Raw genomic sequence first — 71,859 nt, 5'->3', positions numbered from 1 at the left:
TGACCGACTGATGGTGGTGAAACAGAGCAGAGAGGAAGTGAAGGAGCGGTCAGCAGGAAACAGAAATGTTTTCTGTAAGGCCTGAATCCAGCAGAAAGAGGCGAGTCCAGCACAAACCTCCAGCTGAAATGAAACATTCTCCAGATGCAAATGTGACCCATTTAACGGCTGGCAGGAACTCTGATTGAAATTTTGGATGAGAATAAAATGAGACGTGGGCTGAAGAACTCGCTCCTGGTTTCATTTCCACACATCTCTCCTTCCTCTGTAAAGATTCAGCAGCTCAGGTCTCACTTTTATTCTTTATTAACACTGAAGACTATAAACAAGTCGGATAAAAGAACTGCCTGCAACGCCTGAGTAAAATCTGAATGATTATGTTGAGGAAATTAGGCTGTTACAGTTGAAGTTGTTAAAAAGTGAGAAAGTGATGACCTGCCTGCTCCGTACGGCCGAACCGCAGCGACGCTCCTTCATTTCCATCCAGTCAGTTCAGCTCAGGGCTTTTACTGCCACTCAGAAACACAATGAGACAATTACTGCAGAGAAAAGCTGCAAATTTAAACTTATGTTCAAGAAATAAGGTCAATTCATCCATGGTGTCCAAAGTGGCGTCATGGAAGGTCCTTCCTCACAACAAACTTCTTCTGTTTACATTTCTGCTGTTATTTTCATTAAATATGTTGCATTTTGCACACAGCTTGTATAATTTCTAATTATTCTGCTCTGATGATTTGTGTCAGCATGTTTCTGTCACTTGTTCTATTGACTTGAGTCTGACTGGACCGTCATTTTAGAAACATATTTACTAAACTGATGCAAATTACCACCAGGAAAACACATCTAGTGTAGAAAACAAGGAAAACACATCTAGTGTAGAAAACAAGGAAAACACATCTAGTGTAGAAAACTAGGAAAACACATCTAGTGTAGAAAACAAGGAAAACACATCTAGTGTAGAAAACAAGGAAAACACATCTAGTGTAGAAAAGAAGGAAAACACATCTAGTGTAGAAAACAAGGAAAACACATCTAGTGTAGAAAAAGACTCTTTATGTCAGCAGTAAAAAGTTTCCAAATGTTTTCTGAATATTTTCAGAAATTTCTCCTCATCCAGTCGTTAAGATGGACTAGAAAGACTTTTAACTAAATTTTATGAAACAAATTTTCTCATCATTTTATTCTCAAAGAAAAAAAAATCATTTTTTCTAAGTCTGTTTTTTCTTGCTGCTAAAGTAAATCAATGTTGCAAAAATATTTCTATTTTTCACTTTCCATTCAGAATCTAATTGGAAAAATAAAGAAGTAGATTGGAACTCTGTTTATTGTGGTAATTAAAGAAAAATAATTACAGATAGAAAAACTGTTGGTCAACATGCATTTTATTCTCTCCTTTGGGGGAAACAAAAAGTTTTAAAAGGATGAGAATTAATCTTTAGATGTTTTTCATTTACAAAAAACGTTTAAGGTTAAGAGAGAAAGAAAATTTGGTCTGACTTAGAAAACGTGTCTTCAAAAATTTTGTAAATGTGCAGCTGCAAATCTGAACATGTGGAATCTGACAGCAGATCCATTCTGAGGCAATTTAAAGTAAAACAAAAGAAAATGTAAATACTTCTGGAGTAAAGCAGCAAATGTTTTAGCAGACAGAAATCTTTCTAAATTATTCTGCAGTCTGGAGAAGCGTCTATGTTGCATAGTTCTATGAACTCATCTTGAATGAGCAGCTTCCTGAAACCAAACCAGATGTGTAATCTGGTCATCTCAGACTTTGACTGGTCCGGCTGAGGACCCAAACACACACTCTGCAGCATGTAGAGCTGCAATGAATAGATCTGTCCTCTCTCAACACAGAGGCTGAGCACTGCACCTCCAGCAGCACAAAACGTTTCCAACGTCTCCACATAGTCAGGTCCGTCTCACTGAAGTTTCACTAAAAGCTTTTAGTTAAACTCAGCAGCAGCGCGGCGTAATGTCTTTTCAAGCTGAAGTTTGTTTTTCTACAACCAATCACTGTCCACTCTTCATCTTCCTCATCCTCATCTTCTTCATCATCGATGTTTGGACGTCTTCCTCACCTCCTTCCTCCAGCTCTACATCCTTCTTCCATCTTTCCTCTCATTCTCCATCGATCTGTTGTTCTTTTCTCCTCCATTCTTCATTTCTTCCTTCCTCTCGTCTCTCTTCGTCCTTCTCGCTCTTCATCGCTCCCATCATCATCCTCTCCTCGTCTTTCCTCCCTTATTTAACCTCCTGGTTTTTATCTTCTGCTTTTCTTGTCCTGCCTCCATCAGTCTGCCTCCCACTGAGTTTTTTCTCCACTCTGGATTTTTACCGTTTAGTTCAGATTCAAAAGGTTTCAACGGGGCTGAAAAAATAATAGTTTAAAGGATAAAAACTCAGACGGTATGAACATGAAACCCACTCAGTGCAACAACCTTCAGCTCAGAGAGGTTTACTGGAGCGGCTCACATGTTCAGCCGGTCGGTCTCCCAGCAGCACCGCTGGCTCCGTTAATGTCTAATTAAAATGGATCAGAATGTTTTCTGTTTTTCTGTTGGATATTACTTTCAGTTTTTACCTTGGTAAAGTGTTTGTTGTGTCTCTTAGTGAAGTTTCTCCTGAAAACGTGACCCAGTGCGCGGCGCTCCTCTTCAGGACCAGGGTCAGCTCCGGGTCGGCAGGCGGTTGCCGTGGTTTCTAGAGACGAAACGTTTCTGGACCCTCACACAGTAACTTGTGTCCTCCTGGGTTCCTGTAAAGCCAAGTTCAAACTCTGATGTTTGTCCTTTAAAATGTAAATGTAATGGAAGAAGTTGAGTTCAGAGTTCATCCAGCTGCCGCTCAAGTTGAGTGTCAGTTAGAAAAACACAGAAGAAGAAATTCTCTCGTTCGTTCAGCCTGCAGGTCTGAAGGTTCTGCTCGGTTCTCCATGCAGACATTTTTATCAGCTCCTAAACATGAACTTTAAAATGTTTCCTCTGTTTAAAGGTTACAGAGGAGCTGAGCTGAACGGTGAAGCTCATGATTTCACGCTCTGATAATTTTCCAACCAGCAGATCCTGACGGACAGAATCAGAGATGAAGCTTTTAATTATTGATAAATACTTCATGGATATTTCTCTTTATAAAGTGGATTAATATTTGTTGTAGATCTGTGCTTGTATGAAACAACTAATGGGAAACTATTGAACTGAACTGAGTTTTAAGGATGGAGTTTGTATTTTATTTTCCTTCTGCATATTAAAAGTTGTAAATAACATACAGGAGCAGTAAAGTGAGATTTCTGCAGGCTGTCATTAAAACCCCCCAGCAGAGGCAGCGTCTGTCTGTCTGTCTGTCTGTCTGAAGCTCAACGGACAAGTGGATTAATATTTGTTGTCAGTCTGTGTTCTGAGGATGAACAACTAAACAAACTATTGAACGGAGTTTGTATTTTATTTTCCTTCTGCATATTAAAAGTTGTAAATAACATACAGGAGCAGTAAAGTGAGATTTCTGCAGGCTGTCATTAAAACCCCCCAGCAGAGGCAGCGTCTGTCTGTCTGTCTGTCTGTCTGAAGCTCAACGGACAGAGAGAAACAGAAAATGTTTCTCCGTCAGTGTTGTTCTGAGGATGAATTAAAACAAACCAGCGACGTTCAGGTTCCAGATTAAACATCATAAAATCTCTACAGGCTTTTTATCAACTGGGATCTCAGGCTTTTAAAAATGAATCAGCCTCTTTGTGATTCTGAATAATTTGGAGAAATCATTTTCACATTCAGCTGTTGAATTTTGCTTAATGAAAGAAATGATTAGGAATCTGAAGGTGTTTCTCTGAAGCACCTTCAGAGAAACGACAAAACCATGAATTAACCTCAAGCAAGAATCCATTAATATTCATAAATTAACCTGATGGAGTGGAGGAGGGTGAAAAACAGAGAAATTTTAAAAATTACAGCTAAAGAAGTAAAAAGGCTTTATTTTATTTTATATTAATGTTAACTTTAATGTTTAATCATGGCCTGAACTCCAGCTCTTTATGTTTTCCCATTGAGTTCATTCAGTTCAGTATAATTCAATTTATTTAGTGCCATTTCATAATAAATGTCATCTGGAGGAACTCATCATGTTGCTGCTGCCATCAGAAAGCAGCTTTGAAGGAGAGAAAAACTGAGAAAACATAAAATATTACAAAATGGAGAGTAGTAGGAGACAAAATGAGAAAAGGTTCACATTAATATTCTGTGCTGCTTAAAATCCTTAAAGTTCCTCATTTTTCCTGCAGAGGACAAAATGTTACCTTGATACCTGACAGATCCCTCACTCCAACAGGTCAGAGGTCATACCGTAAAGAAAGAATAAATCACACAGGTTTTAATGAAAGCTTTCACCTTGACAAATATCAGCCTCTTTAATCAAAATCATCTGAAGCTGAACATAAAGGCCTGAGAATCTGGGGCAGAAGCAGCTGAACTCTGAGGCCGTTTATCATGGAGCTGAACAAACATTTGACCTGCTGTGTGTCAGAATACTGGGACACTTCTGACGGGTCTGAGATTTATTGAAAAGTTTAAAGTATCACCTCAGCTGTTCTGCTGGTGTTTGTGCTCCAGTTGGGAAAATCTGCATGTCTTTTCTTGCTATCATGTCTGGCAGCTTCCCACAGCGAGCGCCGCTGAAACATTCATGTGACCCTGAGCGAACGCAGCGGAGACGTGGCTGAATGGAGCGGCGGTCTCGTCACAGCCACGGCGCTCCTCCACTCATGTAGCTGTCACCTCCGGTCCGATCTGCCTTTGTCTCTGTCCACGCTGTGAAAACACACATTCGTGTCCTGGAGACGCAGCGCGACCTTAAAACCGACCCAGGAAGTCACTTTGTTCTCCTCTTTCCTAGAGGAAGACCCTCTGGAGGGATGCTGGAGTAGGGGATAAGATGTCTGACCATCAGAGACGGTTTGAACTTCTCCTCCTCTCTACTCTGCATCCATCAAACCTCCATCCAACTCCTCTGGGATGTGGGGTCAAAGTTCAGGTAGGACTTGAGCTTTTGAGATGCTACTTGGCTGCTGTCAGGTTTAAGAATATAATTTTTGTTGCCATGGTTATCCATCACAACAAGCATTCAAAAGTAAAACAATAAGAGCAAAAATCCTTCAAGCTGCATCCAGAACCAGAAGGAATCATGATCAACACAAAAAACAATCCAAAAAACAAATACCATCATCTGGCATGGCAAACGCTGTTTACATGGACTAGGACAGTGGAGGCAGCGTGACTCTAAGTCGACCTTGTGAGAAATTCTGAGTCTGAAGGAAACTAAAAACATTGAGGCAGAAAGCTCAGAGCTTCTGAACACGCTGTGAGTCTTTGTGCTGCTAATTAATCCATACAGCATGTTATGATTTATGACCCTCAGCGGCGCCCCCACTGGCCATATGGTCCGACCGCGCGCGGCTGTGCAGCTGCTGCCGGACAGCTGGCTGCAGCCGCTGCGTCTGGTTCTGGAGGGATTCAGGTTTTTACACATCTGGACACTTTGGCTGTTTTCTGAGAACATGTTGGTCACCGGGGACAGAAAGACGCTCAGTAAACACACGGCGCACATTTCATTACAAAACAGCAGCGAGAGGTGCTGGAGGAATGAAATGAGACGATGATGGATGGAGACGGGAGGAAGAGGAGGAGGAGGAGGAAGAGGAGGGAGTAATAATAATGGAGAGTCTGGGGAAGACTGGGAAGTAAACACTCATTAACTCCTGCTGGGCTTCAGCTTCCTATAGCGCAAATAAATTGACTGAATCTTTGTGAAAAAACACAATTTGCTTTATGAATAAAAAAAATACTTATTGTTATGGGAAACAAACGACTACCAGGCTTTTCCTCCAAACAATTAGAACCAGCAAACAAAAGCAGTTCTGTCAAAGTAACCCGGTTCTTCAGACACTGAGCCAGAATCAAAATGTGCAAAATGAGGTTTTGCTTCTAAAATACATCTTTAGAAAATGTGAGCTTTTTTATTTCTGAACTTCTGGTTGTGCATCAAATCTGTCATTTTGAACCTGAAAGATTCAGGCACATTTTCCAAATAAAACAAGCTGCAGGATCGTCTGAACTGAGAGCAAACAGCAGGGATGAGTTCAGACCTGAGAGCTGAAAACTGTTCAGAGGTTGGAGCTGCAGGGTTTAAACGTTTCTGCCATCGTTCAACAAGACGATCTGATGCAAAACACAAACTGCCAGAGGAACAGATCTTCACCGCTTTGCTTTTTTATTTCACACCACCAGGATCCCACTGAGTCATTTTACAGGGAGGTCGTTTCCATACCGGCAGGTGGAGATGAGAAAACTGGATGTAAACGTTTTGCTCACCAAGCATTCTGCATCAGGACGGATGAATGAAGCACCACAAACATCTTGGAAAACTAGTTTCACTCTGACTTCATAGATCTAATTTAAATCTGATGTTTTGATCTTCCTGCTTCTCCGTCACAACTGAAGCAGTTCTGAACTCACCGGCATCTCTGTGGGAAATTAGTTTTTAACTTTTCTGAACCTAAAAGTCAATCTGCACGGCATAAACAGAAACATCCAGTTTTCAGATAAATGCATTAAAAGACTTTTTCCTCTAATAAATGAGCTGAAGCCTCACATCCAGGTTAACAAGCAGTTGAATGAAGATGAAATGAGACAACATTATGCGTCTGGCTGCAACTGCTGAGTCTATGGTGCTCTAATTTACATGCAAACAGCCTCTTAAATACCATCAAAACAAGTCATGAGTGATTACCTGAGTTTCTGCTGGATGACAGCGTCTGCAAGAATCTTCTTCATTAAGGAGGAGAGGCGGCTCGTTATGACCATATTATCATGTTTTCTTTCATGCAGCTCTTGGAGCCTCATTAGAGGGAAACGTTGAATGATTGTCACTCAGATTAACACTTTTTCTCCAAGATATTTTCAAAACATGAGACAAACATCTGAAAGGTATTTGAAGCATTTCAACGTGTTTTTGTTTTGACAATATGTAGAGTCTATAATCTCTGAGCCCATCGTCTGCAGCATGTCCAGCATTACCACTGGGCCAGCTGGCTGCGGTTAGCTCCACTATGACTGGAGATGCAATAAGATTGAAGATATGTTATGAAACACAACAGGAAGAGAGAAAATGTTTCGTCTGCTGCAGTTTCTTCCCTCTGCGACGTCATTTATGATTTCCAGCTCATATTTTCCATCTGTTCCGTCCTGCGAGCGAAACAATCCCCAGTAAAAGGAACATTTCCAATCCTCAACAGCTACATATGTTCCTGTTTTTCACAGTCTGTCCAGAAATCAGATGCCTAACCTTTGACCCTTCACCTCATTCACCCTAATGCATAACCTCCAGTCTTCATGCGTCCATCTCACCGCCGGCCATTCGGCGCACATTAATTTCTCTGAACTCCAAAGTTTCTTCTCTGCTGTTTAAACTCCTGATTGATCATTTTTGATGCTGCTGAGTTAAAATATTTCAAGAAGTAAAATCAATTCCAGCCCTGAAACCATAATGGAGAGCAGGCACTAAACGGATCGACTGAAAACCGTTACAATCTGCATCCATGCTGTCGTTTATCACGACTCATCAGAAATATTCTGACTGAACTGCATGAGACAGAACCTCTGCATGAAACAGAACCTTTGCATGAGACAGAACCGCTGCATGAGACAGAACCTCTGCATGAAACAGAACCTCTGCATGAAACAGAACCTCTGCATGAAACAGAACCTCTGCATGAGACAGAACCTCTGCATGAAACAGAACCGCTGCATGAGACAGAACCGCTGCATAAAACAGAACCTCTGCATGAGACAGAACCTCTGCATGAGACAGAACCTCTGCATGAGACAGAACCGCTGCATGAAACAGAACCGCTGCATGAGACAGAACCGCTGCATGAAACAGAACCGCTGCATGAGACAGAACCGCTGCATGAGACAGAACCGCTGCATGAGACAGAACCGCTGCATGAGACAGAACCGCTGCATGAAACAGAACCGCTGCATGAGGCAGAACCGCTGCATGAGACAGAACCGCTGCATGAGGCAGAACCGCTGCATGAGACAGAACCGCTGCATGAAACAGAACCTCTGCATGAGACAGAACCTCTGCATGAAACAGAACCTCTGCATGAGACAGAACCTCTGCATGAAACAGAACCTCTGCATGAAACAGAACCGCTGCATGAAACAGAACCTCTGCATGAAACAGAACCTCTACATGAAACAGAACCTCTACATGAAACAGAACCTCTACATGAAACAGAACCTCTGCATGAAACAGAACCTCTGCATGAAACAGAACCTCTGCATGAAACAGAACCTCTGCATGAAACAGAACCTCTACATGAAACAGAACCTCTGCATGAGACAGAACCTCTGCATGAAACAGAACCTCTGCATGAGACAGAACCGCTGCATGAAACAGAACCTCTGCATGAGACAGAACCGCTGCATTATACAGAACCTCTGCATGAAACAGAACCTCTGCATGAAACAGAACCTCTGCATGAGACAGAACCGCTGCATGAAACAGAACCTCTGCATGAGACAGAACCGCTGCATGAGGCAGAACCTCTGCATGAGACAGAACCTCTACATGAAACAGAACCTCTACATGAAACAGAACCTCTGCATGAAACAGAACCTCTGCATGAAACAGAACCTCTACATGAAACAGAACCTCTACATGAAACAGAACCTCTGCATGAAACAGAACCTCTGCATGAAACAGAACCTCTACATGAAACAGAACCTCTGCATGAAACAGAACCTCTGCATGAAACAGAACCTCTGCATGAAACAGAACCTCTGCATGAAACAGAACCTCTGCATGAGACAGAACCGCTGCATGAGGCAGAACCTCTGCATGAGACAGAACCTCTACATGAAACAGAACCGCTGCATGAAACAGAACCTCTACATGAAACAGAACCTCTGCATGAAACAGAACCTCTGCATGAAACAGAACCTCTACATGAAACAGAACCTCTGCATGAAACAGAACCTCTACATGAAACAGAACCGCTGCATGAAACAGAACCTCTACATGAAACAGAACCTCTGCATGAAACAGAACCTCTACATGAAACAGAACCTCTGCATGAAACAGAACCTCTACATGAAACAGAACCTCTGCATGAAACAGAACCTCTGCATGAGACAGAACCGCTGCATGAAACAGAACCTCTGCATGAGACAGAACCTCTGCATGAAACAGAACCGCTGCATGAGGCAGAACCTCTGCATGAGACAGAACCTCTGCATGAAACAGAACCTCTGCATGAAACAGAACCTCTACATGAAACAGAACCTCTGCATGAGACAGAACCTCTGCATGAGACAGAACCTCTGCATGAAACAGAACCGCTGCATGAAACAGAACCTCTGCATGAGACAGAACCTCTGCATGAAACAGAACCGCTGCATGAGGCAGAACCTCTGCATGAGACAGAACCTCTGCATGAAACAGAACCTCTACATAAAACAGAACCGCTGCATGAGACAGAACCTCTACATGAAACAGAACCTCTGCATGAGACAGAACCTCTGCATGAAACAGAACCGCTGCATGAAACAGAACCGCTGCATGAGACAGAACCGCTGCATGAGACAGAACCGCTGCATGAGACAGAACCTCTGCATAAAACAGAACCTCTGCATGAAACAGAACCTCTGCATGAGACAGAACCGCTGCATGAAACAGAACCTCTGCATGAAACAAAACCTCTGCATGAGACAGAACCTCTGCAGAGCGAACTTTGCCTCTTTTTTCCTCAGGTGAAAACCGTTTGGATGAAAACATTTCAGATTTTACGTCAGAATGTGTTGAACAGATTCAGCTCTCTGATTGTTTACATTGTTCCAACTGTTTGAACATGTTTACAACATTAAAACATTTTTATTGTCAGTTCTTCTGTCCTGCTGTTTTTGTAATAATTGCAAAGATGTTGAAAAGAAAATCACCTCTGATCACTTCCTTTAAATCTTCTCACTGTGTTTTGATTCAGTTTTTTTTCAGACAGGTTCGATATGCTTTCATGAACCAACAACAAACAAAAATCAAGACAATCTATCCTGTAGGGTGTATTATGTTCCCTCAGTGCTGCAGCTTCAGGGTGGCAGAAATGAAATGATTAGGCACCGTGAGGCTCTCCATTATTCGCAGTCATCAGAGGAAGTTTCTGGCTGTCTGCCGAAGCAGCGACAGAATCACTAGGAGGGAAAGAAACAAGGAAAGTATTTCCATCAGCCTTTGACTCACTGCAGCTGCTGTTCCTGTCGCTCTGGATGACAGACTCTAATATCAGCACCTAGTGAGCAAACGTGTGGAGAGCACTTCGCACAAAGCATCGGTTTCAAATATTGTGATTAATTCTTAGCTGTCCTGCAGCGGATCGTTTCAGCTGAAAGTGGAGAACATTACAGAGAGTTTCACTGGAAGGCCTGGAGCAGAACGAAATATACTCAACACATTGATTCTTACAAAGAAACGCAATGTTTTATTTCCGCTTGAGGAAAATCAAAACACTTGATATGAATCAGGAGGATGCAGAAAACATTTAATTGTGGAAAAATTCCAAAATAGGAGGAATCCAGAATATTCTGTAAAAACAGCAGAGAGGATCACTAACAGGCCGATGTCACAGGATCCAGATTTCAGAAAGACAAACAGAATAATCACGATTCAGGTTCTGCCTCCAGACATGAACCACATGAAGACTCAGCGACTCTGATCTCAGGTCTGATTTAAATGTGGCTCAAAGCATCAGATCCAGCATACAGAGTCTGTAAAGCTCTCATTCTGTAGTAAAAGATATAAAACAATATAAATGCATCATAACCAAAGGTAGAAGTCTGAAGTTTAAATGATTAAAACAGCTGTTAGTACTTCACAGAAGATGGAAATATAATTTCTGTTTCCAGACACAGAAATTAAATATAAAACACATTAAAGATGGAAAACGTCTGCTGAGTCTCTAAGATATCTAACTTCATTTAAAGGTCAAAGGTTGTTCACATGACGAGACCAAAGCAACATTAAAATCAACATCATTAATGTTCTCAAAGAGCCGGTTCATTCAAATATAAAAAAATAACTCTGCATGTGAATAGTGCTTCTTAAAATTAAATAACATTGAACATATTTTCACATTGACTTAATTTGACAGTTCAGATAAAACTGATGAAATATTATTTCATCATGACGTTTCTGAGGACCTGATAAAAAGCTGCGGTGGGCCGGATTCGGCCCTCGGACCTTGAGTTTGACACCAATGTTAGGATTGTTTCTTCTTCTTCTCACTGAGTCGTCTCCTGCACCTGTGTTTCACCTCGTGATGATTCTGCAGATATTCTGGCTCCTCAGCACTTCCTGCTCCCAGCCAGCTCATTCTGAGGAATATTTCATATTTTTAGCATATTTTTGGTTTTTCTGCTGCTGAGCATCTTTTTATTTAAACTGAGCAGCTTCAGGTTTCAGGAAGTTGAGTATTTTAGTCACAGAATCAGGTAGAAGTTTATCATTCATCATCACTTACAGTTGAATTGTGACGTTTTCCTGTTTGGAGGTTTTATGATATAATTTCAGCTCTGATGTCTGTAAACCAACAGACTGAAGGATCTCCTCTCCTCTGGGGGAAAGATTGGATCAGGAAGATTCACCGTCGTCTCCATGAAGGATTCTGGAAGCTTCCAGCTTTTCTTCTTTAACATTTCTCAAAAAATCAGAAGAAATATTCAGAGGGAAGAACTTTGGTCTCCAGCTGTTTCTGATAAAAACGGTAATTTGACAGCAGCACCTCAAAGTTTCCATCTCTTACTGCTGCCAAACTTTTTACAACATCAGTTCACTTTGCTTAGTAATCTAACAAATAATGTGAAAATAAAAAGCTTTGTTTCACAAACTGTCTTTTACATATGAATGTGTTTAAAATGAAATTTCAGTCTAATCCAGTGGAGCTGCTGGTGGTTGAGATCCAGATCCTAATTAACATTTTCCTCTTGGAAGGAAAAATAAAAATCAATTTCCCAGTCAGCCAAAGGTTAGTGTGTAACACTCCTCACACTCTGGGGATCATTTCTCTTTTATGAACAAAGTCTTTTAGCAGAAAGCTCGATAAATGATGCAGCAGATAAGTTGGAAGTCACTCTGCAGAGAGAAGCTTCTCCAAATTTATCTCTGATCTTCGTTCTGAGGATCTGAAACATGAAACAGTCAGCGCTCACATCAGAGCTCTAATTAAAAACCTCTCTGTTCACAAACATCTTGTGGTTTTATATGGAGGTGAAAACATTTACATCTTCACGTTGCGTTCTCCTCCCACGTCACGTTTTCTCAAAGGGATTTCTGGGAAATCTGGAAAGCCTGAGAGGCAACAGATGAAGCGTTTTTCACAACATCACACTTTCCAGACTCTGAACGTTTCTGCCGTCAGAAGGAGCTGCTGAGGAAACGGCTTCATGAAGGGATCAGATTTTACTGTGGAAGGGACAGGAAGTCCGGCTGAGGTCAGACCTTCTCCGTTGATCTGCTGACAGACGAATCATTAGGAGAAAACTTCTAGAACATGGAAAGTTCAAAGATTATTCATGAGGTTTCTTCACTCTGCTTGTGGAGGTCAGAATAACCGCAGCAGCACATCATCTCAGACATTTCACAGTCGGAGAGAGAGATGCTGAAAACGGAGCAGGAAGTTCATGTTCAGCAGAATCACATCCTGACAAACGTCTGTTAGCAGACTGTTCAGGAAACAGAGAACCTTCTGGAGCCACTTTAACATCATGGAGGACTCCATGTTCCAGATCCAAATTCATTTATTTACCAATCATCCTTTTTCAGATTTTTAGATGGAGCTAAAAAAGAGAGAGAAAAGCTTTTACCTCTTTCCTCAAATGAAGTTAATTTTCTAAATTAAGAACATTTATAATCATTATGAAAGAACCTTTTGATTCTTTCACCTTTAATCTGAGCTCCTTTTGGTGAAGCGGAGGGTCAGCAGGGTAACCAGAACCAGGTAATCCTGCTCAGTGTGTCCTGGCTGCTCAGGCCTCTGGACTCACTGACCAGGTTCTTGTTAGCCTGAGGACAGACAGACTGACTGAACTGGACTGTGATGGTGAAATTTCTACGCAGAGTTATGCAGCAAACTGGAAACTATTTTATTTTAGTAAATGTGAAAGAGTATCTCTGAGTGTGAGTAATACTCCTCCTGTCCGACACACCAGGAAATCCATTCTGGGTGGTCTGTAAAAAAAAACCTGCTGGAAAAAACGAGGCTGTGAGCTCGTTATGTTCTGAGTCCGGTCCGGTGGGTTATTTTAGACCAGCAGCTCCTGACAGAAAGATTTTCTTTTTTCATTTCAGCTCAAAGTTGGTGCTAAAATGCAGCGTCTCTTTAGGCCCAAGGCAGAATACAGAACGTGGTTTTATTTCCTCAAGCTTCAGCAAATTCTCTGTTTATTTAGGAACAAACTGCAAAAGAAGCTGTGAAGGAACAAACTCAGCTTACATCCTGTTTTAACAGGGTTAGGAAGGATTTTCATTCACAGAAAATGTAAAGTATCTTTCCTCCTCATGACGGGGGAAATGAGCTGCAGACAAAAAAATATGCAGCGAAGCACGACTGGAATCTGGCAAACTCATGAATGAAAGATGGAGACAATGAAACAAAGGGAAGGATTTAAATGAGAAACGAACAGAGCCGTTAGTTCCAGACGGAGAAACGGAGACGACGCTGAAGGATGAGGAAGAATATGTGAAGGAAGCAGCGACACAAAGACGCAGAAGCACAATGGTGGAAAGAGATCTTATGAAAGGACTCAGGCTGAAAGACACGACCGGCTGGAAGTGGAAGAAATCACAAAGAAACCAGGAAACATGGAAACCGACGGCATGGAGAGGAGATGGATCTGATCTGTTGGTTTGTGAAAGAAAACAAGACACCAACGCCAACATCTGTGTAGAGATAGCAAAATATTTATTAGAAAATCATCTAACTGTTTCTTAGAACTTAGAACTTAAAAAAAAGAATCTGCAGTTTAAATGATTTCCTGTTTAACATGGAGGTCAGGCAGGACAGGAAGCTGATTGGACCTTAAAGATTTGACCTGTTATTTTTCAGCCTAAACATGTTGATGAGGTCTATGAGAATGAAAAATGAATCATATTTTATGATTATTATTTCTTCCACAGAGAGTCGCAGGGGAAACGGGATGTTTGAGTAAAACATGAAACCATAAAACCTCAGAAATAATAAAGATGCTTGACTGGATTCATGATGTTCTCCTTCTTTACAGATGTTTATGAACAAATAAAACATCTACATTATAATGTTCCTAACTCTACATTCATCCATTTAACCTCCAGTATGACTCCAGCGTCTCCGACTGGGAAACAGAGAATTAAATGCAGCCTATCAATAATTTGTAAAAACAATGAATCTGCTGGATCAGTTAAAATCAATAATCTGTGATGGTTGACCAGAAACAGGCTCTGAGAGAATCAGGTGTTAGTTTATTGTGTTTGTGGTGATTAAATCTTTTCTGTGTTTCTCTTCTGACTCCAGAATGTAAATCGTCTCTTTCTTGGACGTCTCCTTCGCTGCCTCAGACTCTGCAGGACATCCTGCGTGTTTTGGTTCTCCAGCTGAACTCAGCACTATGCTGCCGCCGCCGCCTCCCACGCTGACTCATGGCGGTCTGTGACTCACCGTATCGACGCGGCTGGTCGCGTCACGGCAGCAGCTCTAAAAACGATTCAGTTTATCTGGATTTGACCGATGCTCTCTCTTCATCCTCCACAGCTTCACTTCTCTCTTCTTTACTTTCCATCCTCATCTTCTCATCCTCTGTCTCTTTGGTCCTCTCTCTCTCTCTCTCTCTCTTTCTCTCTCTCCTCCCACTCGTTCTGCCACTTCTTCCTCACTCGTTGGATTCTGTTGCTTCGTCTCGCCCCCTTCGCTCTTTCTCACTCCTCCTCATCTCCATCTCACCCGGCGTGGAGCTCCACCACTCTGACTTCAGTCTTCACACTTTTTGTTTTCCACAAAGCAGAACTTTGTCAGGGAAGCGAAGCGTAAAAACACAAAGTTAACTTCTCATTTTGAGCATCTGGAGCAGCAGTAGGTGTTGCAGAGGCTTCATGTTTCAGAGCAGATCCATCAAACACTAAAACTGCATCAAGACGGGAATAAATCACAGATTAGATCAATAAAAAACTAAATCAATGCAGATGTCAATCAAAGCCTCAGTGATCTTTTGTTTTTAATCTTTCTCTGACACGTTCTTCTGCATAGGATGCCATGTTTGGATATTATGATCCTTTTACTTATTAAGAAATTCAAGAAAAGTGTCTTTATCACAGAAATTAAAACTTTAGAAGTGATCCACCAGATTGACGTGAATAATCTGGTTCTTCAACGTGTTCATGTGATTCTCTGAAGTCTCTGTTCACATTCAGACCAAAACTTTTCTGTGCTCTGAGTTTCTTGATGTTCGTGTTTCCATCTGCATTTTGATTAGAGAGGATTCTTCTAAACTATGAGACATTTTTTACTTCATTCTTCTGACATTGTTGTTCATGTCTGGATAATTTACAGATCTTCACCAAACATTTGTAACCCTGTTCATGGCAGCGGAGCCAGGAGGAAGTTCTGTGTGACGGATATGAAGCTGGAACACGGATCACATCAGGATCCATGTTCTCGAGGAAATAACTCGGCTGTCCATCCTGGTCCCTCCTGCAATGTGGTTCCTTCCCAGACAGAAATGTGTTTTCTGCTGTAAAGCTGAAGGTTGCTGTTTAGGCTTCACCTCTCTGTGTGCAGCAACACACCTGCTGCCAGGACTGTTGGCCTCACAGCCTCCTCAGAGGGAGACAGACTGAGTTTGTTTTGAGCAACAAAACTTCTCTGTAAAAGAATCAATCTGGATTCATTTATTATGCTGCAAAGTAACATAAAAACAATGAGAATAGCTCAAGATCACGTGACCCCTGACCTCACTGTCTCGACTGAACCCTGAGGAAACATGCAGCGTGTCAGTAAGCTCAGTCCTCCTCAGGGTTTTTCCTCTCCTCCCTGCAGGTTGAGGGTTTTTGTGCAGCAGCTGTTGAGTCAAACCTCTCAGTATGCAGAGAGTTTCTGTTTGAACTCTGCAGAGAGTAAAACCTTTTCCACAACAACCCAGCAACTCATTAGTCACACGGTGACGTTTTCACCCGACCTTAGTGGCTTTCAGATCCAGCAGAAAATACTCAACTAATTTCCTCCACACTAAGGAGGAAACGCAAAACTCCAACTTTCACTGAACTTTGACGAAAGGAGATGAAGAATACTGTTTAAATATTGAGGAAAACATTAATTAGTCTGATTTAGATTTAATTGTTGCTTCAGTCGTCATGGTCTCACTTTGATCTGTTAATAGTTTCTGTCGTTATATTTAATGTTGTTGATCTATTTATTTAGTTTAAAACATAGCAGAGAGATATTGATTTCATAATTAGGAAGTTATTCATTATGGATTTGATCTATTGAAACACTGAACTACATTTGAAACTTTTACTGATGTAGTTTATTCCTCTGAAGGTTTTGGAAACCTTCTGCTGTAATAACACATAAAACCTTCATATTAACATCTGGTTACTAATAAACCATCAGAATCTTTGCATTAAGAGCATCGAACAACATGAAGCGTCAGAAACAGAACAGAAATCATTAATGTTTATCCTCCTGCAGTCTCATCCTATCTGCACCAACATATTTCAAAATTGGGATCATTAATGTGTGTTTTATTCAGTATTGATCTAATCCTCTGAGCTCATCAATCATGTATCGACTACATTTAGGAGGAATTTTCTCCTTTATATCCTAAGACTGCAGTCAGAGATGTAAATGTAAATAACAGGTTTTATGCATTAATAATGACTGCAGATTGTGGAACATAAGTGCATAAACCTTTATTTATGCGAACCATGACTCATGATTTGGATAGTGTGCTTGTGTGTGACATTTAGCAGCAAAGGGCAGGAAGCCTGGCCTCCAGAAGGCCCAGCAGAGCAGCCATGTTCCCCCCACACAGGCAGGTTGTTAGTGGAGGCCCCCAGCTGCAGAAGCACCGAACACGTGATGCGACTCGCAATGCGACTCGCAATGCGACTCGCTATATGATCCTGTTAGCTGTGTACAAACAGGAAAAGAAAAACTGGCCCAGATTTAGCAGCAGAGTTCAGCAGCCAACAGAGTCTTACTTTTACCATTAAAATCTAAAGTTTGAACTTTCTGCCACAGATTTCAGGTAATAATGTATGTTCTACATGACAGATAAATATTAGAAATATGATGGGAATAGAGAATGGAGTCAGTGTTTTCCATGCACCTGGTGTTTCTCTCCAGGGGTCTTTGGGTGACAGGTGCACAGATCCTCCACTCCTTTGTGTTGTCATCATTAAATCCTCATCAGATAACTGAGCTGTAATCATTTCACAAAGAATGACTACAAAGGACTTTACTTTATCATGTCTTTCTCTCCTTGCTGGTCACATAATGCTGCATAATGTTTCTGCTGTCTGCTGCTGTTTTAAAGGAGATTATTTTGGTTCCTTCGGATCTCAGCTCATTTCTTCCTTTAAGTCGTGAGTCCATCAGCATTCCCTTCATGCCTCATGATCAGATTTCCTTATGGAGTCTGTTTTTCTTTTTCCTTTAATCTAACTTTACTGCTTTACTGCTGTGGACTTTTCGCCTCACAGGACCCCGTACTTCACAGATAAACTTGTTTTCCTCTGAAGCGTCTCGTGCACCATGTTCTCTATTATTCAGCCGTCGGTGACAGATGCGTCTGTGAGTGACAGGAGCAGCGGCAGCTTGTGCCAGATTGGACAATAAATCAAATGAGATCAACTCAAAGTCTGTTTTAAACAACATGATGTTGCAACACCAGAGGATTTCATTCCAGCTCATCCTGAGCCGTTTACCCTAAAACAGAGCAGTAGTTGTGGAAGCAGCTCATGTTTTCTGTGTAAATCTGCTTAGAAGTGAAAATGCCTATAAAGTCGATTTTATCAATGAAAAATGTCCATAAAAATCCATGTGAAGAACATTTTATAGCAGATATAAAGGTCATATAAAACAGTTTGAATGGAAATAAACATGGAGCAAAAACATCTAAAATCCACATCATTAAATGTTTCAGATCCAAAGTATTGATTTTATTGATTTTATTGATTCCAAGTCATAATCAGTATTAGATCATTGCTGCATTATTAAGATCCATACTTTCATTCCAGATTCCCTCTTGAAGTTTAAACTTTATATAAAAAAAGTTTTGATTTGTTGTTCATTTATACTTTTTTGTACTTTGATTGGGAAATATGAACACAACTTTGCTTTGTGTTTCTATTGTTTCTGTTTGTCATATTAATATGTTATAATTTTGTACACATATAAACTTTGTCTGCCCAAGGTTTTAACAAAAATAACTGCAAAAACACCAAATGGTCAGAAGCTTAATGATATACGTAATTTAAATAAAACATAATTTCATTTTTGTCTAGTTGGATCATGATGCTCACCTGCATGGCTTTATATACAAATTATAGTCCACTTGCAAAGAAGCACAATGTGAAATCAAACCAAAAAAAATAAAGTCCACTTTTGGTTCTGACCAAACAAGTGGATGAAACGTTTCCTGGTGTGAACATCAGAATTATCCTTCAGAAAAATAATGTTTTAAAAGCTGCAAAGTTACAGATTAGCTGTTGTTAATGTTTGATGTTCTGACAAAAATCCAAACAGTGAAAAGAAAATGAGCAAATCAAACAGATTCGGCTGTGTTGTCCTTGTTCGCTGCGTCCCTGGAGATTAATGTGGATGTTTGAAACGGTGTCATGGTTCCAGGCGATTCTCTTTCTCCACATGAAAGCACATTTAGAGCCGTATAATTGGAGCGCTGCGTTTCTGTTAGTGTGACGAGGAATCAAAGCACCTTTCTCTGTTTGAAGTATTAAATTAATTCTTTCATATATTTGTGATTCAAGGTTTTTAGCCAAGTAGTGACCTTGATCCTTTTCATTCTTGGTAAAGTAACATGATGTGGAGAACGCAGGAAGCAGAAAGTCAGCTGCTGCTTCCCTAAAAGGGTTTTATTTTTGGCGCTGGTTCAGTTCAGGTGAAGGTTGCATCGTTTCTATTTACAGAGAGGCAAGCTTTCAAGAAACATATTTAGAAAGTTCATACCCTGCATGTAAAGGAAGATTTTTCTATTAAAACCTTCCTCTCTGCTTAAAGCTGCAGCTCTGATTCACACCGCTGCCATTTGAGCTGAAAGTGTTTTTCATGTTTTAAGTGGATTCATTGACATCATGTCACATCCCTTAACACCCTGAACAGACTCTAATTATTAGAGTCTAATAGATCTGTGTGGATGACGTTAGCTTACAGGCTAACAGATGTACATGTCATCATTTCTTTAAAAAAATTAAACTCTGTAAACATTCTGGAAAAAAATAGTTTATTGTCATGAAATGTTCGGTGTTGATACAGTTCTAGTCAGAAGATTTCTACGCCTCATTATGAACATCAATGTTTTAACTCTGAGACTTTCTTTCTCCAGGATGGAGGCATCATGCAGAGATCTGGATCAGTGGAAACCAGCAGCTCATGATCCTGATTGAGACTCTTCTGTCTCCTTCAGCATCGTGTGACGACACCGAGCAGAACAAACAGAAAGTTTGTGCATGTTGGGAATCCTTCATAACCGTCCACAGATTCCAAGATCAGGATTCCAAACTTTTAATATCAGCAGAAAATTTTAAAATGTGAATCCTCTCTACCAAATGTTAGGAAAATCGAATATGTTAAATGTTAAAGGAAGCTGGTCCGGATGACCAGAACCAATCAGAAACATCAATAAAGCCAAATTATTGGGCTGCCAGCGTTCCCATTTAAAGTGGAGACAGTTTTAGGTCTCAACCAACAAAGATCTTGTTCCAGTCCAGACATCTTCACACTGCTCAGTTTTATGAACACGACAGAAACACTTCAAGATAATTTTCCATTTTGTTTTTTGATCACAATACTAAACAGTGAGACAGTGAGTAGAATAATGAAGGACTACAACTAAAATCTCACATCTCACCTCAAATCACACCTGGAACCAGCAGAACAATCATCCCAAACACATTTAAAATGCTTTGGAAATTAAATAAACATTAACATTAAAATTCTGCATTAGTCGTCCCAAAGCCTCGACCTCAACCTTTATGGATGATTTTCTGAAGTTCTTCCTCAGAAACCAACCAGTTCCAGTAAATCCCATCAGTTCTGCCAAAAAGACTCAGAAAATCCCCAGCAGGCAGTAAAACTTCTGGTTAAGGTGAAAATGATGAAAGACAGATTCTGAACCCTGTTAGGATCTGAGAAAAGCTCCAGTAAAATCAAATCCTGATTTCATAAATCTATGAAAGACACATCCTGGTAAAGAATGATCCAATAAAACAATGAGGACATTTATAACCCAGATAAACCCAATTAAACTCCACGTGTTTCATTTTATGGGTCATGGAAGCAGCTGCTGTCACAGGGGAGGAAATGTCTTCATGTTCTGATCCTTTTTCTTCTTTAAAGGTTTTCTCTTAATTTTTCATATAAAACACAAATAGGTTAACAGCATGTAAAAACAGCACAGATGCAAAACTGTTTGTTTAGGATGCAGAGCTGCATGTGAACCAAACAAAGTAAAAAATCCAGCAAATATTCATAAACATGGAGGATCTATTGGCACAAACACACGTCACACACTGGTAACATCGAACTAATTAAGGCTCACCTCTGACCTTTATCATGGTTGTTTTGTCCTGTTTCTCTACAAACATCACATTTATTACTCTGCATGTTTTCACTCTTAAATTTACACATTTTAATAAAGTTAATTATCAGCTGACATCTCGTTTAATTGTTTTTATTGATTCACATTTTTCAGGTGGACATTTGGAACCTTAAAACAAAATAAATCCATCAATCATCTTTTTGAAGAGCCGTGATCTACTGTTAGATAAACGTTACAAAGTCAGCGTTACCACAGAAATATTTAAGCACATGAATAGAAAATGAACCTCATTTCTTTTTTCCCTCCTGTACAAAGTTACAACAGTGAAATCAGCGTTGTTCTTAAGGCTGAGGCGGTTTGGGTCAATGATGGGAAACAGAAGAACCAAAGTTTCCTCTGAGCTTCACTATCTCTACTGGATGGATCTCGTTGTAGTTTATTTATTGCGTCCAGGTTGTGTGAACAGGCCTGATGGCGTCTCCACTGCTGAGTGTGTGTGTTCCTGTGTGTGTCTGCTGAGCTCCAGTCTCCATATCTGCTGTGGCAGAACATGGACCACAGCCACTGTGGCTGCGCGCCCAGAGCGAGGGCAGTTCAGAGGTTCTGATGCATGACTGCACCGATCCGGGAACATTTCCTGACCAAAACCCACCAGGACCGCTGCAGAGTCTGCAGCTCTGGTTCCTGCACAACCAAATCTACTCAGACTGAAACGTCTCCACCTGAAGGTCTGAATGGCAGGAAGATTTCTGCTCCATCTTCTCTGATTCTGTCCCACTTACAGATTAAAACCCTTCATGGATTTTGTATATTTTCATTTCCTGCACAGAGCAGCTTTAATTAATGATTACAGAACAAGTTAAAGGCGTCAGTAAGAGAGATCCACTTCCTCATCAGGAAGGTTTCCCAGCCTGCATTGCTCCGTCTGCTGCTGCAGAATGAGTCGGTAATGAGGAGGAATTTAAGCCCAGACAGCAGGGGGAGAGGAGCTCCAGCCTCTCATTGTTTTACACAAAAGAACATCTTTATTCTATAAATGAAACATAAATGCTGCTGCACTTCAAACACAACCCCAGCACAGACTTCAAATTAGACTCAGATTGTCATAAACACACAGCAGCTTCTTTTTCTTCACATCCAATATAGTGAATACATATATTTTTAATTAAATTAAAGCACCAGATTCTTGGTTTTAAACTCAATAATCCAATGTGATCAACTTACAGAAGAATATTTAATATCAAGTTTTACATCCTGACCAAAAACTCTCATTTTTGGGAGGAAAGTTGTGGAACAGAGAGATTAGTGTCCTGATGGTTCTGATCCGTTACTTTAGGTTTGGTTGCATCTAATTGCTGTTCAGTTTGGATGAAACTAACAGCTGAAAGGTTAAAGATGGTTTGCGTTACATTTCGGTAAAACAGACTCATCCCTGTTTTGTTTTCTCAGCAGATTGTTTTTCAGCGTCTTTAAAAAATGAAACATTAGTTCTTTTAACCTCAGTCTGATATATAAAACATGCAGAGCTTGTTTCATATTCATATGACTTCATTATTGTTGCATCTTGTTTTTTCCATTTGAGAGCTCCTTGAATATTTCACAGGTTATGACTCATTTTTTCTGGCACTTTTAATTAAATACACAATCCAGCCACTGTTACAGAAAGAGAAAATGATTCTGATGCTGCTGCCCAACAATCCAACATATTTTACCTTTCTTCTTTCATGATTATCATCTACCTGTGGCAGAGAAAGACTCTTATTTTAGCGAGTACAGGAAGTCCAGTTAAGCGAGAGCGACTGGACCGTCTGTTGTTCCAGCCTGGGAACTTCAGAGTCCAACATGTTTTATGTTGGATTAAAAAATCTCTTCCAGTTTGGAAAGAAAACACCAGAGATCAATAAACTAGAGTTTGTGTCTGGACTCTGTTAGTCTTTTATCAGCAGGAGACTCACTGTGGGATGTAGAAAAATTAGATTTAAAAACTGTTTATGTGGAGATTAAACTGTGATCCTGAAGGTTGCATACAAAATGTTTCTGTTTCATCATCCTCACCCGTTTACATCGAAGCTAAACGGTCGACTTCAGCCGGTTTTCATCGACTGTAACGAGTGTAAAACTCCAAACCTCAGATTTATTCCCACCCTGACCTCTGCCTTGTCGCCTAGCAACTAAACACAAACTGGTAAAAATTATTGTCACCTTTTCATATTTTACACTTATAAATAAATATTTTAGTAAATTTTTATCAATATTACTACTTTTCTATACAGATGATAAAAGACAAAAACCACAACCACTTCAAGCTTCTGATTTTTGTTCTGCAATATTTAGATTTTTAGATTTAAAGCAGTTTTCTCCTCCTCTATCTCCCATTTCATCTGCCATTGTTACAAGAATAAAACTCTCTGGCCGCAGTGCATCTTGGGATAGGATGGACCACGAAGGACAAACTAAACCCTTCAAATCCAGGGACAGAACGATGCATGTTGAGGAACCTTTGAATCCAGACAATCTTCTTTGTAAAGCTGTGAGGTAATCGATATTTTAATGTGGCTTTGGAAGGATGCACTCATGAATTTGGAGCCCAGATTTCAGTGACCCATTTCAAATCTGAATGATATCTCTGCTGTAAAGTAGAGCTGTGGAGCTACAAGGAGACTTTACACATTTTATGGAGTATTGATGGTCATTTCTCATGAGTAATTTTTTAGTCGTCTCAGTTTCTCTCAGAGCTTTTGTAGAAGTAATCATCTAACAATACTGGGTTGAAATTCCTGACAGTCCTTCTATTCTACAATGAAGGAAACACAGAATAGTAATAAATGTGCTTCAGTGCTCAGTGGCCACATCTATAGATGAATGAGTTGAAATCAGTTTCTTCTTCCCTTCCAGTGTAGATGAAGCACAAAGTGCAGGTTTCAAAATGAGGCTGTTGTGCCCGGCAACCAAAACATGAAGGACAGAGTAGGAAGAGGCACAGGCACATTCACTCCAGTGTCTGAAATCATCACATTTCTCTCCTCGCTACAGGAATGAGCTAACGTCTCAGTAAATGAGTTCTGCTCTGTTCAGAAGAGAGCTGCCTGCCACGGACATCATAGGTCAGATACACAGAAGCTTTCAGCTAAATATTCTTGAACAAGCATTAAGCACGGTGACAAAAAGCAGCTAGACTCTCATTATTTACATTATTTACATTTTTACACATTAGTCATTGTTTGTCCAGGTGTGTGTGCTGAAGAGCAGCTGGTGGAGAACCAACAAGCAGCTGCAGCTCCTGTTTGGTTCTCCGAGGCTCCAAATGAAAATGAAAGGCAGCCAGACGTGAGCTGGTGGATTTCCATCCATCCAAACAGAGGAGTGTAAACCAGCATGCAGCTCAGTCAACTACTGTCAGCAAAATCCAGCCCACCGTAGAGCCAGACATCCCTGATCAGCCTGAAGCTTCTTCTGCTCCAGCCTCCCGTCTCCTCTGGCCTCAACCTTCATACATAAGGAGGAGATAATCAGTCTGGCAGCAGGGAGGTTAGTCCCGCCCTCTGGATGTTTCACTGCTCTCCTGATTGGCTGCGTTGCCTCTTCAGGCGTCGGCGTCTGGCTTCTCCACCAGCTTCAGAGCCTCGTGCATGCCGGCTGCCGACAGCTTCCGGTTGATGTTCCGGTAGCGGCAGCGCAGCAGGTTGCTGTAGGTGGTCCGCAGGTCGCGGTTGAAGAAGGCGTAGATGAAGGGGTTGATGAGTGAGTTGGCGTAGCCGAGCCACAGCAGCGTCCTCTCCAGCCACAGCGGCACGCAGCTGCACTCCACGCCGCAGACGAAGGGCCGGGCCGTGGACACCAGGAAGAACGGCAGCCAGCAGAAGGTGAAGGCGCCCACCACGATGCCCAGGGTGGCCGCCGCCTTCTGCTCCCGTTTGAAGATGGACTGGTTCTTCCTCTTCCTCCGCTGGTGGTGCTCGCTGCTCTTCAGAAGGCGGGACACGCGGCTGCTGCACTCCTCCTCCACCTCCCGCTGCAGCTTCAGCGCCGCCGCCACGCAGTCCAGGCTCTCCTCCTCGGCCTCCTCCTCGCATTGCTCCGTCTCCGTTGCCTCAACGCTCCCCGTCTCCCCAGACTCTGACGGCTGCCGGGGCTCGTGCACCCCTCGTCCCCCTCTGTGTGCCGCCCCTGCGCGGTGCTCCCCCTCCCTGGGGAAGCCGGTGATTGTGTGCTTGGCGGCGCTGAGCTTGGCTGCTCTGTAGATCCTGTAGTACATGATCAACATGACCGACATGGGGATGTAGAAGGCCACGGCCGTGGAGTAGACGGTGTAGCCAAAGTCCTGGCTGATGAGGCAGACTCTGCCGTCGTTGACGTTCTGCGCCCAGCCGAAGAGCGGGGGCAGGGTGATGGAGGCAGAGAGGAGCCACACTGACAGGATCATCTTGGCCATGCAGCAGCCGTTCTGTCGGACGGGATAGGTCAGAGGTTTGGTGATGCCCAGGTACCTGCAGGCAAAACAAACACAAGGTTTTTACAGTTTAGACTTAAAAATGAGCTGATTGGAGAAATGACTTGCCTCTCATGAGCAACGCTCACCACACCCCCAACAAGGTGCCCTTGAACAAAGAGCTTAACCACAATCTGTGTGAGCCATATGCAGACACAGATGGGAGCTGTGAGATTTTCTGAATGAAAAGCAGTGGGATGCTGCAGGAAGTCGTGTGGCTGAAGGTCCAGATTACAGCTGGACCTCAGAGAGCCAGCCTCCATCTGGTGCCACTGACTCCTAAAGGCTACAAGAATGTGTATTGGATGGATTAATAAAAGTCTGTGTTCACTGATCTAAATGCAGAATCTGCCTCAGAGCACAGAGCTGAGATCAAACCTTAAATCCTAAAACTCAGATGGAAACAGATCTGATTTTATGACTCAGTCTCTGGAAATGAAGGATTAACAGATAACAAATTCATCCACAGTCTCAGTTTGATGAAGTCTGCAGATCAAACATGTGAAAGTTTCTCCTGCAACACTTTGTTTCCTGTAAAAATGGGACTTTATGGTTTGAGGTTTAGTTTCAGAAGTTGTTTTTTTTACCTGTCGATGCTGATTACGCACAGAGTCATGATGGACGCGGTGCAGCACATCACATCCATGGCGATGAAAACGTTGCAAAAAAACTGTCCGAATATCCACTGGCCGCCGATGAGGTCCGTGATGCTGACGAACGGCATCACGGCCAGCGCCACGGACAGGTCGGCCAGCGCCAGAGACACGATCAGGTAGTTGGAAGGCTGGCGCAGCTTCTTCACGAAGCACACCGAGATGACCACCAGCAGGTTCCCGCAGATGGTGGACAGGGTGAGCATGGTGAGCACCCCGCCGATCAGAACCTTCTCCACGCGGCCGTAACTCAGGATCTGCTCCCCGCAGCGCGTCCCGTTCGTCTCCATGACCTGCGGCTGACTGGAGGAGGACGGAGAAGTGGCCGCTGCCGCAGCCTCTGCGGCGTCCTGCGCAATTTTCAACAGCCGAGGCGCCAGAGCTTCAGAGATCATCATGTTGGTGGAAAAGCCGGGCTCCCCGCCGCTGACTGTGTCCTCGATCATGAACGCGGACCTCATGTTGTCCGCGGAGAAAGTTCCGTTAGTCGCTCCCACAACAACCATCCTGGAGTCCGGCAGTTCTTTTTATCCATGGACCAACTGGAGAGCCGTCCAGCGGTGACATGGAGGCGCACAGCTGTGGCTGCGTTGGTGTGAAGAAAGCGTTATTTTCTGTCGGAACACAGCTACGTCTCGACGAGCTTCGGGGACATCGTGCGCGTTATTACGCATGTTACGCGTCGTGGGCACATTCCCAAACTCCGACCCATAAATCCCGCTTTGTGCCCCTGACGGTCTGATGTCCAGCAGGTGCAACCATGCAGAAACTCCGAACCCGCCGTGCGCGCGGATCACTCGCAAAAGTTGCCACGTGACGTCAAAAGGCACCTCGGAGAGCGTGAAAGCTGCCGCTAATACCTACACACCCCTACACACACACACACACACACACGCACACGCACGCACACGCACTGTAATTAGGGTGAAATTCTGCCGGTCATCTGAGCGTTCTGGACTGAATTGAATGCGGACCATCTGTGCCAGAGTGGCCATGCGTAATTGCGCAGCAAAGAGGAAATGTTCTGCGGATTGAGTTTGTGAATCCATGTGAATCTGCTGACCGAAGAGAACATTTGATTAAACATTTTAATATGATGCACAGATGAGCTTTATGAACATTTATTAAATATATTAAAGTTTATAACAAATACAAATTTGACTGTAAAGCTGGTTTAATGATCGAGGTAATCATTCTAAGTGTTGTAGAGGACAGGATGCTTACATAACCGAACAGAATGGTTTATTTTCCCTCCACCTTCAGCCCAGTTCCCTCCACTCCTCCCAGTCTCAGTCATCTCATTATTTCCAGTTCAGACTCCATCATCAGCCCCAGTCCGCCTTCACTTCACTTCGCTTCGGTCGCTTGAGGTGAAAATAAACTTCATCTCCCTCTGGAACGTTTCAGGAGTCATTTATCTGAGACTCGGCCTGGTTGAAGATTAGATTCTACCGCCCTCCAGTGGTCACAGCTCAGTATTGCATGCCGGCACGGCGAAGAGCTACTCAATCGATCCTGAAGGAGATACTCCAATAAGGCATAACATTATGACCAGCATGGTCTCTTTGCTTGTCTTTGGCTACTTTTATTTAGATTTTCTAAATGTGATGATCCCCTCAGAACAGGAACAACCTTTCAACATATTTTACTTTATGAAGTAATAAAGATGGCAGAGTGTAGCAGCTTCACGCTGAATTAGCTCTGAATGTGTTAAAGTTTTCTTCTGTCTACTGATTAAAACCTCGTTGAGTCCATGGATGAAGTTTGTTCTTGTTATTCCTTAAATAAAACAATATTGATATGTTTCTTGGGGGTTTGAACTTAAAGTTATTTTTATCATTTGTTTTTTTATGTCTTGTAATTCAGTTCAGTTATTCCAACGGGTTTGTGTTTTGGAGTTTTATTTAGACCTTCTCTCCTCCTCAGTGGAACAGTAGAGATCAGAACTGAATTTTGTCTTGTTCCAAATCTCATTAATGTCATGATTAGAGTCAATATGCTGCCGGCCTGCAGTTGGGCTCGTCGGTCTGATCTCTTCAGAGCGACGGACCCGGTCCTTCAGTCACCGCCTGTGATTCAGGCTTTCATTTAGTTTTAGCATGGAGCCGTTGTGTGGCCCTGTTCTGTGATTGGCCGCCTCACTGATCCTACACAGAAGAAAGTGGGTCAGACAGTGAATGGATGCTGAATGGAGAACATTCATCTCCTCCAGTGACTCCCCTCCAGGCAGAGGAGCGGCTCATTAGGCTGTTCAGACCCAGGTCTTCTTCAGAGGTCTTCTGATGACAAACAAAGACTCTCTGAACAGTAATTACAATGTTTTGGCTGGTTTTAAAGAATCCATTTGTCCAAAGTCCATTACTTATCCATAAGTGAAGATTGTAAATCATTAGGATCATTTCATGAGCTCCATTTGTGTTTCTGAAGCTGGAAAAGATTGTTCTAATGACCTTCATTTGAGTCACCTATTAGCTGGTAAAGCTACTTCTTTATGCAGCCTGGAAAGTTAGGAGGAAGAAAGTCTCTGAGATTCCTAGAGGTCGTGACCCAAGACATCTCCATGATTAGCCCCTTCAGACTGTGACTGGTTTGATCTTCTATTTTCAGATGTTCATGATCACACCAAACCTTCGACCAAAGACCTGGACCGATTCATTTGGACCGGGTCAGGATGAAGAACCAGCCCAGAACATTTCACACAAACTACCACCTGTTGGAGAGAACCTGAGCATGCAGCTGCAGGTTGGGGTTTGAATCCAAGATCTTCTGGCTACAGTGGCAACAACCATATCTGCAAATGAGAAAAATTATTTACTATTAAAATATCTGATATAATTCAACCAGTTGAAAACTTTACATGTTATCTCCTAGATATGGGCTAACTCAAGGGTGCAGTTTTTGATTTTGGTGGAAGCTGAGGCATTTATTTGCAGTATTAAGGAGATTAACCTCAGACAACTGAGGACTAATAGTCTGTATGTGAGCTGCCTGTTCTACATTTGTTTTTATTTTATAATTAATCAAATTATTTGTGACAAAAAGTTAATTTACTTCATTATTTCAGTTTAAAAACTGAAAAAATTATGCTCACTTTTTCCTTCCACTCAATTTTCCACCAACATGCATGTTAAAAGCATCCTGTGAAGATTCAGGTTCTTTAGTGACATAACTTTCTGTTCTGTTTGGTTGTGGAACCAGTTCACTACAAATATCATCTGAAAGTTTTTCATAACACAGGAAGGTCAATTCATGTACAGAAAAATGTGATCTAATAAATCTGTTATAATCCAATCATGAACAAGGATTATAATTTAGGGTTAGGGGTAAGGGTTAGGGTTTCATACATTTCAGATTTTTACTTGTTACAATACAATGCAGTTAAATTCAGTTTATATTACCAGTTGGTAGAAAAGCAACATTTTGGCATTGAATCATTTTATTGATGTTATTCGGAGGTTTTCATTGGCCTGAATCATCAGAGTGGAATATATTATTTTATTAATCCAATCTGTGCTTTATGTGCTTAACTGAAAAAAAGAAATAAATTCAGAGATATTATCTGTTACTGAGATGCACATGTACAACATCCATCAATACTTTGATCACAGTTACAATCCTACACTCCCTTTGATCTTTTTATTGTTTACATTCACATTGATACTTTTTAATTATTGCTCCTTTTATTATTGGAGCCATATAATGAACTTTTGCTCAATATGTATATTTTGAATGTAGAATTTAATGATTAACAATAAATCTGTATGTCTATGTTTAATGTGTGAGTAATATTAATGTGTGAATGTTTCATTTCCACTCTGGCAGGTTTTTCCTCGTCCAGCCTGAATGAGGGATTAACTCCCCAGCCGCCCCAACATTTACATATAAATGAGCAATTTTCATCTGAACTAACTGAAGGCTTCTTCTAAAGGTAACCGCCATTTTGGTTGAGAAGCTGTGATAGAATGGAATAGAAATCTAATTATGAAACTCCTGAGTCACAACTAAGAAGGAAGGGGAGAATGTTGTCATACAAAGGCAAAAACAAACAGACAAACAAACAAACAAACAAATAAATAAATAAATAAATAAATAAATAAAGGAACATTCATTAAGGAAAAGTTTACAACTTAAGAAAAGAATAAACATAAACTATGTATATGTACTAAACTATAAATATAGTTATTAAAAATCCATATTCTAATAAAATGAACGTTTTTTTTTTTTATGTGTGCACAAAGGCAACAATATATTATTTTCAATGCATCAGTTCATACCTGCTGATGTATGTCTGTAATTCCCTGTGGTTAACAGGGCACCAGGGGCCTCCAGCCCAGGGGGCCACATCCCTGTAAATCCGGCCCTGGCGGGTTTACTGATGAACTGATCTAATTGTTCTTACGTAATAAAACTCTATCAAATCTCAGCCAGAATAAAAATCTACAGATCAAACATATGAAGTGACTGTTTCCTGTGGTGCTTTTATTGTGAAGGCAGAGAGGCTGGTTTCCGCTCTCTGCTTCCTCCACCTGTCCGTGTCCCGGTAAAGCCGCTCCAGTGCCGCTCAGCCGCGCTTTGCGTTCTACCCAGGAAAACACGCTGTACATGTTGGGTTGCCAGGTAGGGCAGGAATCCGCCTTTTGGACTGCGGCTGTGATGCCGCTCCGGTAGGGAGGATTCTGGAACCGGATCTGGTTTCTGATTGGAGCAGAAGGATCAGCTGGACTGGATTCCCAAAACGCAACAGATCGGAGGAATAAACGAGTCACGAACAGCAGCGAGGAAGATTTATTGATCCGGGTTTAACGGAGCAGGAGGCCGATGGCGGCTGATTATTGATTATCAGCCGAAAGGTGATCGGCTCCGGTCTGGGATCAGAAACCCGGACGCTTCCTGTTCATTCCCACCTTGACGGGATTGTGGCTGGCCTGACATCATTGGCTGCAGGCTGGGAATGAATCATCATCATCCTCATTCGCAGCGGGGGGGCTCCGGGATGCTGTCACTGCCTCCGCTCCCTTAAAAAGCCACGCACCGACCTGCCCAGGCCCGCTCCCCCCTTCAGCCGCGGCCGCGGATTCAGCATGGAGGAAATCCTGAGGAAGCTGCAGAAAGACGCGTCTGGGCACAAACACAAAGCCGTGCGGGATGCGTGCGTGTGCGCCTGTGGTGAGTGTTCGTGAGGATAATCTGCGTCCCGGTTCACCTGCCGGTGAGTCGGAAACAAGGCGGGAAACAGCGGGGGTCCGTAGCGGGACCCCTGGATGAGAGGCCACGATCTGGACTCAGTGTTTACACCAGAACTGGAACTGGAACTGGTTCCAGTGTTTGTTCTGCAGATGGTTTCCAAACAGACAGGTCCTGATGACCTGCTGACGTGGTCAACTCCTCCACGCGCCACTCATGCGTGGATGTTTACCTGCAGGAGCAGAGCTGACTAATTACCCCGAATTACACACACAGGCCTCTGGGAGGCGCTGTGCAAACGAGTTCTGTTCAATACTTTAAAATTCAGTAAAAAGTATAAATCAGTTTTTATACATTTCTTATTTAAGTCCATTTCAGATAAATTTAAGTTTAATTTCTAATGAATTTTCTGCAGATATTTTCTGTTTTAATGAACGTTCCTCCCGTTTGTTCAGACATTACCTGCTAACTCTGCACCCCAAATCTGAAATTCCCTCTTGGAGAGTTGGAGGTTTGACACCAACTCTGACCTCAAAATCCAACATGGCCGCCGTGTAAATGCAGTGTGCTGCTAGCTGTTTATCGACACTTATTCTGAGCTCCATTAGTGAACAAGTTGCTTTACTGTTAGTCTGGATGAACTGCAGAGGAATCAGAGTTGAATTGGTTCCATCAACTCACAGGATTCTGACCCGAAGCTGGAGGTTAGCTGCAGAGTTTTGAGAAGTTGTGAGTTTTTCTGCTCAGCCGTGTTTCTCTCCCAGATGAAGCCACTGATGGAGCTTCTGCTGCCGTTATCTCTGTGCTCCTCTGTGCTCCATAGAAGGTTCTCCCGGTCCTGGATCAGTGGTTCTGTGTTTCTGCTTTGTCTCAGACCCAGTGGGTCACAGCAGACTTCCAGTTCTGGTTCTGTTGTTCCTGTTAAAGTGGACGTTGCTACATGCTAGTCCAGGAGAAGTGATGTAATTTTTTTTAACCAATTAGAAAATGAACTGAGCCTGACTGTGTTATTTAATATGAGCTACAGAAACTGGATCTGCATGATTAGACTGAGGTGATTATTTTCTTTACTGCCTTCAGATCATATTTGTGGTGAATTGGAGTTAAAAAAATAAACTGAACTGAATTGAGACTGAATAGAAGTGGCTACCTCAGTGTTCATAAGTCTGAACTGTGACTGATTTTCCTGAATTAGTGCTGGATAAAATCCATTTGTTTACTTTGTAATGTGACTTAATAATGTTTTATAATTGAAATGAGTTGCAGCAGTGATGATGTTCCTAAACTCTAAAAATTGATCATTCTATCCCAGCAGGCTCTATTTACATTTGAAAACACGTCTGATCAGAATCAGTGGCAGGTTTTGTTTAGCAGCGGAGTCACATGACCAACTGCAGCTCTGATCGCAGCAGCCCGACGGCTCGGTTTTATTTTTAGAGCAGAACTTGTTGTGTGATGCTGAGACACATTTAGAACCTACTGGTTGTCTAATATTATCAATCATCACAGTCATTATAATAAATGCTGATAAACTGTTGGTCTATGTTGCATTCAGAACCGATTTCTAGTAGAAGCAGCTTGGAAGTCCAAACCCGGTTCTACAGATCTTGTAATTTTCTATCTAAATGGGAGCAAAGAAAAGCTACAGCTAACCAGTCCTTTTCTGCATGTCAAAGGTTTAAGGAGCCTAAACCAAGCACTAGATGAAAGAATCATCAGCAACATGAAGAAATTTATTACTTAGATTCTCAAAAAGACCAGATCAGGATGAATCAAGTCCAGATTCTCATCTCTTGTGTTCTGGTTGATTTTCCCAACTTCCAACTTTGAACCTCCATTTTTTTCTCAGAAAAACTAAATGGATCTCCATCTGGTTTTCATCTGATTTACCACATATTGCTACTTTTAGAAACATCTGGTTGGTTTTCCTCCTCTGACACGGACAACATGGTGCTTTATGTTGAAACATGGAGGTCAGAGTGGCATCAACTCTGAATGTCTAGTTTAAAGTGATCTGCAGGGAAAACAAAATGTTTCAGGGAACATGTGAGATCAGATCGAGTCGGTTAAAAGTTCAAGAAGAATTATTCTTGATAAATAGATTCTTCAGTCAGATTTGAGGATAACTAAACAGTAAAATTATATCTTATTTAATTTTATGGCATGGCTTTGTAAAATCATGACTTGAGATTATTTTTCTTCTTAAAATACCTGCAATAAATGCTGAACACCTGCTTCATGTAAAAGGGAAACAAAGTTAAGATGATCCGGCAGAAATGAAGGATTTCCTGTAAGTGACACGGAGCGAAACCTCCGTGATGCTCAGAAAACATCCAGCTAATCTCTGTGACTCACTGGGTTACCGTGAGGAGAACATGGCTTCCTCTGATGTCATGGAGATGCTGCTAGCATTAACAGCGGTAGCCGCGGCAGAATGACCTTTCAGGAGAAAGGCAGGTGAGGAGTGAAGCTCCCAGAGGAAAGGTTCAGGTTGTGCTGACGGAGGGAGAATCACGTTTTCTCCTGAACGCAGTGGAATATCACAGAAACGCAACAGGAGCTACTGAGACTAAACATGCAGCAGCAGGGTAACAAAATATACAACTTTCAGTTTTAAAGTCTTTCTTTGGGAGGAACATCTGCAAAATAATAAAACTCCTGCTCTTTATTCAGAAAGTTTACTTTGTACTCAGGAGGGAAAACATCAGGAAAGATGTCAGAGAAGCAGCAGCAACTGAATCCAGGGAGTTTAATCACATTAAACGTAACTTTAATGTGATTTAAAGTCCCACATTCAATTCAGAGAAAGTTTAGAAATTATCTAAGGCATCTACAAAAGACCAAACAGCTTATTCAAACACGGTGGGGGAGGAGTGATGATGTGGGCTTGTTTCCATGATGACAAAGAACTGGTTATTAAAATATTCCAGAGTCAGATGTGAGTCTGTCTGACAGCTGCAGTTCAAACTGGGTCATCAATCCCAACGTGACCTGCTGATCTGTGACAGAATGACTGAAAAAGAGAAACATCAAGGTGTGAAATGGTCTAGTTAAAGTCCAGAACTGAACCTGATTGAATATGCTATAAGACATAAAATCAGACGTGCAATTTTATATCCAACTTTTATTTTTTAAAACAACTTAAAAAGTCCAAAAAATACCAAATTTAAAGGGACAGTTCACATGAAAATGAATCTGTTAATGCTGCAGCCAGAAGCAACTTTATAAGCAAATTAAGAAAATGTTTTATTATTTGTAGCTGAATACTTGATTTGGTAATAAAACAAACACTTTTTATTATTTATGTAGGGAAAGTTATATCATTCTAAAAATTGTTGCATCTTTTTCTGAAATAGTGAAGCGCCAATAATGTTTGTTTTGTCTAAAACACAAAATATTTGATTAATGTTGGATGTTTTTGTCTGTTTTTTCAGAAACTCTGGAGGCTCAGAAGGGATCATTCAAGATTTCTCCTTCACAGCTTCGGTACGTTCATTCATTCATTCATTCATTCATTCATTCATTCATTCATTCATTCATTCATTCATTCATTCATTCATTCATTCATTCAGCTCACGTCTCAATTCTTCTGTCTTGGAATCAAAAACAGACAAAAGTATCTGTTTGTTTAATGACATCGTCCTTTGTTGCCTCTGGTATTAGTTTGTGTTTATCGTTAAATTTAAAGTAGAGAAATTGAAGCAGAAGGTTTGAATGTGCTGTCAGAAACCCTTCATGGTTTACTGGCCCAGTTCTCCTATAATCCCGTTTTCCTGGCTTGTCATCAACCCGTATCTGCTGGGAGAAGATTTCCCTGACATCTTCTCCGTGTTGTCGCCTGCAGCAGTCTGGGAATCCCACGTCTTTAAACTGTTCTGGTCTGATTTGAATACATTTAAATCATCCTGGATTCACTCAGCTGATAAGGCAAATATAAAACTGAGCAGTGAAATAAAACCAGCCGGTTAAGCTAACGGTTTTCCTAAACTCTTCCTGACATCTGAGGAACCTTTACAAACAGGAGTCACTTTAAATGTCTGTCTATGAAATGAAAATGAAAACTGAGAAACCAGAACAGAATTTCAACTAAAACCAGTATCAAACCCGACTCTTGCTGCCTGATAACTGCTGGACATCTGTGTGTGGATATTTGCATTGTCTGGATATTCAAAGACTCCAGTCAGTACAGGAGAACCAGTTCTCCATCTGGTCACTTCTGTCTGGTCTAACTAACCCCCCTGTAAAGAAAACCTGCCCCCAGACACATTTAAAACATTTTTTTTACCGCAGTGGGCGGAGCCAAGGGACACTGAGGGGCGTGGTCAGTGTGGGGACCACAGGATGGTGGGAAACGGGGTTTTGGTCTAGACTAGAGGAAGCAATGTTACCAACTTTTAGTAACTTTTTAGACCTTCTCTAGTGACATTTTGTAAAAGAAAAAAAAAATTAATTGTAAAATGTTTGTGTGGCTGAAGATCAGCGGTGGCGCCCCCTAGAGAAAGTAGATGACAGAAAAAGAAGCTGAAGTTCTAATGATGAATTATTCATTATTAGCTTCTGTTTTATTAGAGCTGATTAGATTAAACATTGATGAAATCCTCAGTAATCTGAGCAGTTCTTTATCTACAGAATGATAAAAACCTTCTGACATTAAAGCGTGACTGAAATGATTGATGCAGTTGTGATATTTGCTGTCAGTTCTGGGTTTTATATGAAAGTTTCTGCCCGTTTTATCTCTGATTTTGTCTCTTTCTGGGTCGGGTCGCCTCCTTGTTCTTTCCGTGGTTCAGTTTTCTTTCTTCAGGCTCATAAGAGATGGTGGATAGATTTTACTGTCCTCCTCTCTGCGGCCTGTTTGAAGCCGGAGGAGCTGAGCTGGTTCAGCGGCGTCTGAAAGCCGCGGATCCATCAGCAGCAGAGATTCAATCAGCCATGAATAAAGAGAAGGAGATTCAGTTGGAGAGAATGGAAGAAACGCAGCAAGACAGAGAGTCTCTGAAGACGGGAGACTGTTTCTGATCAGACACATAGTTACATAAGAGACCCAGACTATAAAACTATTCAGTTTTCTGTGCAAATCACATTAAAACTAGCCTGGTAAAAAACAGTTTCTTGTTCTGTGGCCTGCTTAACTTTTGGGTGAGACGTAAGTAAAGCAGCAGTTTATTGGAGTTTAGCTGTACATTTATCTTGTTCCAACTTTAATTTCTTAATATTTGGAAGCGTGACAAACAAACTGCTGCCGCTGCTAAACTACAAGCATCGTTTGCTGATTGGTCCAGTTAAAGTTCAACTGGAGAAATGCAACTCAATGGGAGAAATCCCAGATGGAGACCTGGAGGGAGATGAGAATCAAGTGGAATTGACCAGACTACATTAAATCAGCATCAGAACTTCAGTACATAATGATGAAAAAATGTGTGCAGTTATTTTTAATATTGACATTTAAAATCAGGTCTGGTTTATGTGAACATGAATTTATAGCTACAGATTTAATCTTATTGATTTCATCTCTTCTTGCCTCGTCCATCAGTGGTGAAAATCAAAGGTCAGATAAATAATTTCCTTCTCAGTTGGGATCTGATGTTCATCAGAGAAGAAGAAGGAGCTTCAAGGCTGAACCAGAATTTGATCATCCAGTTTGTTTTTACTGTATAACAGATGCAAACAGTTAATTTATTGTTTCCTGATTGGACTCTTTCCTGCTAGATATTTATTTATTGGTGCATTTGTGTGTTTATTAATATTCCAGGTCAGTAACGTCTCTGTTTTCTGTTGCTCTGAGCAGAGAGCGCTGCCTGCTGCCGCTGCAGATGGCGCTGGAGTCCAAAAACACCAAACTGGGCCAAACGGCGCTCGCCGGCATGCAGGTACTCAACATGATCATGATCCTCCCTACAGCCTCTCTGGTTCCCCCTAACCTGTGAACTCTGACCTCAGAAGTTCCTGTGTGACGACCGGTTTGTGGGCGGAGTCAGCTCGGAGGTGGAGGTTCTGGAGAAGCAGCTGCTGAGCCAGATGTTGGAGGCCATCAGGGTCACCCCCTCCCTGCATGAGGACCTGCAGGTGGAGGTCATGAAGGTAACAGACCTCTGCTGACCGTCAGATGAATGACCTCTGACCCTTTTGTCTGAGCTCCTGTGCAGAACATCAGAATGATTTCTTTCTGTTTGCAGGTCCTGCTCTGCATCACCTACTCTCCAAACTTTGACATTAATGGAGACTCCATCCTGAGGATCGCGCAGGTAAAACAATCATTTCAAGATTTGATGCTGTAGAAGCAACAAAAGCATCATTTCCCTCTAAGATGACTGAATGGGGTTGTTGGTTTGCTCCAGATCAGGACCAATATTTATCACACTAATATCTCTGCCAAGTGTTTGATTCTCCTACCTGAACTGGACCAGTTCAAACTTTATTGGAAAGGATCGTCAGAAACCTTCAGGGTCTGTTTCAGTCCTGATCTGTCGTGTTTCTGTTGAACTCTGAGCTTTATGGCGTGTTTCATTCCTCCTCAGATTCCTCTCACGGAGAGGAAGAACACATTATAAACATCATTAATAAACTCCACACTGGGGGGAATAAAGTAGATTTTTGTGTTTGGAATCTCAGTTGTAGAAGTAGAAGAATAAATATTTGGGTTTACAGAAACTGATTCTTTCCTGGATGGTAAACAATCTGTGAAACACTGCAGTCACAGCAACCTCTGTGAAAATGAGCTCATTCTGTCAGACAATCTGACATTAATGTGTTAAAATATCTGCTGCCTCCGACTGCGAACAAGGAGGTCTATAATTCAAGCCATGACCTCTGTCTTCATTCATTACCTCATGTCCCAAACTTCAGCTCATGCTGTCATCCAGGACATTTTACCACAGAATATCATCTGAGCTGCTTTGATATTAAACTGTTAGCATGTCAGGATCGTCATCAGACTGTCAGACTGCAACAGTCTTCAGTCAGAGGCCTCTTCGGATTCGTTGCAGGACTGACTGCTGTAGGAGTTCCTCCCCACAGCGTCACCGTCCACAACCGCTCTGAAGATACTTGGAGGATTTGAGTTATGACAGCATTTCATTTCCCTTTGGATAAATGAAGTTTGTTGGATTTAATTTACCCAACATCCCACTGATGTTTTCATGCTCCCGTTTTCTGGGGTAGATTAATATATTTTATTTAGATTCCTGGAGCTGAAACAACAGGGACTGAAAAATGGCTCATAACAAATATGAAAACGTTTTTTAGTGTTTTTAACAGAACAAATCTATGAAAATGAAAAAATAATCCTTACAGATGGGAGACTTGAACCACAGTGGTTAAAAGAAAACCAGACCATCTGTTTCAACATCCTGACGTTGAGTTCAGCTTGTTTTAGTTTATAGTTTTACCAGCAGAACGTTTCCCTGGAAACAGAAAAGCTTTTTCAACTCAGGAGGCAACAGGAGATCTGAAGAGTTCAGAGATGAAATCCTTCTGATATCTGAGGCAGTTTGAGGATGTTTTTCTCCTTCTGTACGATCAAAAATCATATCAAATGAAACTCAAATGGCACAAATTTCTGACTGAATGATTAAACTGTTCTGCTGTTTGACCGTCACCTCTGTTGTTTTCTTGCTCAGACGCTGCATAATGCATCACTTAAAGCTAATAAACTGATAAAAGCTCCTTTGTGCAAACATTTGGAGCTTTGGGAGGATTTATTTGTAGTTTCAGTTCAGTGACCAGCAGCTGCAGCTGCAGGACACAGGAGATGTTTGCTGCCATTAGCGGCTGATAAAAGCTGCTGGTGTTGATGTGTTGATGCATTCAGAGCCTCCGGACCTGACCAGCTGCTGTTAGAGAGGGACAGAGATTATCTGCTTCTATTTGTTTGGCCATAACTCAGAGAACCGCTCTGAATGCTGTCAGCAGATCTCCATTAACCGTCACATGCTAACAGGCTAACAGGCTCAGGGATTTATTCAGCTCGGAGACGTTTTTACACCTGCAGTTTATTATTATTAGCATCTGAACTTACTGTGTGAACTTTGATGTAGAAAGAAAAATCGGTCTTTGGTTTTAGACTTTATGGCTGTGAATAAAAGTCACTTATTATGTAGAGGATTCCTTCGTAGTCAGAAAAGGTTTTTATTGTTTCCAGATTTATTTCCTGTCTCAGTTCCTTCACTATAAATATGTGACTTCCTAACACTTCAGTTCCCAAGTTGATTATTTAGACGGTGATGGAGCTGGATGTTCTGGGTTTCCTCCAGGTACTCCAGCTTCCTCCACTGTCCAAAATGTGACTGTTGGGTTATTGGTTAATATAAAAGGCCTACAGTTTGTGTGTGTGTTGTGTGTGTGTTGTGTGTGTGTTGTGTGTGTGCAGCTCCAAACAATAGATGACTGCTTGCAAAACCACAGACACTCCAACGCCTCTCTGGGTTTCATGTTACTCGGCTGATTGAACGGCCATCTGTCCTTCTCCAGTTATAGATTAGAAATATGATAACATGAAGTCCAAACTGCAAATTTAGTTGGGAAAATGTGTGAAATATTGAGCTGAAACACGTGAACCTGAAAAAATCCGTGTTGCACCTCAGCAGACTGCAGCATCAGTAGAGCTGTGAGGTCGGATGTTGGAGGATGTATTGATTTTTCATTGATTAGGTTTAAAATGGCCCAGCAGCTGCAGAGGCTTTAAATCTGAGTCTAATTAGCTGATTTCAGTCTTTGTTCAGCTGACAGACGAGGCTCCAGGTTCAAACATGTTCAGAGCAGATCGAGTTCTAATGGAAACGCTGAGCATTTTATCACGTTAAACACAGAAAATATACATTTAATTAGTTCATCAAAGTCTGCAACTATATAACTGAACTAAAGAGGTGATGAGCTCAGCACCAATAAGGCGTCTCGTCTCCGTAACCGTGGTGATGGGTTGCTGCTGTCTCTGTTCAGACAGATGATCCATATCTTCAGCAATCGTTTGCAAACATTCGGAGCTCCATGTGGTCCCTGAGCCCCCAGGAGCCACATGGAGGAACAGGAAGGACGTTCAGGCCGATTCTAATGGACTTTCTAAAAATACTGCAGGTGGAGAAAATTAATAAGGTTGCAGAAGATTTTTGTCGTAGATGGAGTTACTCTAACTGGTTTCTGTTTTAGGGCTGAAACAATCGAATTAATCACTTATTGAAATAATCAACCAATTTAGTAATGTATTAATCATTGACTGGAGTATACAGACTTTAAAAAAGGCCAGTTACTGAAAGAATATCACACTCAGGGAAGTAATTAAGGTAAAACTGTACATATTCACATATATTCTGCATTTAAGTAAAAAAAAATATTTTAACTTATTTTGGGTAAAAATAAATTTTTCCTATTTAATTTCATTATTCATTTTAATATACTTCTAATATTGTATAAAAAGACATAAGTAGTTAAATGAAAAATCAACAGAATGTGCCGATTCATCATCAGAATAATTGATTGTTAAAGTAATTGTTAGATGAAGGTATTTGGTTACGAAGTTGCAGAAATCTGTTCTGTCTGGACTCGGATTTCCTTCAGCTCATTTTTCTGAACTCTTTGCTTCACGCTGTTGTAAAATCTGCTGACGCTGCAGACATCTTGTCTTTGTTTGCCTCCGTGCTCCATTACTGCTCAGCTTCCCCAGAGAGCGACCTTTAATCTGACCATCAGATGTTCTGCAGGCTGACGACGCATCCCAGTGGTTTACGCCACTCCTGGTCACCGTGGCAACCAGTGACGCCATGGAAGCTTCCCATAAATCTCCCCGACAGTTCAACGTGGCTTGGTGGTGCTCTCTGGTGCTCTGCGTCACTGATGTCCTGTTGTGTGTGTGTGTGTGTGTGTGTGTGTACAGGTGTGTATAGAGACCTACATGTCCAGTTGTCACCAGCGCAGCATCAACACAGCAGTGAGGGCAACCCTGAGCCAGATACTGGGGGACCTGACGTTGCAGCTGCGCCACAGACAGGAGGTCAGAGAAAAAACACACACACACACACACGTATTTGTTTTAAACAGACCCGTCAGCAGCAAAGTGAGCAGTGAGGACCTTGAGGTCTACCTGCTGTTTTGTCTTCAGTAACATTGATTCCTCTTATTGCTCTGAGTTTCTACATACAGCAGCAAAATAAACTGTTTGTTGCTCATCTGGTCAGTTATTTGTTTCTTCAAAACTAAACCAAAATGTTAAATTGGTGTGAAAATCAATGTCCATCTTTAATCTACCATCTTTACTCTCAGTAATTGTTGAGTCTCATCTGCTGGTGCCTGTTAATGACGGGTTGGGCCGGGTTCAGTTGTTGGAAGGACGACCTCAGATTTAACTGAGTTGATGGTTCACTCAGTGACAATAAGGGTCATCAAGGGAATAATATTTCTGTAGAATAACGGACAGCAGACAGTCAGGAAGTGACTTTACACTGTGACTCTTTCCACGTTGATGAGGATAATCTGACGCTCTAAGGTCCTTGTTGAAAAGAGTTTCTGCTAAATATCATTTTTAAAGACGCACTGATATGAAAACTTAGTCTGACATTAATAATGCAGTGATGATTAAGAATCAGAATCAGAAATATGTTATTGATTGTGTGCCCAACACTCTCCCCTCCTGAAACTTATGACAAGAAAATGGAAATAAACATGGGTTATTAATATTGGCCCACACTGATATTTTAAAAACTAACATGTAATTCTGATGTATCTTACATCTTTAATTATTTTTAATTAATTTTAATTAAGCAAAACAATCTTCTGATCTGTCAACAAGCTTATACCAAACTGGAAAAAATGACAACACAGACTGAGAAATTTGGAGATTAGCAATAAAGAGTATTGAGTCGTCAGCATAAAGAAGAACGGTACAATCGGTTTAAATTGGATTTGCTGCAGGGATTTTGCCAGTAACTGAAAAGGTTCTGCTAACAGTTGGTTCTCTGAGAAAATGGCTGACTTCTTTCCTCCATGGTCCGTGTTAAAACCCACCTGCATGCTGAGATTAGAATACTGAGGAGCAGTTTGTCAGCACATTTGATCAGAAGCATCTGGTTGATATTTTTCCTCTGAAATCCAGTGTCGTTTTCTGGAGGCTGGTTCTGCAGTTTAGTCATGCTGTGTTCATCTTGTAATATTTTGTCATCAGTCATTTTAAATACATAAAATTATATTTTTTCCCTTTCAATAAGCATGTATTTTCTTTTGCTCCTTAAAATCTCCTTAAAGTCACAAACTCAGTGACCCTCCCTGGTGTTGTGTGTTGCTCTGCAGGGAGCTGAAGGAGATGAGGTGACCGCACTGCCTCTGCAGAGAAAAGGTACACATCATTCTACACATCTGCTTAGTGAAGAATGAACAGTGTCTGTAGTTTCTACGTGAACAGTTTGTAATGTCCAGAGTCATAGTTGTCCTGGTGGACGGGTCTCTATGAGGGACAAAACAGACTGATGGACTGAGCAGCCTGCAAGAAAACATGTTTTATAAACTTAAACACATGGAGCTACACTTTGGAAACACCTGCAGGATAAAACTTTCACTGAAAAGTTCAAGAAAACGGGGTGTTTTAGTGCACAACAATACCAGTTAAACTTAATAAAGTAATGTCAATCAATAAATAAGCTGCACAAACTAGTTTAGAGATTATTTAAAGCCACTTAATTCAGCTTCCCTCTATTTCTGCTCTGTCATCTCACTGGGGTTCTTCATTCTAAGTAGCTTTAATATTGACTGCATTGTTTTATCCCTGTCTGTTAGTCTGGATAAAAGAGTCTGCCAAATGCATAAACAATAAATAGTGACACATAAATAAACTGAATGCATGGTTGGAGCCGAACTTCCCTCTCAGGAATGTTAATTTCTTACAGATTAGAGGCAAACGAGGAGGATTAATTAGTTTGTTTTATCACTTAGTGCAAAAGTTGGATGTATGAACTTTGTGTGTGTGTGTGTGTGTGTGTGTGGGTGTGTGTGTGTGTGTGTGTGTGTGTGTTTGCAGATGTTTCCCCCACCAGCCAGGCTCTGTGTGAGGATGTGGTGATGGTTCTGACCGTGTTCTGTGAGAAACTGGAGTCGGTGGACAGGTAACGCTGCAGGCGTTCTGTCAGTGACCTCACTTCCTGTCTGTAACTCAATGACCTTTCCTCATTCTCATTTCCTCATTCTCTCCTCCTTTTAGTGACAATCAGCTGCTGCAGCTGCTCTACCTGGAGTGCATCCTGTCCATGCTCAGCAGCTGTCCTCCCACAATGCACCTGTCCAGAGGTTTCACCGACCTCGTGTGGTACGACTGTAGCTGCTGAATGTTTCCTCTCATGTTGCAACCAAAGCGAGTCCATCATGTTGAAATATAAAGTTACTTCATGTTGGAAGGTAAAGAGAGACAAACACCATGAAAACAGTTTTTATTGACTCATGTCTTGTCGGTATTCCTCCTTGCAGGAAGCAGCTTTGTCCGTCTCTGGTGGCGATTATGGGAAATCCAGTCAATGATAAAACCATCACTTCTCACCACGGCTACACGGGGGCGCTAGAGAGAGACCGGCTTTCAGAGAGAATCTCTCAAGGTTACGCATCCATCCGTCCTTCTGTCCGTTTATCTTCTTACTTGTCTCTGAATGCCAGATTGTTTCCTCTTCCTCTCCCAGGAATCTGTCAGGAAGTGGACTCATCCAGTGGAGGAGTGTCCGATCAAGGCCGAGGGTCCGGCTGCTCCTCCAGCGCCCCTGCCAGGATCGCTCCGGTGGTGCGGACGGTGTGCTACATCGCAGCAGAGCTGGTGCGCCTGGTGAGCTGCGTGGAATCGATGAAGCCGGTGCTGCAGTCGCTGTACCACCGGATCCTGCTGTACCCGCCGCCCCAGCACCGAACCGAGGCCATCCGCATCATGAAGGAGGTGATTCCCCATTTGTCCATCAATCCTCTGCTCACTAAACAAAGGAATGTTAACATCTTTCTGTCCTGGTCAGATTCTTGGCAGCCCGCAGCGCCTCTACGACCTGGCTGGGCCGTGTGTAGCCGAACCTGAAACCAGGAAACGCTCCTTCTCAAAGAGGAAGTCCCACCTGGATCTGCTCAGACTGTCAGTAAACAAACCTGATCCACAGCTTCACTCGTGGGATTATATATGATATTAAACTCAATGAAAAATAAGCATTTTGAAGCTGAACTCAGTTTGGATGTGATGTTCTGTTTTCAGAGTGATGGATGGGATGACGGAGGCCTGCATGAAGGGCGGCATCGAGGCGTGCTTCGCCTCCGTCTCCTGCGCCTGCGCTCTTCTGGCTGCGTTGGATGACCTGTCGCAGGGTCGCGGCCTCCAGCCTGAACAGGTAGAGTCATGACACCAAGAGAAAACATGGAGCGAACCTCACAACCGCTGTCTGGAAACCTTGAGTTTGGAGACATATTGTCTTAGCAAAAATTACCAATAACTGTAATTCATTCAAGTTTCATTCAATTTATTCTAGTTACTTTTATGCTGCTTATGAATGAATGGATGGATGTGTAGTAATAATAATAAATGAAACTAAAATAGCAAAAACTAAATAAGTATCACTATATTTAAAAGTATAAATAACTATTAACAGAAGGTCTTGAGGTTTCTGCCTTGCAGGAAGAAGGTTGTGGGTTCAAATCCCAACATGGTGACGTTTTGCATTGAGTTCTGATGTTTCTCCTTGTGCATGTGACGGTTCTGTCTGGGTGGATCAACAGCAGTAAGAGTCGCTGTGTTTCCTCCTGCAGGCTCGGTTTCTCCTCAGACGCCTGGATGACCTGAAGGACGGATCGGAGTCCACCCGGGAGTCCATGGAGATCAACGAGGCCGACTTCCGGTGGCAGAGACACATCCTGTCCTCAGAGCAGCCTCAGTGGGACCCCGGCGCCGCTCCCTCCAACATGGCTGCCACAGGCGCCACCGAGCGTAGCCCTGACATCAGCATCAGCATCACCACGGAAACGGGACAAACCACCCTGGACTTGGAGATGGGGGACTTGGGTCTGGGTCAGGGACACACGCCTGAGGAGTGCGGCGAGGACGCACGCGTCCATCTGAGCTGTCCCTTTGGAGGCCAGGAGAGAAGCCAACGGGAGGCGGCAGGAGGCGCAGCAGGAGGCGCGGCTCCCAGAGGAGAGAGGGCGGAGGCAGGAGGAGGCCGCACCCTGGAGGCCGAGGGACAGGAGGACAAGGAAAGAGGGGTCGTTCCTCCTGACGTGGTGCAGAGGAGTCACGCTCTCGTCTTCCCTGACATCACCAACTTCCTGTCGGTGGACTCCAGGACGCGGTCGCACCACGGCCCGGGGTCCAGGTACAGCGAGAGCAACTTCAGGTACGACTCCGTCAACTTTGGGATTCACTTTTTAAACTACAAAGTTCTCTTTAGTGACATCTAGTGGCAAACATGACAGAAATATTTAGCACAAATGTTTTTGTACTCTTGACAAGACAAAACTCATTTTCAAATAAATTTTCAGCAAAGTAAAGGAGTTTGTTTTAAGTCAATAATTACTTATTATTAATGAAAACGTTCTTGAATAAGTTGTTATTCAGAGTAAAGTAAACTGCCACAACTAGAATTGTTGACTTAAACTAACTCCTCCTCCGTCTTGCTGAAAAGTAATAACTAAGTTATTTTTGTCTGATTTCAAGTGAGCTGAGATATTTACACTAAATCTGGACAGAAATACTTTGGATTTAGAGTTTCTGCAGTGTTTCTAAACAGCTTCGTGGCTGTTTATGATCATTTCCAGAATAACTGACCAATCAGAACCAGGCTGGTTGTTGATTGGTCTTTATTACGTCTGTTTCTCTAAGCGTATTCAAAACAAGTTCCTCACCGTTTCATTCACGACTCTGGTTGTCCTGCAGCATGGAAGAGCAGGACTTGTCTCGGACCGAGTTTGACTCGTGCGATCAGTACTCCATGGCTGCAGAGAAAGACTCGGGGCGCTCCGACGTGTCCGACATCGGGTCTGACAACGTGTCTCTGGTGGACGAGGAGCAGCAGACGCCTCGGGACTGCCCGGGCCACCGCTCCCTGCGCACCGCCGCCCTGTCCCTCAAACTGCTGCGCAACCAGGAGGCGGACCAGCAGAGCGCCAGGCTGTTCGTCCAGTCGCTGGCGGCGCTGCTGCCCCGCCTCCTGGGACTGGCCTCCGCCCAGGAGGTGGACCTGTCACTGCAGAACTTCTCCTCCACCTTTTGCTCCGGGCTGCAGGCTGGTAAGTGGAGGGAAGAGGAATCAGCAGAGATTCAGGTAGATGATGATGAAGTTTTAGAACAGAACAGACTTTGTTTGGGTTGCTCAGTAACAAACAGGATGTTTACTGATCAGCTGACTGAGCAGCTCTTAGTGTCTCCACTGTTTAATTCAAGCAACCAAATATTCTGGAGGATGAAGTTTAGAGTGCACAGATGATGAAACAAACTCAGCTACTGCAGAAGATTTCTGTTTAGTTAATTATCCGACATAATTTGTAATGGAAAAACAAATCTTTTATTTTTTATTTTACCATTGGATGTTCAGCCAGAATGTTATGATGATCCTGAACGTGTGAAATATTCATAAACCTTTGGATTTAAATTCCTTTCAGTCACAGTTTCACCTCCTCATGTTCACTTTATAGATGAAAAACTGGATATTTTTGTCTACTGTCCCTCAGTGTGTCTCTGCTGGAGGACTTGCAGTTTTCTGTTAAATCAGTCCAAGGTGCAGAGACGGTTTCTGAATTTTTCTGGCTCTTTTTTACCTCTTAGATCTCACATGAAACTCAGTAGATTCATCAAAATGACAAGATAACATCAGAAGGTTCCCATGCTCTAAGATTCCATTTATTCTTTATTGATTGTTGGTTTAAATTCTTGTCTGCGGTGTTGTGAATGCTTTTAGAGCTCAAATGAAGTTCTACGGTTTAATAATGAATTTTAAAGTCTGAATGTTTGGCTGAGATTCGCTAAAGCCAGGTGTTGATGTTTCCGTCGTTCAGGTGGGATTCACTCTCCAGGCTTTGAATCAGGCGACTCTCTGAGCTGCCAGGCTCTGATGAACGCAGACGGTCTCTACCTGGTGTCGTACTACGCCCTGCTGCTCAACCTCAAGCTCTGCTGCTGCGACTACTACAGACGGAGAGAGCTTCCCCCCGGCCTCAGTCTGGTGAGCAGAGCCACAGCGACAGCTTCTCTCCTGAGTCTCTGTGCAGCTGATGAGCGTTCCCCTTCATGTTCTGCAGAAGGAGTTTGTTCGGCTGATCCAGAGCAGCGGAGTCCTCGTGGTTCTGTGCCAGGCCTGGATCGAGGAGCTTCACCACCAGGTGTTAGAGCGCAACCTGCTGGCTGACGCCGGGTACTGGGGCTCGCCAGAAGACCGCACGCTGCCGCTCATCACCATGCTGACAGGTCTCCCTGAAGAGCTGCTCTTCTTATGTTCTTCATGCTTCTTAAGACAGAAATCCAACCTCATGTTGGAGAACCCAGTAGATCATAAACCCAGCAGGCTGTGCAGCTGCATTTTGTTTATAAGTGGTGATCTTTGCTATATTTACGGACAATTTTATCCAGAGGAATCCTGCATCTGCACATCCTGCTGGTCTCTCATTGTTTTCCATTTCATTGTAACTCTGTATTCAAGGGACTGAACTTCAAAATGAATTTCAGTTTTAGACTTTAGGAATTGGTAAATTGTGGGGAAAAATAGAACATGTATGTATTGGATTGTTTCCAAAAGACAAATATCTGAAAGAATATTTTATTTTTGTCGTCTCAGACATCGACGGCCTGGGCAGCAGTGCTATTGGAGGTCAGATGATCCGGAGGCCGTCCAGTCAATCAGCGCTCAGCTCTGAGAGACCTGGAAGTGACACGGCGACTGCAGGTCTGTATGTCAACTGAAGGCGGACATCTTGGTTTGAGTCATGCATTCATGCTTTACTGTGAGGATTAGAGGCTGATCCTCAGATCCCCTGTTGTTGGTTTTGATTTGCTTCTCATAAAGTTTTATTGTCTTTTGAACAAACAAAATATTTCCTGCAAGTTTTTCTACCTTCAACTTAACAGTTGAACCAAACTGGCAGCGTTGGCATTGAAGGCTGGATGAAAAACAAAACCAACGAGTCATAAACAATTAGCTCTGAGATCATTTTCTTTATCAATAAATCTTGTTTACTTCATATGTGTTGATATGTAATAGTGAAGTAATATGTTAATGTTGCATTAGATATGTTTAAGGTTTATTTCTACATCTTATCGGCAAAAGAAAACATTCAATAACATGCAGTTTATATTTACTTACTTGAAATTATGTATCAAAATTTACAATTTAGACGCTGAAAATATAGAAACTTCCATAAAATATCAACAATGAATTTTAAGAAAGTCAGAATATATTTTTCTTCTCCTGCAACAGCAAATTATCCTAAAGTGAACATTTAAAAAAAAAACCAAAATCATGTGTATTGTTTAAGTGATTTTACATGATTAGAAAGCAGAGCTGGCTGTTCCTGTCTAGACAGACAGAATAAATATTAGGTTTAATGGATGCTTTATTAAATTATGAGGAATAGTTTTTAAATATTTCCAGCTCTTTGTGAATCTGTGTCATCAGAGATCAATGAAGAAAACCTACAGAAGAGAGGGATGATGGAAAATAAAAAGATGAAGGCAGATATGGGAGGAATGAGTCAGTGGCTTCATCTGCAGTCCTCTAACACTTTATCTGAAGAAATGTACATAAAACTAACATGGCACCTGCACTAAACGTAGAGTTAAAACTGTCAACTTTGCATTATTCAGTAAATAATGACACTTATAATGATTAAAAACTCCTTTATGTTCATGGCAACTATTATGTCCTTCAATTAAAGTGTTATCACAGAAACTTTAACCTCGTTAACCGTGAGTCACGCATCAGGACATCATCGTTTTTCTTCTCTTCAGGATCTGAAACCAGCTTGTGATTCTAGCTGCAGGTTTCTCTCCCTCCTTTCTGTTTAATCAGGTGCCGTGTTCTCCCGCTTCATCCTCACCGGCGTGTGGAGGAACCTGATTGATGTGCTGTCCACGCCTCTGACGGGCCGCATGGCGGGCAGCTCCAAGGGCCTGGCCTTCATCCTGGGGGCCGAGGGGCTGAAGGAGCAGAGCCAGAGGGAGAGAGACACCATCTGTCTGAGTCTGGACGGCCTGCGGAAAGCCGCCGCGCTCAGCTGCGCGCTTGGTGGGTGAAACCTTTGACCTGTGTCTGCTCTTTCTGCAGAAACAGGGATGGATGTAATAAATCAAGTTTATAGACAACCAGAGATTCAGCAGAGAGGAGAGCGGTCAGGGCTTTCCTGGACATCTCTGTCAGGAAAACGCAGCCGGCCAGCAGGCGGAGATTTATGTCTGGACACCACAAGGTCACGAGGAGCACAGTGTTGGTCCTGAAGGCAAGACGGATGGTTCAGTGATCTGATGGGCCTGATGTGCTGCTGGGTGCCAGGGCCTGCAGCAGTTTCAGACTGACTGTTTGTCATTGTTTGGACTTTGTTGCAGCAGCTGTCAGGTGTTTCAGAAGGCAGAACTTATGATTCTTTAACAACTCAAAGAATCACTTCAACTGATTTAGAGTCAGAAACAACAACAACATCTAAACATCAAATTTTCATACCAGTTTAGCTGTGGAGGATCCCAGGCAGTCAGAGTAAAACCAGAACTGATCACCAGTTCATCACAAGGAAACGGGAAATTTAAAGTAATCTGAATAGAAATTATTTATTTATTTTTTTAACAGGAAAAGAAATTGAGCCTCTCAGTATAATTGCTGTTTTACAACAGCTTCCTGTTCTACAGAACATAAAAAAACCACAGAAATACCAATAAAATACAAGTTTGTGGTAATAAAATATTTATGAGAATATGAAGAGAATGGGTCTGAAAACGGAGCCCTGGGGAACTCCATCAGTGACTGAAGGAGTGAAACCTGCTCTGTTCTGCTGGTGACGGCTGATCTGAACAGGAAGTGATGACGCCTCTGCTGTGGCTGTTCCTGCAGTTTGGAGAATCATCCTCATCTAAAGTTTAAAGGTTTCACTAAAGACCCCAAATCATTGTGCTCTGATTCATTTTAGAAGATTCAGAGAAAGGTTTTGCTGTGGTCATTTTTAGGTTTTCCTCATTTTTTCTTCATGAATTGTTTTAAAACCCCAAATTATTCAACAGGAGGTTTGAAACTAAATAATGTTTTCTTCTCTTTCTGCATCCATTTTCCTAATATATTGAATGGATTTATATTAACAGCTGTTAATGGATTTTATATTCACTTCCTTCCCAGGAGAAAACCTCTGAAGCTAGTTTTTAGTTTTATTTGCTTAGTTAAAATTGTTTCTCAGGCATTTTTTAAAATATTTTTGGTTTCTTCCTGTCTGTCAGTGATGGAATAATTCACATTAACCAAACGTGGTGAATAATAACCAGAACCAGTTAATTATCACTGAGGAATCCAGGCTGTAATTATCACAGAAAGATGAATGAATATGAATGAACTCATGGTGTCAAAATTCAGCTGGGTTTCAGTTTCATTTCTGATCCGTGAAATGATCAGAAATGATTAGTTTTCGTTACACCAGAATTTTAGAAAACACAATAAAGACATTTTTTGATCTGACCATGAACTGAAGCTGATCATGTTTTTTGGTTGTTTTCCTCTTTCAGGCGTTGCTGCTAACTGTGCATCAGCTCTCGCCCAGATGGCTGCAGCCTCCTGTGTGCAGGAGGAGAAGGAGGACAAGGAGGTGGCAGAGATGGGAGACGCCATCACACAAGGTACCGAGTATGACAGCGCCATCTGGAGCGTCAAACGTGCACAAAACGTTTTCATTAAAGCAGCTTTGCACAAAAATCCACGGCTTGAAATTCGAAAGAGAAAATTCTCCAAATGAAACGCCTTTAACATAAACTCCTAATTCAGAAATATCAGCGGGAGACACTAATCTCTCTCTGTGTGCATGGATGGATCTCTACTGACATCTAGTGGCCAATTTGAAAAATCCAGCTGGAAAATTCAGCTAATGATTTATAAATACATTCAACATCATTTTCCAGCTGACTCAACAAATATTTTTAATGAATAAATCACTCAGGGCTGCAGCTCAGCTGTTCTAGTTTTCAGTTTAGCTCTGTCATGTAGAGGGGATCATGTTCATTTAATTTGTTAAACATGGCAAAGTGCGGAACATTAATTAGTCTTTTTTATAAAGACAAATATCTGTGAAAGCCTGAATAGAAAACACCTGAGTTCTGTTTAACCACCAGTTATTGCTGAGATGCTCCCAACTGGTAGAAAAACATTTAAATATGCATAAAAATCATCATAGGATGCTTCATAAATTTACAGGAAGAAACACTGATACAGACTGTAAACAAAGTTTTGATGAGAGAAAAGAGAAAAGATGTTTCACAGCCGAAAAATAATTTGAATCATCCTGGTTCCACTTTTTACACAATCACAGTTTATGTTTGGGTTTTAAAAATAAACTTAATGGGTAGGAATTATTTTCCTTCACATATTCATTTGGAGCTGATCAGCCATTTGGTCTCTTAATGTTCGTGTTCAGGACTGTGGATAATTAAAAGTGGCTGCAATCTGCAATGACAGTAGATTTAAGTAATAAAAAAGCTTATTTTTTTGTCATTGCATAAAAACCCACACAATATAAAAATGAAAATAACTGTAAAGACTTTAATAAACTTCAGAGTTGGAATATGTTTGAGGACCTGACTCTAGTGGCCAGGTCTATTACCAGATAGATGTCATCTATCTGGTAATAGATAAAGTTTCTCTCTTTAAATCTTGAATGGAATCCGTTTTAAAACCTTCCTTCATGTCTGGATGTGAGCTGAGCTCAGGTCTGCGTCCTGCATGCCTTTGCTCCATCTCTGCCGTCTTGTTGCTGTCGGCAGTGAAGCAGCGCGTCGAGCAGCGGCTGGAGCAGATGGGCCGACCGCAGGGAGTCCGCCTCCACACGGCTCATGTGCTGTGCATGGACGCCATCCTGAACGTGGGCTTAGAGATGGGCAGCCACAACCACGACTGCTGGCCACACGTCTTCAGGTACCAACACCCAAACCTCACCTTGCTGAAGCTGTAAAGTCATAGAATCTCACCACGGTCCGGCTCTGTCTCAGGGTGACGGAGTACATCAGCTCTCTGGAGCACACCCACTTCAGCGACGGCTCCCTGCAGCCGTCCTCCCTGACCACCATCACCCAGCAGAGCCAGCAGGCGGCGGGCGCGGCCGGCGTGGACCTGGGTCTGGAGCTGAGCTGCGAGCCGAGCCCCGAGGCGGCCGAGCTGAGCCTGAGCCAGCCGGTCATCCAGCCGCTGTCCATCCAGGAGCTGCTGAAGGAGAGCAGCAGAGGGGGGCGGGGCCTGGACCTGAGGAGCGGCAGCCTGATGACGGGGACCGGCGCCGCCAAGGCCGTCTGCACGCTGTCCACGCAGGCGGACAGGTTGGACCTCGCTCTGAAGACGCTGTGACGTTTTAACCATGTGGTGGTTTAGACTGATTCAATTTCAGTTTAAACACATTTATTAGTGTGTTTTATAGGTTTATAAATGTATTTATGAGGGTCAAAGTGTCACATGAAGCGTCCACCATGAGGTGCTGTGCTGAAGTTCACCCAGCAGGTGGCAGTAGAGTGAATCCTGCTTGGCTCTGTGTATTAAAGTGTTTTTATGTGTATAAGTTATCATAATGCAGATAAATTCATGAAATGAGGTCAGTTTGTGTAACAGTCAGGGAGTTTTCTGAGAAACCGAGTCAAGATTTCAGATGACGTCCTTCAGTCACATGTGCAAAACATTCGACTCAATATGAATGAGCATTCAACACACACACACACACACACACACACACACACACACACACACACACACACACACACACACACACACACACACACAGTAAAGTGAAGCTGCCTCTGTCAGTGTGTGCTTCTGCTTAGACCAAGGATCATCTCTTATGTAAGCACTTATCCGAGCTGCTTTTGCAGGGAATAAAGAAAATTCTCCCTGATCCTCTGGAGCAGATGGACTGAACACATTTCTGATGTGAAAGTTTCGCCAAACAATAGTAAACAGAGCAAAAGGCTGTCCTCACACACAGCTGGACCCGTTTCTTCACTTAGGACTCCTCAGTTTAGCAGCTCTTTATGCAGCTGGTCACCAATTATCTGGACATCCTGGTTATGTTGCATTTGCTCCATTTTCAAACTAAACATTTAAAGATAGATTTTATTTTAGTAAAAAAGCTGGAGTTCATCAAAGGAACATTTTGTATTGCTTTGTTTCCAGTTCTGAAGTTCAGTTATTGATTTGTAGTTTCAAATATTGAAATATTTTAATACTTGTTAGATGTTCTAAGGCATATTTAGGCATCTTTCTGCCATTAGAGGTTAAAATAAATGAAGACATTTTTCATAACTAAGTTGTTTATGTTCTAGTTTTTCTGTAAAGTTTTTCTGTAACTTAGTTTCTATAAATAGTTGCTTTAAATATCAACACAGTTTATTGAGTTCAATTCCAAAATATTTTATTAATCTCAGAAGAATAAAATTAATATACAAGTTTTTCAACTTGTTATTATAGATGCAGAAGGATCTCCTGTAGAGGTCAGTGTTACAGTGGTTTTTATGCCGCCTCTGACTGAAGCCACTGTCTTGTTGTATGAGAGTCTGATGAAGAGGATGATGAGGGTTATCTGTAAAGTTCTTCATGTAATCAAGAATCTTTTTCACACCAAAATCTCCAGAAGTTTCAGAACAGAATCAACTTTCTTTATCAGCTTTTTGAGCCTCTTTAACTTTCATGAGTTTCAGTTTCAAAAACTTGATCAGTTCTGCCATGAAGAGCTGAATCCTGTGGTACAGGTGCAGCTTTATGCATTTAACTTGTGCTTAGTGGTGTATGTATATATTTGACCCTTTGCACAAAAGAAAAGTAAATTCAAACCTGCTTGTGCAGCTTCTTGTTTAAGTCAAATTGTTGTTCAATCCTGAACAACAATTAATAATAAATTATTAATAACTTGAATTAATGGTATTTAGTGAAGAGAACCTTCAGATCTTCCTCTTGTCCTTTTGATGGTAATGTGGGTGTGTGTGTGTGTGTGTGTGTGTGTGTGTGTGTGTGTGTGTGTGTGTGTGTGTGTGTGTGTGTGTGTGTGTGTGTGTGTTTCAGGCTGTTTGAGGAAGCGGCTACGAAGCTGAACCTGGTCGGTCTGGTCGGCTTCCTGCAGCAGCTCAGGAAAGCTTCTCAGTCTCAGCTCTTCAACTCGGCTGCAGAGACGGGAGATTACTCTCTGGCAATGCCGGGTAGGAAACGCAACCTGCAAATATTCACACACGTTTCTGACACTGCAGGGAAAATACTCACAGCCTGAGGAGTCTGGAGGAAAACATGGACAGAGACAGTAAAAATGTGTTGACAGAGAGCCAAGGAAGAGAGTCACCAGCAACAGAGACGTAGCCGTTACTGCCGTCAGTCAGGGAAGGTCAGAAGGTCATTTCAGATTATTTCTAAGAGGAAAATATTTCAGAGCTTCCAGTCTGAGTGGACTGGAGATTTGAACCAAGTTCAGAGAAATGACAAAAACCTCTGAGCCCTCCTCTTGAGACTCTGCAGGTTTTAATGGACTAAAAGTTCATAACACAACAATCAGAAAAAAACTGAACAAGTGTGGCAGAAGGAGAAAGTTTGGAAACATAAATTAGGTTTGACGAACGGACAAATTTCCGTTGGACAGATGAAACCGAAGATGAGATTACTGTCATTTCTCAAAATAATGTTAATATCCCAGAGAATGATCGACGTAAAGAATAAATAATCGTCTTCAAACACAGACTGTCTTGTTGCCATGGAAACCTTCATGATTTTCTCTGCTTGTGTCCAGGAGTAGCCAAGTCGACGTCGGAGCGCCGCAGCGCTCTGCATCTCTACCGCCTCGGAGAGGCCATGCTGAGGATCGTCAGGAACAAGAACCGGCCGTTGCTGCACATGATGAGGGCCTGGAGCGTGGTGGCGCCCCACCTGGTGGAGGTAGGGAACTGCAGCAGAGAGGAACTGGAGACGGTCTTCTGAAATATTCTTTCTGCTCTGATTGTCTCGTTTCTCCTCAATCGCTCCGTTAAATACACTGCAAAACTTAAAGTCTTACCAAGTATTTTTGGTTGAGATTCTACTGCAAATATCACCTGGAAAATAATTTACAAATAACTTTTCAGCAAAACATAGGAGCTTGTTTTAGATCAATACTTAATTTTTCTGAAAAACGTATTTCATTTATGACAAGAAATTATTTCAAATATGAGTGAAATAATCTGCCAGTGGAACTAGAAGGTTTTCATCAATATTAAGAAATTATTGACTTAAAACAAACTCTTATATCTAGCTGAAAAGTTACTTATAAGTTAGTTTTGTCTTATTTCAAGTGTACTAAGATATTAGCACTACAAAAATACTTTCTAAGATTTTGTGTTTCTGTGGTGATTGATTTATGATTTATTTTGAATTCTGGGGGATAAAAAATGTTTCGTTTCCAGGCTGCTTGTCACAAAGAGCGCCACGTTTCCCAGAAGGCCGTTTCCTTCATCCACGACGTTCTGACCGAGGTTCTGACCAGCTGGGCGGAGCTTCCTCACTTCCACTTCAACGAGGCGCTGTTCAGGCCGTTTGAGCACATCATGCAGCTGGAGCTCTGTGACGAGGACGTCCAGGACCAGGTCCGGTCCGGTCCGGTCCGGTCCAGTTTGCCTCAACACAAGGAAGGTTCCACTCATATGCTGCAACCCGGTTGTCTCCCCCAGGTGGTGACGTCCATCGGGGAGCTGGTGGAGATGTGTTCCCCTCACATCCTGTCCGGGTGGAGGCCTCTGTTCAGCGCCCTGAGGACCGTCCACAGCAGCAGGGCGGAGACCAAAGACTACCTGCTGGGAGAATACTCCATGGGTAAACTGGCAGACTGAAGGCACATTCTGGTTATCACAGATGGTTTAACAGTTCAGGATTCCCTCCTGTTCCCTCCATGCAGGGAAGTCCCAGGCTCCCGTGTTCGACGTCTTCGAAGCTTTCATCAACACGGACAACATCCAGGTGTTCGCCAACGCTGCCACAGACTACATCATGTGTCTGCTGAAGTTTGTCAAAGGCCTGGGTGGGTCTGGGGTTTTTTTAATCTCTTCACATTTCCAGACCTGCAGGATTTATTCCTGATGGAATCAGAATCCTGCGTTTGCCTGTTTCATGTCGTTGTTCAGAGCAGCTGGGATTAACATTTCTCAGAACTTTCATTTCATTTTTGACCTTTAGATGTGACTGTTGTATTTGTGCATCACTTTTTGCTCCTAATGCCAGTTTTCTATTTGTGTGCAGGAGAGGTGGACTATAAGGAGATCGGAGACTGTGTCCATGTGTCCGGGTTCAGCTCCACTGACCTCTGCGTTCCGGCTCTCGACTACCTGCACAAATGTTCCCAGGTAGGACCTCACCTGTCCTACTTCGTCTGCATTGCAGCACTTTGTCGCCTCTCATCAGTTTCTGTTGGGTTCCAGCTGCTGGCTAAGATCTACAAGATGCCGTCCAAGCCGGTGTTCCTGGGCGCCCGGCTGGCCAGCCTGCCCATGCGGTCGCAGGAGCGCTCCGTCAGCAGCGAGGACGGAGTCGACTGCGTCCTGCAAGAGTTCGACGACGACACAGGTGAAGAAGACTTCCTGTTCCTCCCGGTTCGTTTCCTGTTTGGGGTCCAGCTGAGGTTTCCTCTGCGCTGCAGGTTTGATCCAGGTGTGGATCTTACTGCTGGAGCAGCTCACCGCCGCCGTGTCCAACTGCCCCCGGCAGCACCAGCCCCCCACCCTGGAGCTGCTGTTCACGCTGCTCAGAGAGGTCACAGCCGTTCCAGGTGACGCTCAGCAGGACATCTCTGTCTTCACTGGGTCTGGTCATCAGGAAACACCTGGAATATTGTTAAATATTCAGAAGTCTGCATAAAAACAGACGTTTGTTGGGATTTCACAAAACCTGGAAGTATCAACTGTTCTGTGCCAATGATGCAAACCTTGATGGCTCAAATACTGCAGCATATGTGTTCAGTATGAAGCAGATGTTAAGGAGTGCAGCACATGGCGATCATGAGAAAAGAATTGTAAATATGAGAAACATGTCAGAATATTCCAGTGAGGTAGAGTTAGCTGAATAAGTAAAGAAATAAAAATCCATTTCTTAAACGTTGATACTTTAAATGCTTTATTGTTCAGGTTTTTACCTTCCTGTGTCTCTGTCTCTGTAACAAACTAACCGCTCCTCACCACCTGCAGGTCCAGGCTTCGCCATATTCGCAGTCATCCAGCTGCTGCTTCCTGTAATGTCGCTGTGGCTGCAGCGTAGCCATGGCGACCACTCATACTGGGACGTGGCGGCAGCCAATTTCAAGCATGCCATCGGCCTGTCGTGTGAGCTGGTGGTGGAACACGTCAACAGCTTCATCCACTCAGGTGAGCTCCTGAATCTCCTCCTGATTCTCACTGACTGAGGTTCTGCTGATGTGATCAGGAGGAAATGGAGCCTCTCCTCCCTGATTGGACCGTTTTGTTTACAGTCCGGTCGTTTGATTCTCTCTGCAGACATCGGCTACGAGTCTCTGATCAACCTGATGCTGAAGGATCTGTTCAAGCTGCTGGTGGCCTGCGTGTCTGAACCTGCAGAGACCATCTCCAGAGTGGGCTGCTCCTGCATCAGGTCGGCACTCAGACCATCCTTTTCTACTGGCTTCCAGAAAATATTTCACTGCAAAATTATTTAGCATTTTTAGCTGTAAAAAAAAATCTCTCGAGTTCTCAACTTGTTGATTTTGACCTGAAGTGCAGGTCACACAGTTGGACACCAGCTGGTCTGAAGGTTTTATCATGAACAGTTGCAGCAGATATTTTGTTTTCGGTCCACTGAGCCAAATTTTACATATACTTTCTTACAGAAGTATTAAACTAATTATTTTTTGTATCTTCAGAGGCATGATATGAAGATGCCTTTTATTAATATAATTTACCTTTAAACAAAATGTCCTCCAGAACAAAGATGGTTGTATAAAAAGTAAAAGCAGTGAGGGATTCATGGTAACCATGGGAACCAGTCATATAGACATGAAGTTCTGTCTTGACTCTTAACTGCTTTGCTTCGTGTGTGTGTGTGCGTGTGCGTGTGTGTGTGTGTGTGAAGGTACGTGTTGGTGACTGTGGGTCCAGTGTTCACAGAGGAGATGTGGAGGTTGGCCTGCTGTGCTCTGCAGGATGCGTTTTCTGCAACATTAGAGCCTGTGAAGGTACACACACACACACACACACTCACACACGATCAGCTGATACAGATAACGAGGCTGCATGAACTCAGAACTGCGTAAGAACAGATTAAACTGACCTAAGACATCTGAAACCATCGGAGCAAAAATGATCAGAACTCTTTAGCGACTAATGCTCACATTAGGTTTTCAAACAAAAGTTTAACTCTCTCTCTCTATTTCTCTCTCTCTTGCTCGTCCTGCAGCTTTTCGTGCCAAAACATTGTTTGTTTTTTGTTTCATTTTAACGGATTAAAGTCAGAAACCAAAACATTCAGCCTTAAGTAAAAATAAAGCTTCTACAAGCTGAACAAAACAAAGAGGCATAATGACTTCTTTAAGACATGTTATTGTTAATATCATAATAATGAAGGTAAGCATCAGCCTGTCCAGGCTTCACACTGATGCATACAAGACAAACGAGAATATTAGGACTACAGACAGAATGTGGCGTCAAGCTGCTGTTTGAAATGTGAGATTCTCCAGAGAGGAAAGGAGAAGCTGCAGCCCAGCGCCTGCAGGCTGCTTAGTGCATGAATTGCTAAACGTTTTAGGTTTATTTCATGGCCACAACATCAATATAAATGAATAATAAATATGTTTTATTTAATTGACCTCAATGTGTTTCAACCTGTTGGTCACATTTTACTGCTGCCAGTAAGAATAAAACTTTGTTTTTATCTCAGATTTGAACCAAAATGAAAGTTGCTTTGATTTCCATTGACGACATTCTGAAAAGGCTTCATCTGACCCAGAACTGAAACATCAGATGGTACCGAGCCCTCGTGCCTGTTTCATTTGATTAAACCCCAGCAGGGTTATCTGGCTTTATGAGGACTTTGTGTTAATTTGTTGATGACGGCACCTGCTGTGTGTGTCTGGGTTTACTGAGAACATCCTCAGTGAGTCGGACCCCTGCTGATCCACTTCATTCCTGGCTCCGGTTAACACAGAGGGGACTTCAACGGGAATCTGACTCTGGAATATTCCTGCCTGACTGCAGCTAAGCAGCTTTACCGATTAAACCTCCAGTGGGTGTGTGTGTGTGTGTGTGGGTGTGTGTGTGTGTGTGTGTGGTTCAGAAAGAGAGATGATGACATCTATTGATCCTGCTGTCACTGACCGTTTTTTTTTCCTGAATCCACAACCGATCAAATAATTTTATATTCACAACAATCAACATGTTCTTAAAAAAAGTAAATAAAAGACACAAGATGAACTTAAAACATGTTAATTAAATACTTTAAAAAAGGAATAATGTCTTTTATTATCCATATCTAACAGCTGTGATAGAAACAGGTTTGCCTCATTCTTCATGTAAAGGCAGAATCTTCTGAAAGTTACAGTAACAGTAACGTTCTGATCAGTTTGTGTTTCTAAGTTGGTGTGACGGTTAGACTTAGACTTAGACAGACTTTATTGTCATTTTGTATGCACAGGGGTGTATACATAATGAAATTTCGTTGCATACGGCTCAGGACAATGTTTTGAGGTTCCAATGAGGTTAAATAAAATACAGGTTAAACTTTATTAATCCTGTGGGGAAATTGAGGTTATCTGTTGCTCACACATTAATTCACATCCACACAGCATTAAAATCGTACATTATTCTCTACTTTGCAAGTCCAAAAAGTTGTTCCTGTACTACCACAAAGTGTTTAGTAAGGCACAGTAATTGGGTTGGAAGGTTTATTTTATTAAGTATTTTGATTGATTTAGGTCTTTATTATTTAAGACAAGATTCTGCATCGCTGCAGGACGCTCGTTATGTTGACATGTTGTCATATTTAGGTCTCAGTCTTTTGTCTTTTTATTGTTATTGTCTGTAAAACCAATCAGCTTCTGAGGTTTTTTTGCCTTCAGCATCACTGATTTTTACTGCATGTGTCTCTTATTAGTGGAAAATTACAAAACAAACACCTGAAGTTAATAAAAGTCAGGATGGTTGATGTGTAACGTCTGAGGTTGGATGTGACAGTCTGTTAATGAGTCGTCCTCTGCTTCACTCGCAGCTTAAATCTGACAAGTGGCTCATGCTTCAGACATCTGATCATGTGACCTTTGACAAGCTTTATGGAAAAGCTGCTTTTGTTTGCGACACATTCAGGTCACGCTTGATCCAGAGTAAACACAATATTTATCTCCAACCCAGAGAGAGTATTACTGGAGCTGATCAGGAAAGTTTGTACCAGGATGGGAACATTGTGGAGTTCCTCAGGGTGTGTCCTGTTGGAACCACTAACAATGCAGCCAGACTCCAGTTAGACAGACAAACATCCTCCAACTGTTTTAAGTTAGGGCATTTTACTTTGTGGTCAGTCATGTTAAAGTAGCTAAAATTAAAGGTGAAGCTCTTAATTTAATAGTCAATCTAAGAGTGCATTCACACCAGCCCAGTTTAATCTGGTTTAATCCAACTCCAATGCATTTGTCTAGAAAGTCTGGAGTGGGCCGTAACTCTGGTCTGAATGCAAACAGTTTGGTTGAAGTCAACTGTGTTTTGGTTCAAATGCATATGTGAACGCCAAGCGGACTCGAGTCAGGTCCAAAAGCAGGACACTGACTACAGCGCAGGGCATTCTGGGTAAATACAACCAAAACAGATGTGTGTATCTAGTGCCAACAGGATGTATGGCTTGAGGTCTTTCAAAGACAAAAGAGAAATCTTCCATCCACTAAAAACTGGCGGCACTCCGTCGTGTTTACAGTTACACAGTGAAGAAGTCATGCTCAGTGTCTTCATGTTCAGTGTCTTCTTGCTCAGTATCTTCATGCTCAGTGTCTTCATGCTCAGTGTCTTCATGCTCAGTGTCTTCTTCAGCGGTTGTTGTTTTATTTCCTTTCCTTGCATCCTGTCACACATGGATTGACTCTGGTTTGATGAGAGAAGCTGAAGTTCTGCCTGCCAGCAGGACGGATAGAAAACTCATCACATCAGCAGATTTGTGACGGGGATTGCTTTGTTTTGGTCTGTTGCTGTAGAACCTTCTGGCGTGTTTTCATAGCGGCTCTGACAGTTTCTCCGGAGACGCCTGTGAGGTGAAGGTGGCGGCGCCGTCTCACTCGCCGTCAGCTGAGGCCGAGTACTGGAGGATCAAAGCGATGGCCCAGCAGGTCGGTTAACAGATCCTAAAGCTAAATGAGACAGAGCTCCAACATTAACTTTTACACAAACTGTTTCCATTAAATGAATTAGATTGATGGACTGTAGTGGAGCAGAGAAACGTTTGAGTCATGTCCTCTCTGTGTCTCAGGTCTTCATGTTGGACACTCAGTGCTCTCCAAAGACGCCCAACAACAAGGACGGCTTTGAGCATGCTCAGTCCTGTGTGCTCATCATCGAGCTGCCAGCTGACCAGCAGGCCAACGGGCATGCTCAGAAGAGGTGGACGCTGGTCTCACTCACTGATGCATGTTTTAATTCTCTAACCCCAAATCAAATGTCTCTGCTGGTTCTCACTGACATTCTGTCCAGCTGCCACATTGCTTCTGGTTTTCTGTTGAATCCAAATCAGTGTCTCCTGCTGAGATCATTGTTTGTCTCATGAACTCTCTCTTCTCTTTTTGCTGCTGTGCTGCAGGAAAATTGGGTAAGGCAGTTTTCTGACATCACTGTCAGATTTATTAGAGACAGATGCTCACATGCAGCAGTCACCTGTAGCGTGTTCATAATCACACGGCATCATTCCCCATCAGAAGAGGAACAGACTGTAACAGATTAAACATTCCTGTCTGTGTCACAGTGTGACAGAATGAGTCTCTTCTCTCACCTGATGCTGATGATTTAAAAACATCTAACTTTAACTCTGACCCGGGTTCACATCAGGTTTTAAATCAATCTATAACTTATTGTTTTCAACCAAAACAATTCTTACGGTGTCATCTACTGTTTTTAGAAATTTACCTGCTGCTTCTCTGAAATCTTCTACATCTTTAATATAGTTAGGATAAAGTGTTGTGCAGTTCTGCTCATCATTTTTCTCAAAGCGTCCCTCATCATGTTTCTAATAAACATAATGAATAACGGTGTGATTCCGTGGGATGGGATTATTTTTACTTTACTCTAAAATTCTGTTTTTGTTGATTTTTCTGTTATTTCTGTAGAAAGTTGAGACAAAGATTTTAGTTTTATTGTTAAAACATGATTTATTTCTTTTCCTCCTCCAGGATCCCGTTCCGGACCATCGTGGTGAGCCTGCTTTCCCATCAGGTCCTGCTCCAGAACCTCTACGACATCCTGCTGGAGGAGTTCGTCAAGCAGCCTGAAGGCAACGAGAGGGTGACCCCTGTGACCTCTGACCCCAGCAGGCCCACGGCCGGCTTCCTGCGCTACATCTCCATGACAAATTTAGCCATCATCCTGGACCTGCTGCTGGACTCGTACAGGTTGCTGCTGTGTTTAACATAAACTGGGACAGCCGGGTTGTACTGGTGCAGACCGGTTCTGACCGGTGCCTTGGTGTCGTCTCTGCAGGACGGCTCGGGACTTTGACACCCGGCCGGGTCTGAAGTACCTGCTGATGAAGGTGTCGGGTGTTTGTGGAGCAGCAAACCTTTACCGTCAGTCGGCGATGAGCTTCAACCTGTACTTCCAGGCGCTGCTGTGCGCCACGCTGAGCCAGGCTGAGAGCATGACCGCCCAGCAGGTGGGAACCAATCAGCACAATGACCTCAGAGCCACACAGTAATCCCTGCTGATGCTCTAAATGACCACATTTTGAAATTGACAGTGGGTCACATCGTATCTTGGAGTTTAGCAGCAAAAACTGATCAGAATTTGAATTCAACTGTTAAACCTTTTTCATTCTCCCAGTTCAGCTTTGAGCCAAACATCCAAAACTGTTTCTTAATGCATCAAAATATTAAACCAACGTTATGTTCAGCCTGATCCAGACATCTTTAGACCTGAATGGATTACTCACCTTTTCTTTCTATAAAAGTCAGTGATGAAATGAACAAGAATATAATAAATATTCAGCATATATGAACATTTGTTGGAACATATATCCAACATACATGCATGTTGGAGGAGTTCAAGAAACTCATTCTTCCCTTAGTGAGTTCAGTAAGAGTTAATATATTAATAATCAACAGAGGTATTTATAGATCAGAAATGTGACAGATTTTTGTTCCTGCCTTTCTGTCTGCAGGTGTAATAAAAACATTTAGAGCAGGTATTTGATATGTTTGGATTATATGAATTGATGTCATTTATTAAGTGTAATAATCTGAATATCTTAGTCACACATTGATGACCATCAGTTTCCACCTCAAACATTCACTAATAAGTATTTTGTAATAAAAATAAAACTTTTCCTCCTAATTAAATGTTTATGTTCAGGTGAAGAGGATTCTGTATGAGGAAGAGGAAGGCAACTCTGACTCCTCCCACCCTGGCTCCGCCTCCTCAGAGGATGAAGATATCTTTGAAGAAACAGCACAGGTGATGAAAACATGGAGCCTGATTGGTGGAGCTGTTTCTATTTCATTTGGTTACTATGAAGTTTAAAGTGTTGCTGAATTTGAATCTCATATTTTATATTCTCAGAAGAAAATAACAGCGAAAAATCTTTTCCGAACAAATTTATATGATCCTAACTAACCTAAAACAGAAAGAAAATCATTTTTCTTTCCTCATTCAGTCGTTTAGATCTCTGGTTTCAGTTGCTTGCTGTGAGTCGGGTCATTGAGTTGGTTTCCTCTGACAGGTGAGCCCCCCTCGCGGCCGTGAGAAGCGCCATCAGTGGCAGGCTCCTGCCCCGTCGCTCAGCGTCCAGCCTCTAGGGGGCGCCGACTGGGCCTGGCTGGTCAAGCGTCTCTACAAAGTGTGCATGGATCTGTGCAACAGCTACATCCAGATGCACCGGGACCTGGAGAGCACGCTGGAGGAGACGCCGCTGCTGAGAGGAGGCGGGGGGTCAGGAGGAGATCACGTTTTCTTCCTGCCTCTCTTCCATTCAGAGACTTCCACTCCGACGTCAGCCGGCGGCTTCTCTGCCAAGGGGACGCCCTCAGAGGAGGGAGGAATCAGGGCTCAGGGAGTAGATCTGAGTGCAGCTTCACCTGGAGAAACACCGACACCCAGCCCCAGATTCAGGTCTGACATCTGTCCTGTTACTGCCTTAATGATGAAGATATTTGAACTTACAGCTGCAGTAAAAATCTATTTTCTATTATTATAATTTGTTAAAACTGATATGTTGCATTGCATGAGACAAAATCTATGAAAAAACTTTCCTCCCAGTTCTGCTGCAGTGATCTAGTCAGATCCAGGAGCGTCTTAGTTCTGTAAATTACTCATGTGTACACGCTGCTCAATGTACTAATGACAGAGAAACAACTTACTGTTACAGAAAAAATGTCTATCTACCGTCATCTGTGGCTATGCTAACTAGCCTTAGCATTCATGGCAGCGTCAGATGCAGTGACCCTGCTGTAGCGCAGCAGAAAGTGTGAGTGGTGCGTACACTATCATGATTGACAGCACTAAGACCCTCCTCCTGGCTCTGATTGGTTGCTTCTGACTGAGTGGTGAATTTCTGCAGTTCACACCGTGTGAAGACAGAGGAACTCGACTTTTTTCACAGATTCTCTGTCTCATTACAAACTGTTACAACAAAGCAACATTTTTAACAAAAATGTAAAAAACCTCTTTCTAAAGTCTACATTCTGTAACTAAATGTCTTCACCTTCATTCATCTTCTCAGCTGTTTCTATTTCCTCCAGCTTCACAGGCAGTCTGCCGCATCACTTCCAGACCGGAGCAGAAAAGAGAGACTCCTGCATCACAGGGAGCTCGGTGGGAGGAGTTCCCAGCAGCGCCGCGCCCGGAAGGAGGAAGGAATGGTGGGAAAACGCCGGAAACAAACTGTACACCATCGCTACGGACAAAACCATCAACAAGCTGATGATGGAGTACAAACGCAGGAAGCAGCCGGTGCAGCAGCAGCAGCCGGTGCAGCAGAGCCACATCAACCTGTTCATGAAGGAGCAGGGCCGGGTGGCGCCGGGAGGAGACAGGAGGGGCCCCGTGGAGCTGCAGAGGCCCCAGCAGCTGGTGGACCAGCAGGGGCCCCTGCTCAGGCACTCGGTCAGCGCGGGGCCCGAAGTGCTGAGGCAGGAGAAGAGGCCTCGGTCAGGATCCACCATCAGCTCACACAGCATCTCCCTGAGGGACTCGGAGGCCCAGATACAGGTGAGGGAGGAGAGAAACAAACTGTGATTGACTCTCATTACTTTTCTTTAAAACTGTTTGTTTCACCTGTCAGATCGTCCACAGAGTTTATGTCACACACACCTGGTAGTTTTCTTTACCAACAGTGAAATCTAAAATCTTGGTTGGACTCAGAGAACCACAGCAGCTGGAACAAATGCTGCAAGAGGTTGTTGCTCCAAGGCCTGACCTTTGACCCGTCTCTCTCTGCAGGCGTGGACCAACATGGTTCTGACTCTCCTGAACCAGGTCCTCCTCCTGTCGGACTCCACCTTCCTGGCGCTCCAGCCGGCGCTCTACCCGTGCCTCAGCCAGCTCTCCTGCCACGTCACCGACCCGCGGGTCCGGCAGGCGCTGTGCGACTGGCTCGGCCGGGTCGGCAGACTGTATGACATCATCATGTGACATCACAGGGGTCGCTGAGGTGTGGCTGAGTGAGGGACACACGCTGAGGACATTGAGAGAAAGAAATGACCCTTTAACAGAGAGACGACTCAGTCAGCTGGACGGAGGAACGGCTGATTAAATGAATAAAGTTTGTAAAGAGTTCTTTGTACGATGGAAAGCATTTAAATATTCATGTGCCATTTTTGCTCTGGTTCCTTGTTAAAGTCTGATTTTCTGAATGGTTTTATTTATTTCATAACATTCAGAGCTCTTCTGTTTTTGCTGGTACATGTTCCTTGTCTGTGTTGTGTTGCTGATCCGTCTCTTCATATTTATCGTCTTATTGTGATGCTTCCTCGTGCATCGCAGCTTTCCTCTGAGACTTTTCCCACCTTTTATTAAGTATTTTGTAGATTTCTCAAAGTTCCAGCAGTCAACATGTGCATTCATGTTGCTGCTGCTGAAACAGAGAAAAAGGCTTATTTGCTTTAAGAGAAAAATGGTAAAATAAAATAAAATAAAAAAAATCCACAGGGTGCCTTTGGGGGAGGATTTAATAAGTTGTTGCTTATTATCATTTTTGTTTTTAGTCAGTTACCAGGAAGTTTGAAGGATCTGTGATCTTTAACTAAGATCCAGCTTCAGTCTTTGGACCATAAATATTTAATTTCAGAATCAAACTGGCGACTTATTGTGGATTTAATCTGATTGTGTTTGGTCGTCTCTTTTCTAGCTTCAGCTCTTTGTGTCTCTCTGTAACGCTGAATGTCACTCCTGTTAAACATGGAACACTGAGGTATTTATTTAAACCAAATACAACATGCAGAATATGGATTTATGGCCTCTTCTTGATTTCTGCAATGTTTTATGCTTCTTCTCTCACTGTGAAGATCCTTTTGTTTGAAATTTGACATGTGAGAAACGTGGAGCTGGTTATGGTGTTTCTGCTGTCACTGTTTGTTCCTGATCTGTCTGCAGATGAATCTCTGAGGGCTGAAACCGAAAGCTGCAGGTTAACAAAATCTCCTGAAATGTTTTCAGCATCTTCTGTTATTGATTGAATGTCTTCATTTAAAATACAACCAGATTCAGCTGAATGGTCCAAGCAGACTCTTGTCTTCTGTATAAAGTAGTAAAATGTGGGGCTGATTATTGAACATAATCCTCTGCAGTGTGAATCTAAAGTTAACAGTCTAAATAGTTTGTGTCCAGGATGTGGGGGATCTGCAGAGATGTTTTCCTGACCATATTAAGACGACTCTGTCCCAGTAAAGATCAGGCAGCTTTTAGTTCGCTTTGATCATGGATAGGAAGATCTTAGTGTGTTGTCATGGTGACATCTGTTGATGTTGGATCATGAGAAGAGTTGGAAAGTTGGAAACTCACTGGTCACACCAGATGACATCAATGGCCTCTTTATGTCCACAGCTCTCCAGATCCTGTAAGGTTCTCAGTGGTTTCCACGTGTCCAGCTGATGATTTATCAACCAAAACGATTGCACCTTTAAAGGACCTCAAACAAACGAGAATTAGTCGATATGCCAATAAATGGTGTGTGAAATGTGACTCCTTTAGTATATGATGGGCTCTCTACTGGGAGTAGTTTCCACAATGACAAATTACACCAAAATATGAGGCGCTAACATCATTGTTAGTGTTGAGAAGGAAGACAGTCAGTCAGAGGCTCATCGGTTCATCTGGTTTATAACAACAATCACAGCTCAACTCATAAAAATAAGTTAACATTTTTTGTTCTTGCCTGCATGTTTCCTTCTAACGGTACTTTCTTGCATTTGTATCCTTGAAATGAGGTTTTGTAAATTTGCCCTGACTCCACCATGTAGAGACGGCCGGTTTTAATCCAGGGTGAACAAGTTTTAGTAGAGCTGTTGTTCCAGACCGTTGACCGTTGAGACAATCAGCCTCTGCTACCGTCTGCTCTCCTCACAACACACTGCGACCTCATTTTTTGATTTGGATCCAAGCGTTCCCACAAGCTGCATAGAATAGTTTCACAAGATAAGTCTACAGAGAAAACCACTCTAAACTGGAGCTGCACTGACCTCCATTAACACCAAAGTCCACTTTAGGATAGATTATGACAGAGGCGGCACTCACTCGGATCACATTGAGGACAGGAAGGCCAGTCGGTCTCTGATTCTGCTAAGGAGATTTACTCTTTTCACCCACTTCATCAGTTTGTCTCATTCATTTCTAAGTACTTTCTCATTCTTCATTACTGCTTCATTCACTCCATTTGTTCCAGTTTTAAACGACTCAAACCCAACCGATTGGCGTCAAGTCAGTTTTTATTGGACTGTTTATCCAAACAATCCATCTTTAACTACCGTATTTATTTCAGAATCAGTTTCTAATTTGGACTCCTTTTATTTCAAAAAGTAAAACTGATTTTGAATGTAGAAAACAATGTGTGGCTCTCTTACAATAATAACATTTCCCGAAGATTTTCTTCTTACCCTGTAAAACTCCAGTTAGCATTTAGACGCCTTGTTGAGTCCGACAGACAAAAAGACTCTTTGACTCTTTCTGATGTTTTGCAACTAAAATCAAATCAAGTGTTTGGAGAAATAACTGCAGGATGAAGAACATTTCAGACACCTTACAGATATTTGGTCTTTGTCCAAAAACTTAAAAAGGTCTCTGAACATATAAAACACGATGATTAGCTGATGTTAATAAATTAGAGACTTATAAACATTTTGATCAGCATCTGAGTGAAAGGGATCACAAAGTGTTTGAATGCATAAAATGTGGAGAGTTATTAATGCAAAAATTGTTTTGCATCACCAAAAGATATGAAACCATCAAACTGACCGTCAGGATGAAAAATCCACCTGTCTGATTCTGTAGAGCAGTGATTACAGACTGAACAATGACGGTCAGCAGGATGGTTTTTGTGGCTCTGTCTCGTGTTTTTCCGTGTCTCTCCGTCTCATTCTGTCCCCTCCCAGTGTCCCTGACCTGTCCTAATTCCAGCTGTCTGAGGGCTAGCAGAGAGTGGACAGATGTTGTCAGCCATCTGTGTGATCAGCAGTGAACAGAAAGGATTTAGTTGGTGTTAAGTCCATGACTAAAAAAAAGCTGTTGACTAATGTGTCTGTGTCATGCAAACATTCATCACAAACTGATTTTCCTTCCTCCTGATTCACTCTGATCTTTATTTTTTTAAATCAACCAGGATATTTGTTTGTGCTTTTCAAAGGTATTCCCACTTTTAGTTCCTTCTGTCTGGATTTCACACATTTAACCTAAAGCTTTGGCTGAAAGTTTCAGATCTTGTGATTGTGAACATCATCTGCCCATTTTATTTGCAAAATTATCATCATTTTGCTTTTCTTTTTTGCTTGGAAACCCTCATCTGAACTCATCCTGTAATAAAGAGAGAAATCGTCAATAGTTTGATGACCTCGTCTGCTCTCACTGGATGGAGATCTTTAGTTGTGTTGCTGGGCAGATGCAGCTGACTGTTTCATGATTGGCTGTGTTGTTGATAGATGACAGTTCTGATTACAGGAAGGAAAGCTGTTTGTCTGGTAATCGAGGAGGGAAGCAGTTAAAGCAGCTTTGATGCAGCTGACCTGGAGTTCGACACGGCCAGAGAAAGTATTTATGTGACCCAGACATGTGGCACAGTTTCTGAAGTGGACGGTTCCGGTACAGAGGGGTCAGAAACATGATGCTCCAACCAAACTGGTATTTTGAGTCTTTCTAATCTACACCATGTTTAATCTTTTAGTGTCATCCAATTAAGAAAGAAAAAACTTTATTTCTGGATTTCTATAAATCTACAAGTGAAAGAATAAAACTTTATGAGGGAAGTAGCACCTCATAATTAAGTAAGGATAATAATTAGCATTTTTATTCAAATATTTCAGCAAGATTCTTTAAACTCCCCTGAGTGTCTTATTCGAATGTTGCCCTGAATAATTATTCAGGAACTCACATCCGTCCCTCTTTTTGAGATCAGGTCACATCAATTCTTTCTCCAGAGACACTCTTCTCCTCCTGGATGATCCCAAACTGTTCCTGGTCCTGAAAGGAGCACTCTGCTCCTCAACTCTCAGCTCTGGAGTCTCTGTTCCTCTGACTGTATCTGAAGAGAGGGGACCAGGAGTCTCCAGACGTTGATCACCTCATATTTGACAAAGTCTGACCACCAAGTTAGGGAGGTTCAGCTGACAGGATCTTATTCATGATCACTGGAACTCAGATACATCAGGACGGAGAACATGGATGGAGCTGAAAGCTAAAGCTGCATCACCATTCCCAACACAGAATCTCCAGGCCCTTTACAGAAAAAAAGCTATTATCCAACAGTCCATCAAGTTCAGTTCAAGTAGTTTAACAAGTTTTCTATCTAAGGCATTGGTCTCAAACAGCAGTCATTAAGTCTGGTGTCCTGCAACCTTCAGATGTCTTTCTGCTTCAGCACACTGGAGTCCAATATTAGCTCATCTGCAGAGCGTGACTGCATGCTAGTCAGACAGTTTTGTGATTTAGGTCAAATGTACAAGGTACACTTCTAAAAGTTGTAGGATTCTGGCCCCGATCTAAGGAAGCCCAGCAGATTGATTGAGTCATTGTTTTCCAGCATTCATTCCTGGACAAAGCGACAGTAGACAGACACCAGCGTTGCCACAGTTCCTCATACCAAGCATGCATGTAGCGACAGTGGAGAGGAAAGATTCCCCTTTAACAAGAAGAAACCTCCAGCAGACTGTTGTTGCTTTTAACAAAGATCCTAAAAAAATCCAGATTAAAACAGTTTGTTTTGATTCAATCTGCCTCATTCTCTGAGTTTGGAGCCTTTCTGTTGCAGGACTGGATTATTTCTGAACTTTCTGCAGTTCAAAACATCAGATCATTTGCATTGATTGAACAGGATGAAACTTGAATTGAATCACGAGTCCAGCTGTGTTGTTGTTCTGATGATCTGTTCCTCTCCTCTACTGGATGCTCTCTCTCTGTCTGCTGCCCTCATTTCTCCCCTCCCACTCATCATTTTTTATTTCAGCCTGATCACTTCGGCGCCGCTCTCAGTGAAACCCTCACAGCTGTGAGCAGACATCTTCTCCGCTGCGTCTCTTTGCTCCACCTTTACTTTCTGTCTGCTTGTGGCCGCTGTGGCCTCTGGTTTCAACAGGACTTTGGATCCTCCTCCAGACCACCATGCGGTCTCTGCTGGAGAGCAGCTGGATGAGGTTTGGACCTGCAGGTCGGGACTCTCTGGACTGGTCCACAGTCCCGTCACCGCTGCCGTCCACCGACAGACAGGCTACGGTGAGTCCATGCAGTCAGAGCGATGCACTGCTGCTTCTGAAAATCCTAATGAACCACAACTAAACATGAGCTTAAGATGAGCTTTCCAGGTTTAATTAGGAAAGAAAAATTCTCCAATTTTAATAAAGATTAAACCTTTTACTTCTGCAGTTTTCCTGCAGAGCAGTTTGTGTTACTTCTTAAAAATGTTGCTCATCTGAAGAATGATTTTTTTTATCTGTTTGGTTCTGGTTTCAGCAGACATATTCACTTTAAAAATACATTCATCATAGTCAAATTTACACATCAAATATCTACTTTTTTAAATGTAACAGTTAACCAGGCTGGTTATTGGACTACATTACTCCAGGACATTTAAACAGATTTCTTTTTACATATAGATATATGTGGCAGCTAAAGTTTGTCCTTTATAATATATATTTAAAT

The 71,859-nt window shown here is 42.4% G+C and overlaps 2 protein-coding genes across 3 annotated transcripts; one reads left to right on the top strand and one right to left on the bottom strand.

Annotated features, from left to right (window-relative positions):
- Positions 1–19,545: 19,545 nt before the first annotated feature.
- LOC122842783 (5-hydroxytryptamine receptor 7-like) lies at positions 19,546–27,772 on the bottom strand. The gene is made up of 2 exons (XM_044136940.1): positions 25,923–27,772; positions 19,546–25,333 (listed from the first exon to the last, which is right to left on the bottom strand). The coding sequence occupies exons 1-2, from the start codon at positions 26,492–26,494 to the stop codon at positions 24,430–24,432; spliced, it is 1,476 nt and encodes a 491-aa protein (XP_043992875.1). The 5' UTR covers positions 26,495–27,772; the 3' UTR covers positions 19,546–24,429.
- Positions 27,773–30,321: 2,549 nt separating this feature from the next.
- Positions 30,322–67,234, top strand: arfgef3 (ARFGEF family member 3). 2 transcript variants are annotated; one of them, XM_044136938.1, is made up of 42 exons: positions 30,322–31,154; positions 34,607–34,658; positions 36,961–37,042; positions 37,113–37,253; positions 37,349–37,417; positions 41,041–41,157; positions 42,450–42,495; positions 43,174–43,258; positions 43,354–43,458; positions 43,617–43,741; positions 43,823–44,070; positions 44,144–44,256; positions 44,374–44,506; positions 44,922–45,505; positions 46,045–46,397; positions 47,163–47,329; positions 47,406–47,571; positions 47,939–48,046; positions 49,169–49,384; positions 50,860–50,970; positions 52,108–52,258; positions 52,333–52,656; positions 54,386–54,519; positions 55,098–55,243; positions 55,747–55,926; positions 56,011–56,152; positions 56,235–56,357; positions 56,576–56,679; positions 56,755–56,899; positions 56,973–57,101; positions 57,517–57,693; positions 57,823–57,937; positions 58,415–58,517; positions 61,515–61,646; positions 61,787–61,917; positions 62,114–62,122; positions 62,700–62,918; positions 63,007–63,178; positions 63,874–63,975; positions 64,241–64,629; positions 65,259–65,727; positions 65,959–67,234. In XM_044136938.1, the coding sequence occupies exons 1-42, from the start codon at positions 31,070–31,072 to the stop codon at positions 66,148–66,150; spliced, it is 6,894 nt and encodes a 2,297-aa protein (XP_043992873.1). In that variant the 5' UTR covers positions 30,322–31,069; the 3' UTR covers positions 66,151–67,234. The 2 variants fall into 2 exon arrangements, with proteins under 2 accessions (XP_043992873.1, XP_043992874.1); XM_044136939.1 differs by lacking the exon at positions 62,114–62,122 and having other exon boundaries at positions 30,323–31,154.
- The last annotated feature ends 4,625 nt before the right edge of the window (positions 67,235–71,859 follow it).

The sequence above is a fragment of the Gambusia affinis genome, linkage group LG13 (genome assembly GCF_019740435.1).
Source record: "Gambusia affinis linkage group LG13, SWU_Gaff_1.0, whole genome shotgun sequence".
In the NCBI taxonomy this organism is placed as follows: Eukaryota; Metazoa; Chordata; class Actinopteri; order Cyprinodontiformes; family Poeciliidae; genus Gambusia; species Gambusia affinis.
The sequence above is the reverse complement of the archived record's forward strand: the minus strand, read 5'-3'. Positions and strand labels throughout refer to the sequence as shown.

Coding starts and splice junctions, on each gene's coding strand:
- LOC122842783 (XM_044136940.1), bottom strand. CDS start 26,494: ATGGTTGTTGTGGGAGCGACTAACGGAACTTTCTCCGCGGACAACATG. Junction 25,334..25,922: donor TGCGTAATCAGCATCGACAG/GTAAAAAAAACA, acceptor TTTTGCCTGCAG/GTACCTGGGCATCACCAAAC.
- arfgef3 (XM_044136938.1), top strand. CDS start 31,070: ATGGAGGAAATCCTGAGGAAGCTGCAGAAAGACGCGTCTGGGCACAAA. Junction 55,244..55,746: donor TGGCGCCCCACCTGGTGGAG/GTAGGGAACTGC, acceptor TTTCGTTTCCAG/GCTGCTTGTCACAAAGAGCG. Junction 63,179..63,873: donor AGAGCATGACCGCCCAGCAG/GTGGGAACCAAT, acceptor GTTTATGTTCAG/GTGAAGAGGATTCTGTATGA.